The 60948-nt window shown below is 47.2% G+C and overlaps 1 protein-coding gene across 1 annotated transcript; it reads left to right on the plus strand.

Moving 5' to 3' along the window:
• The first annotated feature begins 17140 nt into the window (after nucleotides 1–17140).
• LOC142313162 (uncharacterized) lies at nucleotides 17141–54205 on the plus strand. The gene is given in 10 exon segments (XM_075352151.1): nucleotides 17141–17283; nucleotides 17365–17462; nucleotides 17660–17750; nucleotides 22301–23192; nucleotides 25302–25324; nucleotides 25580–25824; nucleotides 46144–46176; nucleotides 47253–47414; nucleotides 47612–47702; nucleotides 51338–54205. Coding segments are annotated over 10 exon segments (3078 nt in total). The 5' UTR covers nucleotides 17141–17150; the 3' UTR covers nucleotides 52648–54205.
• The last annotated feature ends 6743 nt before the right edge of the window (nucleotides 54206–60948 follow it).

Here is a 60948-nt window from a genome sequence, read left to right on the forward strand (position 1 = left end):
CACACGGCTCTGCTCCGTACACCTCGTACACACACGGCTCCGCTCCGTACACCTCGTACACACACGGCTCCGCTTCGTACACCTCGTACACACACGGCTCTGCTCCGTACACCTCGTACACACGCGGCTCTGCTCCGTACACCTCGTACACACGCGGCTCTGCTACATCCACACTGTAAACCCCTCCTGACCCCACACAAACTTCCCCTCATCCAGCACCATGACAACCAGCACAGCAGAGCCCTGCATACACTGAGGAGCTGATCATGTGACCCTGACTCCTCCCCTCCATGTGACATCATCACAGGTCCTGTAAGCACAGAGCAGCCATATATCTAGTGTGCGGCTCTGCAGGTGGAGGTAGGTGCAGGGTATTATATATCTAGTGTGCGGCTCTGCAGGTGGAGGTAGGTGCAGGGTATTATATATCTAGTGTGCGGCTCTGCAGGTGGAGGTAGGTGCAGGTTATTATATATCTAGTGTGCGGCTCTGCAGGTGGAGGTAGGTGCAGGTTATATATCTAGTGTGCGGCTCTGCAGGTGGAGGTAGGTGCAGGTTATTATATATCTAGTGTGCGGCTCTGCAGGTGGAGGTAGGTGCAGGGTATTATATATCTAGTGTGCGGCTCTGCAGGTGGAGGTAGGTGCAGGGTATTATATATCTAGTGTGTGGCTCTGCAGGTGGAGGTAGGTGCAGGGTATTATATATCTAGTGTGCGGCTCTGCAGGTGGAGGTAGGTGCAGGTTATATATCTAGTGTGCGGCTCTGCAGGTGGAGGTAGGTGCAGGTTATATATCTAGTGTGTGGCTCTGCAGGTGGAGGTAGGTGCAAGTTATATATCTAGTGTGCGGCTCTGCAGGAGGAGGTAGGTGCAGGGTATTATATATCTAGTGTGCGGCTCTGCAGGTGGAGGTAGGTGCAGGGTATTATATATCTAGTGTGCGGCTCTGCAGGTGGAGGTAGGTGCAGGGTATTATATATCTAGTGTGTGGCTCTGCAGGTGGAGGTAGGTGCAGGGTATTATATATCTAGTGTGCGGCTCTGCAGGTGGAGGTAGGTGCAGGTTATTATATATCTAGTGTGCGGCTCTGCAGGAGGAGGGAGGTGCAGGGTATTATATATCTAGTGTGCGGCTCTGCAGGTGGAGGTAGGTGCAGGGTATTATATATCTAGTGTGCGGCTCTGCAGGGGGAGGTAGGTGCAGGGTATTATATATCTAGTGTGCGGCTCTGCAGGTGGAGGTAGGTGCAGGGTATTATATATCTAGTGTGCGGCTCTGCAGGTGGAGGTAGGTGCAGGGTATTATATATCTAGTGTGCGGCTCTGCAGGTGGAGGTAGGTGCAGGATATTATATATCTAGTGTGCGGCTCTGCAGGTGGAGGTAGGTGCAGGGTATTATATATCTAGTGTGCGGCTCTGCAGGTGGAGGTAGGTGCAGGGTATTATATATCTAGTGTGCGGCTCTGCAGGTGGAGGTAGGTGCAGGTTATTATATATGTGTGTGCGGCTCTGCAGGTGGAGGTAGGTGCAGGGTATTATATATCTAGTGTGCGGCTCTGCAGGTGGAGGTAGGTGCAGGGTATTATATATCTAGTGTGCGGCTCTGCAGGTGGAGGTAGGTGCAGGGTATTATATATCTAGTGTGCGGCTCTGCAGGTGGAGGTAGGTGCAGGGTATTATATATCTAGTGTGCGGCTCTGCAGGTGGAGGTAGGTGCAGGTTATTATATATCGCCTCCATACTCCGTGGCGCTGTACACACTATTATCACCGTCACGCTCTCTATAGACTTTCCTCACACTCGCGGTCAGTGTTGGCCTCGGATGGCAGAGCCCCTCCTGTAACACTGACTCTGGGGGGCTGCTCAGCTCCGGGCAGATGTCACCTTCCCCTCAGTCACATATTTCCTGCCGCTTCTATGTAATAATACACTGGTTTCACTCCTGCAGAGGGGCCCACCTGGGAATTCTCCGGTACCCCGGTGTGTCAGTCCGAGATTGCCTGCGTTTCCAGTTTTCCATCTGAAAAAAAATTGACTTTTACTCTGGTGACTCTTGTTACATCCATTTTTAAGAATGTTTGTCCGTTTTCATAGGGCAATTTTTGACATGAACTAGAGGCATTGCGCAGGCACCTCCCCTAATGGGAGGATGCCTTAAATACACTGTGTCTCTGAGCCTTAGGCCCCCTTCACACGTCCGTGATACACGTGCGTGTTTGGTCCGTTTCCGTATATACCGGAGACACGGCCAAACGTGCACCAATGTTAATCTATGATTGTGGTCACACGTGCGTTATTTCATTATGTCCGTGTGTGCGTGTCCGTGATCCGTATGTGTTTGCATGTCCGTTATCTACACGGAGCACGCACACGTGCACACAATGAAAGTCTATGGGTATGTGCACACACGTTAGTAAACACGTATGCATCTACCTATAGTCCGTGTCCGTTTGGTGTTTTTATTTCTAGTGATGTCGGCTATTCTTTCTATTTCTGTGTATGTCGGTCAATCTCCCTGAGTCCGTCGGTCTGTCTCTCTGTCGGTCTCTCTGTCTGTCTGTCCCTCTCTCTCTCACAGTCTGTCGGTCAGTTTCCCCCCCTCTCTCATACTTACCGTTCCCCGATCACCGGCGCGGTGCTGCACGGCATTCACACTGCTGCGGCGGCTTTTACTATTTTGAAAAAGCCGGCCGCTCATTAAACAATCTCCTATTCCCTGCTTTCCCCGCCCACCGGCGCCTATGATTGGTTAAAGTGAGACACGCCCCCACACTGAGTGACAGGTGCCTCACTGCACCCAATCACAGCAGCCGGTGGGCGTGTCTATACTGTGCAGTAAAATAAATAAATAATTAAAAAAAAAACGGCGTGCGGTCCCCCCCAATTTTAATGCCAGCCAGATAAAGCCATATGGCTGAAGGCTGGTATTCTCAGGATGGGGAGCTCCACGTTATGGGGAGCCCCCACCCTAACAATATCAGTCAGCAGCCGCCCAGAATTGCCGCATACATTATATGCGACAGTTCTGGGTCTGTACCCGGCTCTTCCCGATTTGCCCTGGTGCTTTGGCAAATCGGGGTAATAAGGAGTTAATGGCAGCCCATAGCTGCCACTAAATCCTAGATTAATCATGTCAGGCGTCTCCCCGAGATACCTTCCATGATTAATCTGTAAATTACAGTAAATAAACACACACACCAGAAAAAATCCTTTATTAGAAATAAAAAACACACACATATACCTTGGTTCACCACTTTAATCAGCCCGAAAAAGCCCTCCATGTCCGGCGTCATCCAGGATGGTCCAGCGTCGCATCCAGCTCTGCTGCATGGAGGTGACCGGAGCTGCAGCAGACACTGCCGCTCCGGTCACCTCCACGCAGCTAATGAAGACAGCCGCGCGATCAGCTGAGCTGTCACTGAGGTTACCCGCTGTCACTGGATTCAGTGGTGGTCGCGGGTAACCTCAGTGACAGCTCAGCTGATCGCGCTACTCACCTCATTTGCTGCGTGTAAGTGACCGGAGCGGCGGTGTCTCCTGCAGCTCTGGTCACCTCCATGCAGCAGCGCTGGATGCGACGCTGGAGCATCCTGGATTACGCCGGACATGGAGGGCTTTTTGGGGCTGATTAAAGTGGTGAACCAGGGAATGTGTTTGTGTGTTTTTTATTTCTAATAAAGGATTTTTTTCTGGTGTGTGTGTTTATTTACTGTAATTTACAGATTAATCATGGAAGGTGTCTCGGGGAGACGCCTGACATGATTAATCTAGGATTTAGTGGCAGCTATGGGCTGCCATTAACTCCTTATTACCCCGATTTGGCAAAGCACCAGGGCAAATCGGGAAGAGCCGGGTACAGCCCCAGAACTGTCGCATCTAATGTATGCGGCAATTCTGGGCGGCTGCTGACTGATATTGTTAGGGTGGGGGGCTCCCCATAACGTGGAGCTCCCCATCCTGAGAATACCAGCCTGCAGCCGTATAGCTTTATCTGGCTGGCATTAAAATTGGGGGGGACCGCACGCCGTTTTTTTTTAAAATTATTTATTTATTTATTTATTTTACTGCACAGTATAGACACGCCCACCGGCTGCTGTGATTGGGTGCAGTGAGGCACCTGTCACTCAGTGTGGGGGCGTGTCTCACTGCAACCAATCATAGGCGCCGGTGGGCGGGGAAAGCAGGGAATAGGAGATTGTTTAATGAGCGGCCGGCTTTTTCAAAATAGTAAAAGCCGCCGCAGCAGTGTGAATGCCGTGCAGCGCCGCGCCGGGGATCGAGGAACGGTGAGTATGAGACAGGGGGGGAAACTTCAGTCACTCGGGGGATTAGCGGTCACCGGTGAATCCTTCACAGGTGACCGCTAATCAGTACTCGACACAGACAGAGCCGCGGTATGAGGATAAAGTCGGGTGAAGTTCACCCGAGTTCATTCTCATCGCGCAACTCTGTCTGCTGTCAGCCGACATTTATAAATGACATTGTGCATCACACACACGGACATTCCACACGGACATTCCACGTACACATACACGTTAATTCCACACGCACACACGGACATTCTACACACAAACACGGCTAGCATACGCAATTCACACAGGTGCCACACGGACCATAAAAACGGACACAAAAACGGGACACGGACCCGAAAAACGGCCCGTAACACACGTGCGTGTTTTTCACGGACGTGTGAAGGGGGCCTTAGGCTGAGAGGCATTTCCTGGATATAGTGCGCTGGCCCTTTAAGAGGAAGGCCGGTGTGCGCTCGCGCATCTTAGTTGCACTCCTGGGAACTTTGTGTGGCTTGTACAGGGCCCGGAACGGAAAGGAGGCAGGAGCACATGTGGATGGCCACAGGAGGACAAGACACGTCTGTGGTGGTGAGTAAGTCGGCGTATCTGCTGAGACGCCGACACTTCAGTACCCCCCCTTTATGCCCCCTCTTCTCCAGGCCTGAAGGAGGTTTCTTCTCCTGAAGCTCGTTTTCAGAGATGGTAGATGAAGACATAGCCAGTGGATGAGGAGGACTTGACATCTGCTGCTTGAAGGGCTTCTTTCAGGGACCCCAAAAAAAAAGGCCGCACCAACTTCCAGGGTAGGCCTCACAGGAGCTTCAGGAACCACAGATCTTTCCAGCCTCACAGGACATGCATGAATGAAGTGTTCTCCACCTCCACAATCGAAACGCAGCCTCATAGCACAACGGTAGTCTCTACGTTGGTCTGACATCTTGACATGATCAACCTCCATGGCTTAAGGAGCGGCAACCAGAATCTGGGAGATCAGCGGCCTCTGGAGGAAGGGAGACTGATGTATATATCCCCTATCATGTTTCACCTCCATGGATCGCTCCTGGAACCGCAGGTCGACCTCGGTAGCTAAGGAAATTAGGTCATCCAATGCGCGGGAATATCATGGCCAGACAGTTCATCTTTAATCTTTCCGCATAAGCCTTCTCAAAAGGTGGCCACCAGCACCTGATTATTGCAGCCGAGCTCTGAGGAAAGAATATGGAACTGAACCACATACTTCCCAACAGCCTTTACCCCTTGATGTAACTGTAAGAGGAAGGATGCTGCAAAGGCGACAAGACCTGGCTCATTGAAAACTTTCCTGAAGGCTTCAAGAAAGTCCATGACGTCAGAGGTGACCAAATCTCTTCTCTCCCACAGTGGATTGAACCAAGCAAGACCCTCCCCGCCAAGGTGCGGCATCAAGAATGCCACTTTGGCCCACTCCGAAGGGAATTGGTGTGGCAAAAGTTCAGAGTGAAGGGAGCATTGATTGATGAACCCTCAGCATTGCTTTTGATCTCCATCAAATCATAACGGAGCAGATAATAGAGGCCAGGATTCTGCCGGAGCTATGGACTGAACGGATGCCGAGGAACCAGCCGGACTGTTCTTGTTGTTCCCGCATTTGTGACTTTTCCCGTTACAGCGCTGGCACTTAAAAGGTGGAGGAGTCATCAGAGTCCATGGCCTGCACAGGGATTAGCTTAATTAAGTGCCCACCACAAGGTGGACGCCAGGTACCATTCCCAGGGCAGTGACCGGGACTGTGGCAGCTGAACCCCAGGACAGTTGACTGGCTCAGGAATAGACGGGTACAGGCAGGGTGATATAGGCAGGTATGGACAGGAATTATGGGCACAACAGTGGCATACAGCAGGTACTGGAGACGAACACAGGGATAACATGACAGGAGCTCAGAACCTGACAACTAGCTAGCAGACTGGAGACTGACTGACTAACTAGAGGCATTGCGTAGGCACCTCCCCTAATGGGAGGATGCCTTAAATAGATTGTGCTTCTCAGCCATAGGCTGAGAGGCATGTCCTGGAAATAGCGCGCCAACCCATTCCGAGGAGGGTCCGGTGTGTGCGTGCGCATCTTAGTTGCACTCTCTGGAACCCTGTGTGGCATGTACAGGGCCCAGGATGGGAAAGAGGCAGCAGCACATGTGGATGGCTGGGGCAGTGCAGAGACGCCGGAGCTACAGTACATTTTTAGTGTGACAGTCGGAATCCCCCCCCCAAAAATCCAGAAAATAATTCATTTGCTTTTTTTTTTTTTGCATGAAATAAGTACTGGATCACCGACCAACCAGCAAGAATTCTGGCTCTCACAGACCTGTTATATTTTTCTTAAGAAACTCCTACTCTGCTCTCATTCCTTGTAGTAATTGCATCTGTTTGAACTCATTATCTGTATAAAAGACACCTGTCCACACACTCAATTAATCACACACCCCCAACATCTCCACCATGGTCAAGGCCAAAGAGCTGGGATGGCCTACAGGGCAATAGGCAAGCAGCTTGGTGAGAAGGTAACAACTGTTGGTGCAATTGTTAGAAAATATAAGAAACACAAAATGACTGTCAATCTTACTCAACCAAGGGCTTCATGCAAGATCTCGCCCTGTGGGGTAAGGATTATTCTGAGAAAGGTCAGGAATCAACCCAGATCTACACGGGAGGACCTGGTCAATGACCTGAAGAGAGCTGGGACTACAGCTTCAAAGATTACCATCAGTAACACATTACTGGATTAAAATCTTGCAGGGCATGCAAGGTCCCCCTGCTCATGTCCAGGCCTGTTTGAAGTTTGCTAACTCTGCATGATCCAAAGTAGGCATGGTTGAAAGTCATGAGGTCAGTTGAGAATAAAATAGAACTTTTTGGTATCAACTCCACTCATCGTGTTTGGAGGAAGGAGGAGGATGAGTACAACCCCAAGAATACTGTCCAAAACATCAAACATGGTGATGGAAACATCATACTTTAGGGAGGCTTTTCTGGAAAGGAGACAGGATGAATGCACCGTATTGAAGGGAAGATGAACGGGGTCATGTATATCAAGATTTTGGCCAATAACCTCCTTCTCTCAGTAGGAACATTGAATATGGTTTGTGGCTGGGTCTCACAGCATGACAATAACCTGAAACACTGCCAGGGCAACTAAGGAGCGGCTCCGTAAGAAGCATTTCAAAGTCCTGGAGTGGCCTAGCCAGTCTCCAGTCCTGACCATAATAGAAAATATTTGGAGGGATCCGAAACTCAATGTTGCCCTGTGACAGCCCCAAAACCTGTTCTGTTTTTCTATTATATCAAATCTTTATTAATAAAATGCAAATTATTTAAAAATCATCCAGTTTCATAGTTTCATAGTTTTTAAGGTTGAAGGGAGACTGTAAGTCCATCTCGTTCAACCTGTAGCCTAACATGTTGATCCAGAGGAAGGCAAAAAAAAAAACCAATATGTCAAACAGCTCCAATGGGGAAAAAAATTTCCTTCCTGACTCCACATATGGCAATCAGACTAGTTCCCTGGATCAACACCCTGTCATAAAATCTAATATACATAACTGGTAATATTACATTTTTCAAGAAAGGCATCCAGGCTCTGCTTAAATGTTAGTAGTGAATCCCTCATTACAACATCATGCGGCAGAGAGTTCCATAGTCTCACTGCTCGTACAGTAAAGAATCCTCGTCTGTGATTATGATTAAACCTTCTTTCCTCAAGACGTAGCGGATGCCCCCGTGTTCCAGTCGCAGGCCTAGGTGTAAAAAGATCTTTGGAAAGGTCTCTGTACTGTCCCCTCACATGTTTATTCATTGTGATTAGATCCCCCTAAGCCTTTGTTTTTCCAAACTAAATAACCCCAAGTTTAATAACCTGTCTTGGTATTGCAGCCCACCCATTCCTCTAATCATCTTGGTCGCTCTTCTATCTACCTGTAAGATTATGCTATTTATAACCTTCTATACTTTTGCTATCAAGAAAAGCATCCATTCCTCTCAAATTCATTCAGTGAGTTGGCCATCACCACTTCCCCAGGAAGAGAGTTCCAGAGCCTCACTGCTCTTACCGTGAAGAACCCTCTTCTATGCTGATGTAGGAATTTTCTTTCCTCCAATCGAAGAGAATGCCCCCTTGTTCTTGTCACAGTCCTTGGTACAAACAGATCATGGGAGAGATCTCTATATGGCCCTCTGATATATTTGTACATATTTATTAGGTCTCCCCTAAGTCTTCTCTTTTCTAGAGTAAATAGACCTAATTTTGATAACCTTTCCGTGTATTGTAATGCACCCATTCCATTTATTATTTTAGTAGCCGCCTCTGAACCCTTTCAAGTTCAGTAATGTCTTTCTTGAGCACCGGCGCCCAAAATTGCACACAATACTCCAAGTGTGGTCTGACGAGTGATTTGTACAGAGGGAGAATGATGTTCTCATCTCGTGCCCCCAGACCTCTTCTAATGCATCCCATCACCCTATTTGCTTTGGTGGCTGCTGCCTGACACTGGGCACTCCAATTTAGCTTCTTATTGACTAAGATGCCTAAGTCTTTTTCCATGTCTGATTTCCCCAGCAGTTTCCCATTTAGTAAGTAATCGTAGCATCTGTTTCTCCTTCCCATGTGCATAACCTTACACTTATCTGTGTTAAACCTCATTTGCCATTTTTCAGCTCAATTCTCCAATTTACTCAAATCCATCTGTAGTTGCAAACGTTCCTCCTTTGTGTTAACTACCTTACATAGTTTTGTATCATCTGCAAATACTGGTATTTTACTCTGTAAACCATCCACCAGATCATTAATAAATATATTAAATAGTAGGGGGCCCAATACAGACCCCTGTGGCACCCCACTAGTAACCCTGGCCCAATCTGAGTATGCGCCATTATTTACCACTCTTTGTTTTCTACCACTAAGCCAGCTACCTACCCATCTACACACATTTTCCCCGAGCCCAAGCTTTCTCATTTTACTTAGCAGTCTTTTATGTGGGACAGTGTCAAATGCTTTACCGAAGTCGAGATAAATGACATCCAATGATTCTCCTCGGTCCGTGTGAGAGCTTACATCCTCATAGAAGCTGATCAGGTTAGTGTGACAGGAGCGATCCTTCATAAATCCATGCTGATATGGAGTTAAACAATTATTAACATTGAGACATTCCATAATAGTATCCCTTAAAAACCCTTCAAACATTTTACCCACAACAGATGTTAAGCTTACCGGCCTATAGTTTCCAGGTTCCCTTTTACACCCTTTTTTGAATATTGGTACCACATTTGCTAGCCGCCAATCCAGTGGAACAGACCCAGTTTCTATAGAGTCTTTAAATATAAGGAATAGAGGCCTGTCTATCACATTACTTAACTCCCTTAATACCCGAGGGTGAATGCCATCAGGGCCTGGTGATTTGTCAATTTTAATGTTACTAAGTCGGTTCTGCACTTCTTCCTGGGTTAGGCAGGTCATACTTAATGGGGCATTTACATGATCACTCTGCATTTCCCCTGGCATATGCTTTTCCTGTGTGAACACAGTTGAGAAAAAAGTATTTAAAACATTTGCTTTTCCCATATCGCTTTCTATGATTTTACCCTCATTGTTCTTTAAAAGGCCAACACCATCAATTTTAATCTTTTTTCTGTTTATATAATTAAAGAATAGTTTGGGATTTGTTTTGCTTTCCTTAGCAATGAGTCTCTCAGTTTCTACTTTTGCTAAATGTATTTGTTTTTTACACATTTTATTTTTTTCTCTATATCTTTTTAATGCTTCTTCGCTGCCTTCTTGTTTTAGCTTTTTAAATGCCTTTTTCTTATTATTTATTGCCCCTTTTACATCCTTATTTAGCCACATTGGTTTTCTCCTGTTCCTAGCCCTTTTATTTCCGTATGGTATGGCTCGCTCGCAGTGGGTGTTTAATACGGATTTAAAAATTTCCCACTTATTTTCTGTGCTCCCATTTTTGAGGACATTGTCCCAATCAATTTGGCGAAGGTCTTCTCTAAGCTGATCAAACTTTGCTTTCCTGAAATTCAGCGTTTTTGTAACCCGCCTCCAAGGCACCTTACTAAAGGACAAGTGGAATTGTATTATATTGTGGTCACTATTCCCGAGGTGCCCATCCACTCGTACGTCTGTTATTCTATCTGGCCTGTTGCTTAAAATTAAGTCCAGAAGGGCTGCCCCTCTAGTTGGGCCCGGCACAAGTTGGGACAGATAATTATCCTTAGTTACTGACAGAAACCGGTTTCCTTTCTGAGATACGCAGGTCTCAGTTTCCCAGTCTATATCGGGGTAATTGAAGTCCCCCATAATAATCACCTCATTGTGATTTGCTGCTTTGTCTATTTGTTTCAATAATACATTTTCAGTGGTTTCTGTTATATTTGGTGGCTTATAACAAACCCCTATGAGGATTTTATTAGTTTTCCCTCCTTGTATCTCCACCCATAGAGACTCCACCTCTTCATTTCCCTCTTGGATATCTTCTCAGTGATTTTCAATGTTTGTTTTTTTTATTGTATCACAGTTGTTACCTATGATATAAATAACAGATCTCTCAATTCTGTGCAGGTGGGAAAACTTGCTAAATTTTCAGAGTATCAAATATCTGTTTCCCCCATTGCGTGTGTGTGTGTGTGTGTGTGTGTGTGTGTGTGTGTGTGTGTGTGTGTATGTACCATATTTTTCGGACTATAAGACGCACCGGACTATAAGACGCACCCTGGTTTTAGAGGAGGAAAATAGGAAAATAAAACTTTAAGCAAAAAATGTGGTCATGACACACTGTTATGGGGCAAGGATCTGCTGCTGACACTGTTATGGGGGTAATGTCCCCAAATTCTCTACTGAGGTACCCCATCCTGGTAATGATCCTCCTGCCTTGTATATGATCCTGCTATAAACCCCCATGCTGCTCATATACCAGCATCCTGCTCATATTCCCCCATCCTGCTCATATACTCCCATCCTGTTCATATACCCCATCCTGTTCATATACCCCCATCCTATTGATATACCCCCCCATCCATCCTGCTCATATTCCCCCATCCATCCTGCTCATATACTCCCATCCTGTTCATATACCCCCATCCTGTTCATATACCCCCATCCTGTTCATATACCCCCATCCTGTTCATATAACCCTATCCTGTTCATATAACCCCATCCTGTTCATATACCCCCATCCTGTTCATATAACCCCATCCTGCTCATATACTCCCATCCTGTTCATATACCCCCATCCTGTTCATATAACCCCATCCTGCTCATATACTCCCATCCTGTTCATATACCCCCATCCTGTTCATATACTCCCATCCTGTTCATATACCCCCCATCCATCCTGCTCATATACCCCCATCCTGCTATATGCCCCCATCGTGCTCATATACCATCCTGGTATATGGCCTGTATCCTATAGCACAGATAAAAAAAATAAACGTTTATACTCACCTTTTCCTCACTCCCTGCAGCACCGATCACATCTTCCTCTCTGGCACGCTGACCTGTGTGTGTGGAGCCGTTCCCCTGCAGCACCGCGATGTCTTCCTGTCTGTGCCGATCAGCTGACCAGCACAGATCAGCTGACCGGCACATACAGGAAGACATCGCGTGCTGCAGGGGGACGGCTCCACACACGGGGACGGGTGAGTACACTGATTCACTGCACCCCGCGCTGATGATGACGACGCGCGGAGGGCAGTGAATACAGCCGCACATGATCACTCCAGGCTGTAATTGCCAGGGGTGATCATGCGTCCGGCTCTTTGCTATGCGCGCGTCCCCGCTCGTCCTCCCGCCCACCTGGCAGCGCCGGCTTCTGCGCTGAGAAATGGGCGGGGGATGGGCGTGCATATGTAATGAGCGGGCCCACGTGGTCACGGCAGGCGCTGCTGCTGCCTGCTCGTGCCCCGGATGACCCGCTCCACCGCAGCACCCTGATTCCCGGCCGCAGCCCTATAGTCAGACCATAAGACGCACCCCCAACTTTCCCCCAACATTTGGGGGGGGGGAAGTGCGTCTTATGGTCCGAAAAATACGGTATGTATGTATGTATTATGTATGTGTATATATAGATGCTGCTCTGGCAAAAATTAAGAGACCACTTCCAAATTTTCAGTTTTTCTGATTTCTCTTTATAGGTATATTTCTGAGTAAAATATAAATTTATTTATTCTATAAACTACTGACAACGTCTCTGAATTTCCAAGCAATACATTTTGTATTTATTTTCTGAAAATGAGAAATGGTAAAAATAACAGAACAATGCACAGAGCTTTCACCTCAAATAATGCAAAGAAAACAAGTTCATAATCATTTAGAAACAACAATACTAATAATCTTTTACCATTACTTAAACCAAAACAAACAACCCCTTCATCATATTGTATAAAAATATACATTTTATTCAAAACAATTATAACATAGTGCAGGTTAAAATCCAGTCTATTTGTGCATAGTTAGTAGTCAGGGGAGTCCTTGGGCACCTTCCCTATTCTCCCCCTTCCTATCCGTGGGGGTCGGCACCCTAGTATATAGCGCTGTGGTGCCCCCACGCCACGTTGACTGATCCTAATTAACCCTTTACTGTCCACTAGTACGTGCTACTATCCTTGATGAGGGGCCTTACAAAAATTACAGTGATTCTCACTCATGCCTCTCACCTCCGTCATTCGGCGTTCATCATCCTATGCCACATAGGCTGATGCCCAGCTCAACTATACAGCAACACCAACGATGTTTTGGTTTAAATAGTCGATTATACCCCATTCGAAAAGTAAAAATCTTTTTGAGGTTCTGTTAATAATCTTTTCCCTCAGGAAAATTCAGAAATCAATATTTGGTGGAATAACCATGATTTTTAATCCCAGCTTTCATGCGTCTTGGCTGCTTTCCACCAGTCTGTCACATTGCTTCTGGGTGACCTTATCACACTCCTGTTGCAAAAATGTAAGCAGTTCTTTATTTGATGGCTTGTGACTATCCATCTTCCTCTTGATTACATTCAAGAGGTTTTCAGTTGGGTTCAGGTCTGGAGATTGGGCTGGCCATGACAGGCTTTTGATGTGGTGGTCCTTCTTCCACACATTGATTGACCTAGCTATGTGGCATGGCGCATTGTCCTGCTGGAAAAACCAGTCCTCAGAGTTGGGGAACATTGCCTGAGCAGAAGGAAGCAACTGTTTTTCCAGGATAACCTTGTATGCGGCTTGATTCATATGTCCTTTGCAAAGATGTTTGTTGAATTTTCTTTACCTAATTTTCAGCTTTGCCCAACACCTGGTCATCTAATGGTTAGAAGGATACCTGTAGAGGCCTACAAGCCACAGTGTCTGCACCCATTGTGAAATTTGGTGGAGGATCGGTGATGATCTGGGGATGCTTCAGCAAGGCTGGAATTGGGCAGATTAAACTTTGCGAAGGACGTATGAATCAAGCTGCATACATGGTTATCCTGGAAAAACAGTTGCTTCCTTCTGTTCAGGCAATGTTCCCCAACTATGAGGACTGTTATTCATAGCAGGACAATGCGCCATGCCACACAGCTAGGTCAATCAATGTGTGGAAGAAGGACCACCACATCAAAACCCTGTCATGGCCAGCCCAATCTCCAGACCTGAACCCCATTGAAAACCTAAACCTCTGGAGTGTAATCAAGAGGAAGATGGATGGTCACAAGCCATCAAACAAAGAAGAACTGTTTACATTTTTGCACCAGGAGTGGCATAAGGTCACCCAAAAGCAGTGAGAAAGACTGGTGGAAAGCAGCCAAGACGCATGAAAGCCGTGATTAAAAATCATGGTTATTCCACAAAATAATGATTTCTGAACTCTTCTTGGGGTAAAACATTATTAGTATTGTTGTTTCTAAATGATTATTATTTGAAGTCTGAAAGCAATGCATTGTTATGTTATTTTGACCACTTCTCATTTTCAGCAAATAAATACAAAATTCATTGCTTGGAAATTCGGAGACGTTGTTAGAAGTTTATAGAATAAAAGAACAATTTACATTTTACTCAAAAATAGAAAGAGAAAAATCAGAAAAACTGAAAATTTGAAAGTGGTCTCTTAATTTTTGCCAGGGCCAGATATATATATATATATATATATATATATATATAGAGATATAGATATAGATATATATATAAAAATATATAATATACCGTGTATATATATATATATATATATATATATATATATATATATATATATATATATATATATATATATATATATATATATATACCGTGTGTGTGTGTATATATGTATGTATGTATATATATATATATATATACAGTTAGGTCCAGAAATATTTGGACAGTGACACAAGTTTTGTTATTTTAGCTGTTTACAAAAACATGTTCAGAAATACAATTCTATATATAATATGGGCTGAAAGTGCACACTCCCAGCTGCAATATGAGAGTTTTCACATCCAAATCGGAGAAAGGGTTTAGGAATCATTGCTCTGTAATGCATAGCCTCCTCTTTTTCAAGGGACCAAAAGTAATTGGACAAGGGACTCTAAGGGCTGCAATTAACTCTGAAGGCGTCTCCCTTGTTAACCTGTAATCAATGAAGTAGTTAAAAGGTCTGGGGTTGATTACAGGTGTGTGGTTTTGCATTTGGAAGCTGTTGCTGTGACCAGACAACATGCGGTCTAAGGAACTCTCAATTGAGGTGAAGCAGAACATCCTGAGGCTGAAAAAAAAGAAAAAATCCATCAGAGAGATAGCAGACATGCTTGGAGTAGCAAAATCAACAGTCGGGTACATTCTGAGAAAAAAAGAATTGACTGGTGAGCTTGGGAACTCAAAAAGGCCTGGGCATCCACGGATGACAACAGTGGTGGATGATCGCCGCATACTTTCTTTGGTGAAGAAGAACCCGTTCACAACATCAACTGAAGTCCAGAACACTCTCAGTGAAGTAGGTGTATCTGTCTCTAAGTCAACAGTAAAGAGAAGACTCCATGAAAGTAAATACAAAGGGTTCACATCTAGATGCAAACCATTCATCAATTCCAAAAATAGACAGGCCAGAGTTAAATTTGCTGAAAAACACCTCATGAAGCCAGCTCAGTTCTGGAAAAGTATTCTATGGACAGATGAGACAAAGATCAACCTGTACCAGAATGATGGGAAGAAAATAGTTTGGAGAAGAAAGGGAACGGCACATGATCCAAGGCACACCACATCCTCTGTAAAACATGGTGGAGGCAACGTGATGGCATGGGCATGCATGGCTTTCAATGGCACTGGGTCACTTGTGTTTATTGATGACATAACAGCAGACAAGAGTAGCCGGTTGAATTCTGAAGTGTACCGGGATATACTTTCAGCCCAGATTCAGCCAAATGCCGCAAAGTTGATCGGACGGCGCTTCATAGTACAGATGGACAATGACCCCAAGCATACAGCCAAAGCTACCCAGGAGTTCATGAGTGCAAAAAAGTGGAACATTCTGCAATGGCCAAGTCAATCACCAGATCTTAACCCAATTGAGCATGCATTTCACTTGCTCAAATCCAGACTTAAGACGGAAAGACCCACAAACAAGCAAGACCTGAAGGCTGCGGCTGTAAAGGCCTGGCAAAGCATTAAGGAGGAAACCCAGCGTTTGGTGATGTCCATGGGTTCCAGACTTAAGGCAGTGATTGCCTCCAAAGGATTCGCAACAAAATATTGAAAATACAAATTTTTTTTTTTGGGTTTGGTTTATTTGTCCAATTACTCTTGACCTCCTAAAATGTGGAGTGTTTGTAAAGAAATGTGTACAATTCCTACAATTTCTATCAGATATTTTTGTTCAAACCTTCAAATGAAACGTTACAATCTGCACTTGAATTCTGTTGTAGAGGTTTCATTTCAAATCCAATGTGGTGGCATGCAGAGCCCAACTCGCCAAAATTGTGTCACTGGCCAAAGATTTCTGGACCTAACTATATATATATATATGTATGTGTGTATATATATATATATATATATATGTGTGTATATATATATATATATATGTGTGTATATATATATATATATATGTGTGTATATATATATATATATATATATATATATGTGTGTATATATATATATATATATGTGTATATATATATATATATATACATATATATATATATATACATATATATATATATATATACATATATATGAGAGAGAGAGAGAGGCTCATAACACATAGGAATCTTCTCGTGACCTCTAGATGTGTGAAGTGCTCACATTATTGCTTCATACCGATATCACAGCTATAGTAATTGTATTGTACGCATTTACATCCGCTCATCTTCCCATTCAGATCCCTACAATATCAGATCCTCTCAGTGGAGATCTTCTATATACTAGTTCCGATTGACCCATCAAGGATGAACAGGGAGAGGGACAAGATGGCGGAGAGGATATTACACCTCACCCTAGAGATCCTCTTCCGGCTTACTGGAGAGGTGAGATTCTGATGACGTCACATTACATCATTCTTATCTATGGGAATAACAGATGGACAGAACTGGAGAGGTGAGGACTCTGGAAATGTCTGGAGTGAGATTTATTACTGTGTCTCTCCATAACCAGGATTACACAGTAGTGAAGAAGACCTCTAGTGAGCGCTGTCAGGCCCCTGTGTCTGAGGGATGGGGAAGACCCCTGAGCCCAATCACGGGGCCTCCACCTCACCCCCCGATACATGAGGACATCAATGACCAGAAGATCCTAGAACTCACCTACAAGATGATTGAGCTGCTGACTGGAGAGGTGACACTGCTGGGAATGCTGGGACATTATACAGTAACGCTATGAAGGGATCGGGGGTGACGGTATCATTGTATGTGTCAGGTTCCTATAAGGTGTCAGGACGTCACCGTCTATTTCTCCATGGAGGAGTGGGAGTATTTAGAAGGACACAAAGATCTGTACAAGGACGTCATGATGGAGCTTCCCCAGCCCCTCACATCACCAGGTAATACAGGACTAAATACACACGGCCTATAATTATCTGTATGTAAGGAATGAATTCAGTCCCTGTATGTGTCTCCTCCAGGTCTATCCAGTAAGAGGACAACACCAGAGAGATGTCCCCGTCCTCTTCTCCCACAGGACTGTAAACAAGAAGATCCCGATGTTCCTCAGGATCATCAGGTAGATGGAGAGAAGGAGCCATGAAATCTCCCTATGATGTGTAGACGGCTGTGAAGGTCTTGTGCTCAGTCTTGTTTTATCCTCCAGTATTATATGTGTTATACTTGTGTAATGAGAGCGGTGGAGATGGCAGGATTAGAGCTGATCATAGATGGGACTTCTCCATCTGTCTGTGACTTTTACAATATTTGTTTCAGGGGGAAGATCTGCCCCATATTAATACTACAGAGACATATGTGAGGGGTGATGAATGGTGTAATGAGGAGATTCCTACAGATGACCGCCCAGGTGAGTAATGACCACAAAAAAGAGAAGTCACATATAAATAAAATCTGATAATAATCATATATACAGCCCTAAAGCTGGCTGATACCCCCCTCTATAAAAACCCCACAACCAAAGAATAAAACAAGATTGTTTGGGTGGAGGGTGGCAGCTCTTTAGCAGAATCACGTCAGACTGCAACAATTCTTATATCCGAGTTGGCCGCTTCTCCTTCCTTGGATGCCAATTAAGAAAAATTTTCATTGAAATGGAAGGCTGTGTATATGGGCATACAAATTTTCCCAGTAAGTTTGGATGGCCATATATTCTGTTATGATACACTCAGCCATTCCTTGTTATTAAAAGAACTAATTAGACAATTGATAGGAACCGTTCTTAATCATTTCCCGGCTGGCACTGATGGTGGACAGTTACCCTTTAGATGCCACTGTCAACAGGTGTCACACTAGGTACGGGGAAAGCGAAGGAAAAACCCTGCGTCTAGGGAAGGGGGAGATGTTGACCACCCTGACCAAACCTACTGCTGGCCCCTGGCGTCCCTCACCACCCTAGATAGGTTCCGCACTTATGCGCCGAGCTGGATATCTGACCCTAGGATGACCCTAGAGCTGGGCCCTAGATAGGGAACTGGTGAGATGAGCTCTTCATCAACCCCACTAAACACTACAGAAGACACAGAGACACACACATGCAGAGAGCGCATGATCAGCTTATCTCTAGATGCCTCAGGAAGAAGTTCAGCAAAGAGCAGCAACGATCCTACAGATGCGTGCAAGCTGCCTGCTTGCATCCAGAGCTTGTGAAGGAACTAAATATCCAGGGAAAATGAGAGTATTTAAACCCAAGGGAGAATACAGATGATTAGCAGCTGAAGGGAAGAGGAGCCTAAAGGGGAAAGGATGAAAACCCAGCAGAGGAGATACCTAGGACACTGAATATTAACAGCAGGAATAATAGAAAGTCAGGGTGCATTTAGCCCATCCAAACGATGTGACCGTTTATTGCCGGACACCACAGGACTGTCTGTCACCCATGACACACCTGTGACGTAAGGTGGTTTCTAGATGGTTTTGAACACGAGGAGATCCCTCTTTCACCCCATTGTTCCCTTTGACTGGATGGCAGAGTGCCAATAGTTCGTGTGGCAACCAGAGGCCAGACATTGTCCTCAAAACCTACCAAGTACGGTGACCTGTCAGGGCCTACCTAAAGCAAGGTCTAACTGGCTGTGAGCCAGTGCAAAACTGTCAGGTCTAATGAACTGCAATACATAAGTATTACTATGTATGGGGCCAGCAATCAGTCTATTCACTGTTCATTTGGGTAATGATTCTGTTATCTACTGCAATTACAGACCCATTCCCCTGATAAATGTTGATATTAAAATCTTCTCAAAGATCACAGCTATGAAATTGTCTGCTTTCTTGCTGAGAAGCGTTACTGACGACAAGGTTGGCTTCGTTTGGAGACGATGCTAACACTCCTTTATTTGAGCATATTGCTTGACGGTCTCAAAAGCCATGCCTTGCTTCGGTTAAAGACAAAAAAAGCTTCCGATAAGGTCAATTGTAAATTGCTTAGAGTCGTCAGTGAAGTATGGGTCCGAAAAAGCTGTGGTGTGTAGTGGTCTTAGATCCAAAAATTAGAGGCAATGGTCTACTTTTGGCTTCCATTAGAGACAATGGTCTACTTTTGGCCTCCATTAAAATCACCATTGGGATTCAAAAGTGGTGTCCTTTGTCCCCTTTATTATACATTCTAGTTATCGAATAACTTGCTAAGGGGTGCTTCACACACAGCGAGCTCACTGCCGAGATCGCTGCTGAGTCACGCTTTTTGAGCAGCAGCAGCAGTGACCTCATTAGCGATCTCGCTGTGTGTGACAATGAGCAGCGATCTGGCCCCTGCTGCGAGATCGCTGCTCGTTACACACAGCCCTGGTTCGTTTTCTTCAAAGGCGCTCTCCCGCTGTGACACACAGATCGCTGTGTGTGACAGCGAGAGAGCGACAAATGAAGCGAGCAGGGAGCAGGAGCCGGCGTCTGACAGCTGAGGTAAGCTTGTAACCAAGATAAACATCGGGTAACCAAGGTGGTTACCCGATATTTACCTTAGTTACCAGCCTCTGCAGCTCTCACGCTGCCTGTGCTGCCGGCTCCGGCTCTCTGCACATGTAGCTGCTGCACACATCGGGTTAATTAACCCGATGTGTACAGCAGCTAGGAGACCAAGGAGCCAGCGCTAAGCAGTGTGCGCGGCTCCCTGCTCTCTGCACACGTAGCTGCATTACACATCGGGTTAATTAACCCGATGTGTACTGTAGCTAGGAGAGCAAGGAGCCAGCGCTCAGTGTGCGCGGCTCCCTGCACACACAGCTAAGCGGTGTGCGCTGGTAACTAATGTAAACATCGGGTAACCATACCCGATGTTTACCTTAGTTACCAGTCTCCGCAGCTTCCAGACGGCGGCTCCGTGCAAGCGCAGCGTCGCTTGCACGTCGCTGCTGGCTGGGGGCTGTTCACTGGTGAGATCTGCCTGTTTGACAGCTCACCAGCGACCATGTAGCGATGCAGCAGCGATCCTGACCAGGTCAGATCGCTGGTCGGATCGCTGCTGCATCGCTAAGTGTGAAGGTACCCTAAAGCACTCAGATCTAATCTCGATTTTACATTCATTAGGATGCGCAAATCAAATTATAAGTGGGCTCTCTGCAGATGTTCTTCTGTGTTTCTCAAACCCATCAGTTATTTGTTTCTTCTGTTTTAGTATAGTTGGTTTTAAAATAACTATTCTTTAATATCTCCTTGCCCGCATCTCTTCATATGAAATTGGCTGAATTTTTTCTCTTTAAATGGGTCTCTGATTTCATCAAATATGTGGGGGTTCTTGTGTCATGCCTGTGGTTTTTAAAGGTATGAAACTGTCGTGGAAGTGTAGGGATAATTGGAGCAGAGACCTCTAAACTGGACCTCAGACTAGGGACCCTGTGCTGTCCCTTTTCCCAGATGTAGGCTTGATGGTAGCCAGGTCTAGACCACCAGCGTGACCCCAACTCCTGTCTGAACCCTGATCTAATCCCTCCTTTCCCCCACCCCAGGAGAGGGCCGGGACCGGAGCAGCAAACCCCACAAATACCACAGTAAGGGGGAAAAACAAAACACATGCACACTGCAATCAGACACAAGGGAGAGACAATACGAACCCAGGAGGAAATAAAACACAGAGAAAATAAATTATCAACGGGGATCTTTCCACATCACACAGGAAAGCACACGACAGATCATCAGGCTCTGGATCAGTACAATAGAGACCAGTATCGCTGAAGCAATGCTGAGCTATATTCGGTGAGGAATAACCAGATCCAGTACATTATAAAGAGTTAAGGCGACTGTGAGTGTGGTCAAAGCAGCCTGAGGTACTAACAGGAGTTCACAAAGCCAGCAGGAATGAACTCATGCTTAACTGGAGAGCAGTTAAGCTAAAACAGCCGACGCCTGAGTCAGGATAACTAAAAGACCTCCGGCTGTTTGTCAGACTCTTTGGTGCGAATAGAGTCCGACGCCACCATGACACCCAGCGAGAGCAAAACTCAACATCGCATGACAGAAACATTCTGTATAAAAGACTTCACAATTCTCCACTGTAACGCCTGCCTGGAGCCTCAGACTCAGACTGGCTGTAAGAGGAGTCTAGAAAAAAGCCGCTCACAAAGCAGGACCCTGAGTACTCCGCAACCCTTTGACCCCTATACAGGGATTTGGAATTACACAGAGCCCCAGAGATCACTACCTGTGGTAGACTGTAGTCCGTGGTGGTCAGGCAGGGTTAAAAACCAGGAAATGCTAAACAGGAACAGAATCGGCAGGCAAGGGCATAGTGAGGAGACAAAGCAGAGGTCAAATCCGGAACTGGCAGCAAGGTACAAAAACGACAGGCAGGAGGGTAGTCAAAAGACAAGCAAAGGTCAGCGAACAGAACTCAAAATACAAACAGTACATGAACCAGGAGTACAGAACGATCTCTGGCAGTGGTCACATGACAGGAGTGGGAATAAGAAGGGTGTGGTGTCTTCCCATTGGCTGCAGGTGAATGATGGCAACTTCAGCTGGAAGACACACACCACCTACAGTCAGCCAGTGGTACTGCAGGTTCTAGGGAAACCCAGCCTAGTGGATGAGTGGAGCCTGTGCTCAGCAGAGCCACGGGCACCGACTCCTCTCCCATCACCAGCACTATCCATGGTGGGAACACGGCGTCGCCTGGCGATCGGAGCAGAAGTCGCAGGCGCGGATTCCGGTGGGGACATGACATCCACTGAGCATGTGGTCTATGAAGATGTTGGCTTCATTGTAATAAAAAAAAAGTCTTGTATCATCTTCTGGTGCTTGTTTTAAAGGTCTAATGTTAGATTGTGATCTGCTTCAGTACCTCCCTGTTTTAGTTAAAAAGCAAATTTTGTTGCATGCCTAGTAGTTTGTATGGAAATTTATTTTAATATCCATTTTTTGGTGCTACTATTCAAAATTGCTAAAAATCATTTTTATTCTTGGCAGATAACTGGTCCAGGAGCTCAGAGGGACATTGGATGTCTTTAGAGTGTGATATTCCACAGGATGCATATAACGAGCATGCAATAATCCCAAATCTAGCACATCACAGCACAGATCCATCATTTGATCCTTCAGAACAGGTCCAATCTTCTGACTCCTCACAGAATGTTGAGAGAAATACTTATCACACAATAAGTGTCATAAATCAAAGTCCTCCTACTGAAGAGAAACCATATTCGTGTTCAGAATGTGGAAAATGTTTTGAATGGAAATCAAGACTTATTTCTCATCTGAAACAACACACAGGGGAGAAGCCATTTTTTTGTGATGATTGTGGGAAATGTTTTAGAGAGAAATCAGATCTTTTTACACATCAGAGAATCCATACAGGGAAGAAGCCATTTTCATGTTCAGAATGTGGGAAAAATTATAATAATAAATCAAGTTTTGTTAGACATCAGTGGGTTCACACAGGGGTGAAGCCATATTCATGTTCAGAATGTGGGACACTTTTTACTGATAAATCATCTCTTGTTACACATCAAAATATTCACACCGGAGCAAAACCATATTCATGTTCCGAATGTGGGAAATGTTATAATAGTAAATCACATCTTGTTAGACATCAGTGGGTTCACACAGGGGTGAAGCCATTCTCCTGTTCAGAGTGTGGGGCTTTTTTTGCCGATAAATCATATCTCATTATACATCAAAATATACACAGTGGAGCAAAGCCATTTTCATGTCCAGAATGTGGAAAATGTTTTAACCGGAAATCAAATCTTGCCAAACATAAGAAAATTCACATAGGAGTGAAGCCATTTTCTTGTGAAGAATGTGGGAAATGTTTTAGCCACAATTCATATCTTGTTAGACATCAAAGCACTCACAAGCAGTGAAACCATTTTCATGTCTAGAATGTAAGAAATATTTTTCCATGAAATCAAGTCTTAATGGCCATCAAAAAACTCACATAAAAGAAGCAACTTTCACTTACCGAATGCAGAAAGCATTTTAACCAGAAGCCAGTAATGATTGAACATCAGAAATTTCACACAGGAAAAACAATTTTAAGCACTGAATAGTGATGAGCAAGCAAAGCCCTGCTCCAGTGCTCAGTACTCGTAACTAGTGATGAGCGAGCACTACCATGCTTAGTACTTGTAACTAGTGATGAGGAGCACTACCATGCTCGGGTGCTCATTACTCGTAAGTAGTGATGAACGAGCACTACCATGTTGGGGTGCTCGGTACTCGTAACTAGTGATGAGCGGGCGCTACCATACTAAGGTGCTTGTAACGCGTGATGAGTGCGCACTACCATGCTTGGTACTCGTAACTAGTGAGGAGTGAGCACTATCATGCTCAAGTGCTCAGTACTCGTAACTAGTGATAAGTGAGCACTACCATGCTCGGGTTTATATGCTATAAGGGTGCTTTACACGCTGCGACATCGCTAGCGATCTCGTTAGCGTTGTGGCACGTCAGATCACAGATGCGATCTGCCGAGATCGCACATGTGACCGGCGCCACAAAAACCGAACTATGTGCGATCTCGGCAGATCGCATCTGCGATCTGGCGTGTCACATCGCTAATAAGATCGCTAGCGATGTCGCAGCGTGTAAAGCACCCTTTACTCTCCACCACTTTATCCCTGACCTGTCTGGTGTGTTCCTTGGTTTTCATGATGCTGCTTGATCCCTAATGTTGTCACACAATTTTCTGAAGCCCTCAGTTATGCAATTACTCATAGGTAGACTACATGTAGATGACTTCTGGAGGCAATTGGTAATTCATGATTTTATTGAAGTATATCAGACTACAGGGGGCTGAATACAAATTCACGTCACAATTTTCAGATTTCGATTTTGAAAATATTTAGAAAACCAGGTATCATTTCCATTACATTTGACAAATACTTGCTACATAAAATCCCAATAAAATACATTTGTTTATCGGTGCAATATGTAAAAGTTATATTGTGGGGGTAAGTAAATGGTTCAGACCCGCATCCTGCTATATAAAGTGCAAGGTGCCATTCAATATAACAATAATTAAGTGCTAAAATAACAAAGAAACAGTAACATAAAAGTATAATAAATAGTGTATGATAATCAATCAAATATATGGAAATCCAATACCCTTATATATTTGACTGACCATCATACACTATCATTTACTTTTTTTGGTAGCCTATATCACCCCCACTCCATGGTATGTGCTACTGCTTATTTGTGCTTTTATATTTCACTTTTCTATGTGATTTTGTATATGTATGGAATGGAATAAAATTATTCATATTTATACCAAGTGTTGAGTTGTGTTTAGTTTAAATGTAGTTTAGTCCAAAATATTCAAGTGTCACCAATATGCAAAAAATAGAAACTAGATGAGAAGTATCTCAATGAGCGATATACGATCCCGACCTGTAAAGTTTGGGGTTTGTACCGGACACCTAATGTCCGGTGCTGAAATCCAAACATGGACTTCTCCTGGAAGTCTGTGGTCGAGTTCGGAGTTCAGATGCTGAATAAAGTTTGTTGAAGGGCTGCAGCACAGCCAATCAACAAACTTTTTGGCTCTGCGCACTTCCACACCCATCACAACCATGCCAAGTATTGGCATGGCTATGCTTGGCCATCGCACCACCTGACCCATCCTGTATAACAGACAAATTATGGGTGGCGCCACCGTTTTGCTTTGACTTGCCTAGGGACAGGTTGCTGCTTGAGTGAGGGACAGTGTTAGGTTCTCCTCTGCATACTCATAAAACAGGATCTGTGTGGGCACTCCGCATACAGTTAGTGTAACAATCTGCTGGGCACGTGCTCTCTGTATACAGGCCATGTAATACTTTGCACTTTTTTGGGATGTGGCTGGGATACTGCTGCTAGTGGTGGAGCTGCTGCAGAGAGAAGACGTAGTCAATCTGTGCCTGCTATGCGCCAAGATGAAACACCGCTGGTGCAAGCATGTGACAGGACATTCTGCTTAATTTATTAGGCCCGAGTTCCGCTGCACCAATGGTGAGGCCAGAACAAGTAGAGGCGGTTTTAGATTGAATGGCGGAGAGTGCCTCCAGTTCCTTCACATTGTCTTCCACCTGGTTCACTGCTGAAAGTGCAGGGTTTTCTCCTGTGGGCCATCGACATCTGTCATCCATCTCACCGTCTAGCAGATCATGCAGCAGTCAGAGCCCCAAGTCATGTAGCAGTCACTTCTGCTTTTTGATGACTCCGCTGGCTGGGGTTCCATTGCCAATCCATCTGGTCCTGCTCCAGAAGTGGAAGAGATTGAGTGCACTGATGCCCAAACAATTGTTCAGTTTGAGGACGAGGACGTGGGAGGGCTGGTGCACACGGTCAGCAGACCACTGCAGCAGACCTCTGATGATGACGAAACACAGGTGCCAACTGCTGCGGCTTTCTACAGTATGCAAACCAACAAGAAAGGCAGGGGTGAGGATTGGGTGGAAGATGATGTGGAAGATGATGAGGTCCTAGACCCCACATGGAGTCAAGGCCATGTGAGTGATGTGCTCAGTTTGGAGGAAGAGGTAGTGGGCACGCTGCTCCAGCTACACAGCAATAGAAGCGGCAAGGTGCAAAATCACAGAGGCCTTTCACTAGCCAGTAAGTTGGCTGCTAATGCCCAACACGCCAACATACTGAGCACACCAAAGACAGCTCAAAGGAGGTCCGTGACATGCAATTTGTTTAGGCAATGTGTTGACGACAAGAGATGGGTGGTTTGTACGCCATGCTTTCAGAGTCTGAAGTGAGACATTATTATTCTTAACTTGGGCATTACCTGCATGATGCGGCATCTGAATTCAAAGCACAAGCTACAGTTAAGTACACACCTAAAAAACAGTAAAGATCTGAGTCTCCGCCTTCTTACTCTTCTGTTGCGATCTCGGTCTATTCCTTTCCATCCTGAGCAACAGGGCCACCTGCCTCCCCGCAAAGAAAAGATGTGACAGCACCAACAGTGTCACCGAGCATCTCTACACCGAAGCTGTTACGGTCGCTGAAAGGCGGTGAGTGTCCGAGAGTGGATCCACTGGGCCATACACCGGACTCCCCTGGAGGAGCTAACCTGAAGCTAACCCCAATACAGGGATCGTCAGGTGCAGCCCAAGGGGACCTAAAAGCATGACAGCCAGGAGTCAGCTCTGAAGGACTGGTGAGTCTATGATGTCTGGAACAGGTGTGCTCAGTGGTGGAGGCTCGGACGCGGCAGCACAGAATTAGTAGCTCATACGTGGCAGCACGGAGGTAGTGGCTTGGACGTGGCAGCAAAGAGGTAGTAGCTCAAAAGTGGCAGCATGGAGGTAGTGGCTCGGATGTGAAAGTATGGAGGTAATAGCACACACGTGGCAACACGGAGGTAGAGACTCGGACGTGGCGGCACAGAGGTAGAGATTCTGACATGGCGGCATGGAGGTAGTAGCTCAGACGTGGCAGCATGGAGGTAGAGATGGAAACAAGCTCTGGAAAAAGACTCAAGTTAGCTGGAACGAGTCACAGGTACAAAGCACAAGGGCGCAGGGTCAGACACCACGTATGGGACCTGAGAACTAGCAACGCACTAATGATAGGCAACATTGCTCAGGTGCCTCCCCTGAGGGGAGGCAGGCTTAAATACCTTCAGGGTAATAGCTGACCTCAAGGATCACTTCCAGGTAATTGGACGCCAGCCCTTTAAGATAGGGGTCATGGCCACACGCACCCTATGGGCACTCTCAGAAGGCCTGCGTGTGACTTTGGGTTGCTGCCCATAAACCACATGGAAGGGAGAATTAGTGGAGGACTCGCTCACATGGTTATTGTAGGAGAACTCTGCCCATGGAAGAAGCTTGACCCAGTCGCTGTGGTGTTCAACGACAAATTGGCGGATGTAGTTCATCCTTACTTGATTAATGCATTCCACTTGGCCATTGGACTGTGGGTGACAGGCAGATGAAAAGTCCAAAGCGACATCTGCGCCATGAACTGAACCCCTCTATCGGACACAATGTGGAGACGAAGGCCATGTAGCCGAAAAATATGCTGTATGAAGTGCTCAGCAAGAACCGGGGTGGAAGGTAAGCCAATGAGTGGCGTGAATTGGACCATTTTGGAAAAACCTGTCCACCACGACTCAGATGATGGTACAGCCAGAGGACTTCGGCAGGTCTGTGATAAATTTAATCCTGTTGTGTTGCCATGGAGCAGATGGCACCGGTAAAGGAAGCAGAGGGCCAGCAGGAAGTGTTCTTGGAGTCTTATTCTGAGTACAAGAGGGACAGGATGAGACGAACTCCAGAATGTCCTGTCATAATAGGCCACCAGTAAAGCTGAGAGATCAGCTGCAGAGCATTCTTCTGACCTACGTGGCATGCCAGGCTTGAGGAATAACCCCACCGAAGGACTCGTTGTCTATCAGCCTCCGCGACGAACCTTTTACCTGGGGGAACTTGATGCACGTCAACTGGGGCCACCATCAGTTTGGAAGGCTCCATGATGTGCTGGGGATCCTCCTTTTGGTCCACCAACAGAAATGACCTAGACAGCGCATCGGCCTTGACATTCTTCTCAGCAGGACAGAAGTGCAGGATGAAGTCAAATCTGGCAAACAACAATGGCCATCGGGCGTGTCATCGGTTCAACCTCTGAGCTGACTGGAGATAAGACAGATTCTTGTGGTCGGCGTAGGTGATGACTGGATGCACTGACCCTTCCAGTAGGTATAGCCACTTCTCCAGGGCCAACATAATTACCAGCAACTCTTGGTCGCCAATCGAGTGGTTCTGCTCCACTGGAGAGAAAGCCCTGGAAAAAAACAAACCGGTTACTGTCTTTCCCTGAGTTGTTTTCTGTGTAAGAATCGCATCAGAACCGGAGGAAGAGGCATCCACTTCCAGGATAAACTGCTTGGTGGTGTCGGGTCTCTGTAGTGCCGGAGCAGAAGCAAAGGCCCATTTGAGCAATAAGAAAGAGTCTTCTGTCTTCAAGGTCCGTTTCTTCAGATTGTCCCCTTTGCGGGTCAGAGCCAAGATGAGACGAACCAGTTATAAGAAGTGCCGAATAAATTGCCTGTAATAATTGGCAAATCCCAAAAACTGCTGGATAGCCTTCAGCCCATCTGGACGGGCCACTTCAGTACAGACAACACATTGTCCGGGTCCATCTTCAGACCGATATCGGAGAATATTTAGGCTAGGAAGGGCAAAATGGTCTACTCGAACAGGCACTTCTCGAGTTTGGCATAGAGGCGGTTCTCCCTCAACCTCTGAAGGACCAGACGAAAATTCCTCCAGTGGGAAGCCAGATCTGGAGAAAAGATGAGGATGTCGCCTAGGGACACTACCACACAGGTGTAGAGAAGGACACAGAATATATAATTTACGAATACCTGGATGACTGCGGGGGCATTACTAAGCCCGAGGGGCATCATTTGATATTCACAGTGTCCATCACGAGTGTTGAACGCCGTCTTCCATTCTTCAGCTCACCGGATCTGTACCAGATTGTATGCTCTCAGAGATCAAGCTGAGAGAAGATTTTTGAGCTTCGAAGTCAGTGGGAATAAGAGGCAGCAGGTATTTATTCTTCACTGTGATCTTATTCAGCCCCCAGTAGGCTATACAAGGGTGACAAGACCCGTCTTTTTTTTCTAATAAAGAAGAAGCCCACTATCGCGGAGAGGACTTTTGGATGAAGCCTCGGGCCATATTCAACTTTACGTATTGGGACATGGCTTGGGTCTCTGCCTGCGTCAGGGGATAGATACAGTATGTCCTCGAGGATGGGATGACACAGGGAGGAGATCAATGGGGCAGTTATAGGGCCTATGTGGCAGTAGCGTCTCAGCCTCCTTGTCAAAGACGTCGGCATAGGCCCAGTAGGCAGATAGCAGGCCCTGGAGATTAGCCAGCACGGCTAGCGGGTGAGAAGGATGAGCTGGAATCTCCTGAATCCCAGTCCAATACCGGCTTGTGTGACCGAAGCCATGGTAACCCCAGAAGCAGGGCATGAGCCATCCCTGGTAGCATGTGAAAAGCAATTTTCTCAGTGTAATGATCCCACCCGCATCTCTAGAGTCTTGGTGACAAACCGGATAGGCTCAGAAAGGGGTCTCCTATCCACGGAGGAGATAGGTATGGGATTGGAAAGGCACCGGACTGGAATCTGATGACGATCCACTACAAACTGGTGGATGAAGTTCCTGGCGGAGCCAGAGTCCAGGATGCTCCAAAACCGAGTGGAACCGCAGGACAAAGATACGGGGACGTGAAGAAATGAAAAGGACTTGACATGACCTAGAGTGGCCTCTCCCACAGACCCTAGGCTTGATAGATTCCTGGCTTCAAAGGACAGTCCCGAATCAAGTGCTTTACACTTCCACAGTAGAAGCACTCTACTGCTACTCGCCATGTCTCCTGACGTAGCCTGGACTCTGTGACATGGTTCACAACCATAGGCTCATGCGGGGTAGCGGTCCTGGTGGGATGAGGCAACATGGGTCTCTGAAAGGTGGGTGCCAGATGCGTGGTTCTCTCCCTCTCGTGAGTGATCTATTAGGCATTCTTCTGGAAGTGTAGGTCAGCACGCGTTGCTAAATAAATCAGGTCATCCAGGGTGGAAGGCATGTTCTGGCCGGCCAATTTGTCCTTAATTCTTCCGGACAATCCCTCCCAGAAGGTGGCCATCAACGCCTTGTTGTTCCATCCGAGTTTGGAAGAGAGGGTGTGAAACCTGATGCTGTACTGCTCAACCATGAGATTTCCCTGGCGGATTCTCATGAGTGACAAGGCAGTAGAGACGACGTGTCCCAGTTCATCAAATACCTTGCAAAAGGTAGTTGGGAAGGAGGGCAGATTTTGGATGATCAGGTCATTCTTCTTCCAAAGGGGGAATCATCCATGAGTCTGTCCAGTCAGATGTGACATGACGAGCGCCACTTTGGAGCAATCGGTCACCAGCTGTAAAGGTTAAAGCTCAAAGTGCAAGGAACACTGGTTCAGGAAACTTCGGCATTGTCTTGGATCTCCTCCAAACATTGGTGGAGAGGCCAGGCGATATCTGGACAGGAATACTGACGGCTCTACAGGGTCTGGAATAGCAGAATTTGCCGGGTTCTGCAGGGCGAACAAACAGGCGTCTAAGGACACCATGTATTTGGCCATGCGTCTCTGCGCTTCATGCTGGTGGGAAAGCTCCTTCTGTATCTCAACAAGCGGGGAAGTGTCAGAGGATCCGGAAGCTTGTCTTGTACACCGTGTGCAGAATTGTTAGGCAAGTTGTATTTTAGAGGATTTTTTTTTATTATTGATAATCAACAATGTTCTCAATCAACCCAAAAGACTCATAAATAGCAAAGCTTAATATTTTTGGAAGTTGGAGTGGCTTTTTTTTTAGATTTGGCTATCTTAGTTGGATATCTGTTTGTGCAGGTAACTATTACTGTGCAGAATTATTAGGCAACTTAATAAAAACCAAATCTATTCCCATCTCACTTGCTTATTTTCACCAGGTAAACCAATATGACTGCACAAAATTTAGAAAGAAACATTTCTGACATGCAAAAACAAAATCCCAAAAAATGAGTGACCAATATAGCCACCTTTCTTTCTGATGACACTCAACAGCCTACCATCCATAGATTCTGTCAGTTGCTTGATCTGTTTACGATCAACATTACGTGCAGCAGCCACGACAGCCTCCAGACACTGTTCCGAGAGGTGTACTGTTTTCCCTCCCTGCAGATCTCACATTTTATGAGGGACCACAGGTTCTCTATGGGGTTCAGATCAGGTGAACAAGGGGGTCATGTCATTATTTTTTCATCTTTTAGACTGGCCAGCCACGCTGTTGAGTAGTTGGATGCATGTGATGGAGCAATGTCCTGCATGAAAATCATGTTTTTCTTGAACGATACCGTCTTCTTCCTGTAGCACTGCTTGAAGAAGTTGTCTTTTAGAAACTGGCAGTAGGTCTGGGAGTTGAGCTTCACTCCATCCTCAACCCGAAAAGGTCCCACAAGTTCATCTTTTATGATGCCAGCCCATACCAGTACCCCACCTCCACCTTGCTGGCGTCTGAGTCGGAGTGGAGCTCTCTGCCCTTTACTGATCCAGCCTCTGGTCCATCAAGAGTCACTCTCATTTCATCAGTCCATCAAACCTTTGAAAAATCAGAAAATCAGTCTTAAGATATTTCTTGGCCCAGTCTTGACGTTTTATCTTATGTTTCTTGTTCAGAAGTGGTTGTTTTTCAGCTTACCTTGGCCATGTCCCTGAGTATGGCACACCTTGTGCTTTTTGATACTCCAGTAACGTTGCAGCTCTGAAATATGGCCAAACTGGTGGCAAATGGCATCTTGGCAGCTTCACGCTTGATTTTCCTCAATTCATGGGCAGTTATTTTGCGCCTTTTTTACCCAACATGCTTGTTGCGACCCTGTTGGCTATTTGCCATGAAAAACTTGATTGTTCGGTGATCACGCTTCAAAAGTTTGGCAATTTCAAGACTGCTGCATCCCTCTGCAAGACATCTCACAATTTTAAGGCCCCGTCACACGCAGCAATATCGCTAGCGAGTGTACCCGACCCCCATTGTTTGTGCGTCACGGGCAAATCGCTGCCCGTGGCGCCCAAAATCGTTAGGAGCCGTGACACGGATTTACCTTTCTAATGGGGCGGTTCGTTCGGCGTCTCAGCGGCGTCACTAAGCGGTCGCCCAATAAAAGCGGAGTGGCAGAGATGACGGCCGTAACATCCCGCCCACCTCCTTCCTTCCTCATTGCCGGCGGCTGCAGGTAAGCTGTAGTTCGTCGTTCCCGAGGTGTCACATGTAGCGATGTGTGCTGCCTCGGGAACGACGAACAACCTGCGTCCTCAACAATCAACGATTTTTTGAAAATGAACGACGTGTCAATGATGGACGATTTGGTGAGTATTTTCCATCATTAACAGTCGCTCGTTGGTGTCACACGCAACGACGTCGCTAACGATGTCGGATGTGCGTCACGGAATCCGTGACCCCGGCGATATATCGTTAGATACGTTGTTGCATGTAACGGGACCTTTAGACTTTTCAGAGCCCCTCAAATCTCTCTTCTGACCCATTTTCTCAAAGGAAAGGAAGTTGCCTAATAAATAAGCACACCTTATACAGGGTGTTGATGTCATTACACCGCACCCCTCCTCATTACAGAGATGTACATCATCTGATTTACTTAATTGGTAGATGGCTCTCAAGCCTATACAGCTTGGAGTAGGACGACATGTATAAAAAATATTATGTGATCAAAATACTCATTTGCCTAATAATTCTGCACACGGTGTAGGTCCAAGATGGCCGTTCCCATCGTATTTTCTTCTACCAGCTGGGAGATTAAGTTGTCTGCCATAGAGGATAAAAAATTGGATGGAGCCTTTCCTCTTACCTGTCATGGTGTCCCAATAAATGTCTGGGAAGTTGGAATCTCCCATGATCACTATTTCATATTTTTCTGAGAAAGTGGTTATTTGGTGTGAAAAAATCTCCACCACATCCTCTGTGTGACCCGGTGATCTATAACAAACACCTATTATGATGTCCTTCCCATCGTTTACTCCATGAATTCTTAACCAAATATTCTCTAATAGATTCTCGTTCTCCGAAACTTTAATTTCTGTGGAGATGTGATCTTTTTTGACATACAATGCCGCTCCTCTTCCCCTTTTGTTAGTTCTATTCTTTTTTAATAAGTTGTATCCTGTATTTTCTAATCGTGCGAGTCACTCCACCAGGTGTCTGTGTCTCTCCACCAGGTCTCTGTGTCACTCCGCCAGGTTTCTGTGTCTCTCCACCAGGTCTCTGTGTCACTCCACCAGGTGTCTGTCTCTCCACCAGGTCTCTGTGTCACTCCACCAGGTTTCGGTGTCACTCCACCAGGTTTCGGTGTCACTCCACCAGGTTTCTGTGTCACTCCACCAGGTTTCTGTGTCTCTCCGCCAGGTTTCTGTTTCACTCCACCATGTTTCTGTGTCACTCCACCATGTTTCTGTGTCACTCCGCCAGGTTTCTGTGTCTCTCCGCCAGGTTTCTGTGTCTCTCCACCAGGTTTCTGTGTCTCTCCACCAGGTTTCTGTGTCTCTCCACCAGGTTTCTGTGTCACTCCACCAGGTCTCTGTGTCACTCCGCCAGGTTTCTGTGTCACTCCGCCAGGTTTCTTTGTCACTCTGCCAGGTTTCTGTGTCACTCTGCCAGGTTTCTTTGTCACTCTGCCAGGTTTCTGTGTCTCTCCACCAGGTTTCTGTGTCTCTCCACCAGGTTTCTGTGTCTCTCCACCAGCTCTCTGTGTCACTCCACCAGGTTTCTGTGTCACTCCACCAGGTTTCTGTGTATCTCCACTAGGTTTCTGTGTCACTCCACCAGGTTTCTGTGTCACTTCACCAGGTTTCTGTGTCTCTCCACCAGGTTTCTGTGTCACTTCACCAGGTTTCGGTGTCACTCCACCAGGTTTCGGTGTCTCTTCACCAGGTTTCTGTGTCTCTCCACCAGGTTTCTGTGTCTCTCCACCAGGTTTCTGTGTCTCTCCACCAGGTTTCAGTGTCTCTTCACCAGGTTTCTGTGTCTCTCCAACAGGTTTCTGTGTCTCTCCACCAGGTTTCTGTGTCACTCCACCAGGTTTCTGTGAGGCCGATGACGTCCTAGATTTCCTTCTCTATTATGACCTCCAGTCCTTCTTGTTTGTTTCCCATGCTTTGTGCATTTATATAAAAACATTTTAGTTTTGTGTATACAGCTATATACAGCACACACACGTCTCCGCTCTGTACATATCGGATCTGCTCCGTACACCTCGTACACCCGCGGCTCCGCTCCGTACACCTCGAACACGCGCGGCTCCGCTCCATACACCTCGTACACGCGCGGCTCCGCTCCGTACACCTCGTACACGCGCGGCTCCGCTCCATACACCTCGTACACGCGCGGCTCCGCTCCGTACACCTCGTACATGCGCGGCTCCGCTCCGTACACCTCGTACACGCGCGGCTCCGCTCCGTACACCTCGTACACGCGCGGCTCCGCACACCTCGTACACATGGCTCCGCTCTGTACACCTCGTACACACACGGCTCCGCTCCGTACACCTCGTACACACACGGCTCCGCTCCGTACACCTCGTATACACACGGCTCCGCTCCGTACACCTCGTACACACACGGCTCCGCTCCGTACACCTCGTACACACACGGCTCTGCTCTGTACACCTCGTACACACACGGCTCTGCTCCGTACACCTCGTACACACACGGCTCTGCTCCGTACACCTCGTACACACACGGCTCTGCTCCGTACACCTCGTACACACACGGCTGTGCTCCGTACACCTCGTACACATGCGGTACTGCTACATCCACACTGTAAACCTCCCCTCATCGAGCACCATGACACCCAGCACAGCAGAGCCCTGCATACACTGAGGAGCTGATCATGTGACCCCTGACTCCTCCCCTCCATGTGACATCATCACAGGTCCTGTAGTGTGCGGCTCTGCAGGTGGAGGTAGGTACAATTTCCCCATTATTCTCTATTAGGATTATTTATCGCTTCCTTGTATAGCGCCTCCATACTCCACAGCGATGTACACACACATAATTATAACTGTCCCCGTTAGTTCTCAGATTCACAATAGTCTTTATTTGCATGTGCGATTCCATATTGTATCTGTATTATTATTGCCTTTTCATCTGTGCAATTATATAAATACTAGAAGGTGGCCGGATTCTACGCATCGGGTATTCTAGAATTTACGTATTGTGTAGTTCATGTATGATTTTTGTTATATATATATATATATAGATGTTGTCTGTAGTTACCAAGTGTTTGTGTAGGGGCTGTACATGTTCTGGGTGTTGTCTGGGTGTGGCGGGGGGTGAGAGCGGTGTTGTATGTGTGTTGCGTGTGTTGCGTTGTTTGTGGAGCGCTGTGTGTCTGTCGCGTTGTGTGTGTGTGTTGCGCGGTTTGTGTGTGTGTGGTGTATTTTGGGGGGAGGTATGTTTTGTGCAATGTGTGTGTTGTGCGGTATGTGCATATATTTGTGTGTGCCGCGGTGTTTGTGTGTTGGGTGTTGTGTGTGTGCAGCGTTGTCTGTGTGTGTGTGTGTGTCTGTGTAGGGCAGTTGTTTGTGGTTCCCAGTGTGTGTGTGTGTGTGTGTTGTGCAGTGGGGGAGGTGTGCACCTCCCATCGTGCTCCATCCGCCATGCTGTGCACTCCCAAACGTGCTCCATCCGCCATGCTGCGCACTCCCAAACGTGCTCCATCCACCATGCTGCGCACTCCCAAACGTGCTCCATCCGCTATGCTGCGCACTCCCAAACGTGCTCCATCCTCCATACTCCGCACTCCCCATCGTGCTCCATCCCCCATGCAGCGCACTCCCCATCGTGCTCCATCCCCTATGCTGCGCACCCCCCATCGTGCTCCATCTCCCATGCTGCGCACTCCCAAACGTGCTCTATCCGCCATGCTGCGCACTCCCAAACGTGCTCCATCTGCCATGCTGCGCACTCCCAAACGTGCTCCATCCGCCATGCTGCGCACTCCCAAACGTGGTCCATCCGCCATGCTGGGCACTCCCAAACGTGCGCCATCCGCCATACTCCGCACTCCCCATCATGCTGCATTCCCCATGCTGCGCACTCCCCAACGTGCTCCATCTGCCATGCTGCGCACTCCCAAACGTGCTCCATCCGCCATGCTGTGCACTCCCAAACGTGCTCCATCCGCCATGCTGCGCACTCCCAAACGTGGTCCATCCGCCATGCTGCGCACTCCCAAACGTGCTCCATCCGCCATGCTGCGCACTCCCAAACGTGCTCCATCCGCCATGCTGCGCACTCCCAAACGTGCTCCATCCGCCATGCTGCGCACTCCCAAACGCGGTCCATCCGCCATGCTGCGCACTCCCAAACGTGCTCCATCCGCCATGCTGTGCACTCCCAAACGTGCTCCATCCGCCATGCTGCGCACTCCCCAACGTGCTCCATCCCCCATGCTGCACTAGCATCAGCCTCTCTACCCGCAGCATCAGCCTCTCTGCCCGCAGCATCAGCCTCTCTCCTCCCAGCATCAGCCTCTCTACCCGCAGCATCAGCCTCTCTCCTCCCAGCATCAGCCTCTCTGTCCCCAGCATCAGCCTTTTCTGTCCCCAGCATCAGCCTCTCTCCTCCCAGCATCAGCCTCTCTGTCCCTAGCATCAGCCTCTCTCCTCCCAGCATCAGCCTTTTCTGTCCCTAGCATCAGCCTCTCTGTCCCTAGCATCAGCCTCTCTCCTCCCAGCATCAGCCTTTTCTGTCCCCAGCATCAGCCTTTTCTGTCCCTAGCATCAGCCTCTCTCCTCCCAGCATCAGCCTCTCTCCTCCCAGCTTGTATAGCGGTACTAGCTTGTTTATGGTTTGCATTGAACCCTTGAAAAATAGGAGGGGCCAAACCTTTTCGTATTGTTTGTGTACTAGTGAGGATTATCCTCATTTTTTATGAATAAATTAATTAAAAGTTAAATTTTATATATTTTTTTCGCATATGGTGACCCTGATGCGCAATATTGCTGTCCTGGCCTCTCTCTTCCCAGCATCAGCCTCTCTCCTCCCAGCCTACCCCAGCCTCAGCCTCCCCCAGCATCAGCCTCTCTCCTCCCAGCATCAGCCTCTCTCCTCCCAGCCTACCCCAGCCTCAGCCTCCCCCAGCATCAGCCTGTCTCCTCCCAGCATCAGCTTTTTCGGTCCCCAGCATCAGCCTCTCTCCTCCCAGCCTACCCCAGCCTCAGCCTCCCCCAGCATCAGCCTCCCTTCTCTCAGCCTCCCCATCCCAGCCTTCCCCAGGAACAGCCTCTCTCCTCCCAGCCTCCTCCAGCACGTCGTGCTCCTCTGCCGACACTCACAGATCCGATCGCATACACTCACACACACCCACACACACCCGATCGCATACACTCACACACACCCGATCGCATACTCACACACACCCGATCGCATACACTCACACACACCCGATCGCATACACTCACACACACCCGATCGCATACACTCACACACACCCGATCGCATACACTCACACACACCCGATCGCATACACTCACACACACCCGATCGCATACACTCACACACACCCGATCGCATACACTCACACACACCTGATCGCATACACTCACGCACACACACATTGACGATATTGCACATACGCGCTCATACTCACAACACATGCTTCTGGCCATGTGATCCTCCGGCAGGTCCTGGAAGCTCACAGCACAATATCGCCGACGAGAAGCAAGCGATATCCCAGGATGTTGTGAGTATGTGGATGCGATGTGATGTGTGTGTGTGTGTGAGGTGTGTGTGAGGTGTGTGTGAGAGCGAGTGTGATCTGATGTGTGTGTGTATGTGTGTGTGTGTGTGCTGTTATGTGTGTGCATGTGTGTATTTTCCGCCGCTGCAGGACCTTGATGCGCTGGTAACTATGCTACCATGGTTACCAGCGTATCTCGTCCCCCGCTCGCATGGGAGCCCACACCAGCATACGCCGGCCAGCCCCAGCAATGCGAGGGTATGTGTCGGCTGGTTTGGCGGCGTACGCTGATGTGGGCTCCCGGGGGTACAGTACTCACCTGGTAGTCATGGCTCCCTGACCGTGTCGGTTCGGGGAATGCGTGGGGGGGGCAGGGCCAGAGCTAGGGTGCATTGCGTGAGGGGGGCGGGGCGTGGCCGAGTTGCCAATGCCTGCAGGGTGCCGGGGCGAGAGGCCAATCTGTGGGGGGGGGGGGGGGGTGGAGAGCCTGGGCGAGCTGCCAATCCGTGCGGGGGGGCGGGGCCATGGCGAGCCCAGCGGCCAATCAGCTTTGTGTCACCGTAAGGACACAATTTTGGAGCAAGACAGACAGACAGACAGACAGACAGAATAAGGCAATTATATATATAGATATTCATTATTGCATAGTTTACACGTCGCTTTTCTTGCCAGTACTCGTGTGTGGTGAGGAGGAATCTGCTGTAGATACTCATCGTGTGGACATGGCCTAAGTCTGTCTATACCTTATTCATACTTATTAGATCATTGTTAGTGATGAGCGGGCACTACCATGCTCGGGTGCTCAGTACTGTTAACTAGTGATGAGCGGGCACTACCATGCTCGGGTGCTCTGTACTGGTAACTAGTGATGAGCGGGCACTACCATGCTCGGGTGCTCTGTACTCGTAACTAGTGATGAGCGGGCACTACCATGCTCGGGTGCTCAGTACTGGTAACTAGTGATGAGCGGGCACTACCATGCTCGGGTGCTCAGTACTGGTAACTAGTGATCAGCGGGCACTACCATGCTCGGGTGCTCAGTACTGGTAACTAGTGATGAGCAGGCACTACCATGCTCGGGTGCTCAGTACTGGTAACTAGTGATGAGCGGGCACTACCATGCTCGGGTGCTCTGTACTGGTAACTAGTGATGAGCGGGCACTACCATGCTCGGGTGCTCTGTACTGGTAACTAGTGATGAGCGGGCACTACCATGCTCGGGTGCTCAGTACTGGTAACTAGTGATGAGCGGGCACTACCATGCTCGGGTGCTCTGTACTGGTAACTAGTGATGAGCGGGCACTACCATGCTCGGGTGCTCAGTACTGGTAACTAGTGATGAGCGGGCACTACCATGCTCGGGTGCTCTGTACTGGTAACTAGTGATGAGCGGGCACTACCATGCTCGGGTGCTCTGTACTGGTAACTAGTGATGAGCGGGCACTACCATGCTCGGGTGCTCTGTACTGGTAACTAGTGATGAGCGGGCACTACCATGCTCGGGTGCTCAGTACTCGTAACTAGTGATGAGCGGGCACTACCATGCTCGGGTGCTCAGTACTCGTAACTAGTGATGAGTGGGCACTACCATGCTTCAGTGCTCAGTACTCGTAACTAGTGATGAGCGGGCACTACCATGCTCGGGTGCTCGTAACTAGTGATGAGCGAGCACTACCATGCTCGGGTGCTCGTAACTAGTGATGAGCGGGCACTACCATGCTCGGGTGCTCGTAACTAGTGATGAGCGGGCACTACCATGCTCGGGTGCTCAGTACTGGTAACTAGTGATGAGCAGGCACTACCATGCTCGGGTGCTCTGTACTGGTAACTAGTGATGAGCGGGCACTACCATGCTCGGGTGCTCTGTACTCGTAACTAGTGATGAGCGGGCACTACCATGCTCAGGTGCTCAGTATTCGTAACTAGTGATGAGTGGGCACTACCATGCACAGGTGCTCTGTACTCGTAACTAGTGATGAGCGGGCACTACCATGCTCGGGTGCTCTATACTCGTAACTAGTGATGAGCGGGCACTACCATGCTCGGGTGCTCAGTACTCGTAACTAGTGATGAGCGGGCACTACCATGCTCGAATGCTCAGTACTCGTAACTAGTGATGAGCGAGCACTACCATGCTCGGGTGCTCATTACTCGTAACTAGTGATGAGCGGGCACTACCATGCTCGGGTGCTCGATACTTGTAACTAGTGATGAGCGGGCACTACCATGCTCGGGTGCTCAGTACTCATAACTAGTGATGAGCGGGCACTACCATGCTCGGGTGCTCTGTACTGGTAACTAGTGATGAGTGGGCACTACCATGCTTGGGTGCTCAGTACTCGTAACTAGTGATGAGCGAGCACTACCATGCTCGGGTGCTCTGTACTCGTAACTAGTGATGAGTGGGCACTACCATGCTCGGGTGCTCAGTACTGGTAACTAGTGGTGAGCGGGCACTACCATGCTTGGGTGCTCGATTCTTGTAACTAGTGATGAGCGGGCACTACCATGCTTGGGTGCTCGGTACTCGTAACTAGTGATGAGCGGGCACTACCATGCTTGGGTGCTCAGTACTCGTAACTAGTGATGAGCAGGCACTACCATGCTCGGGTGCTCAGTACTCGTAACTAGTGATGAGCGGGCACTACCATGCTTGGGTGCTCGGTACTGGTAACTAGTGATGAGCGAGCACTACCATGCTCAGGTGCTCTGTACTCGTAACTAGTGATGAGCGGGCACTACCATGTTCGGGTGCTCTGTACTGGTAACTAGTGATGAGCGGGCACTACCATGCTCAGGTGCTCTGTACTCGTAACTAGTGATGAGCGGGCACTACCATGCTCGGGTGCTCTGTACTGGTAACTAGTGATGAGCGGGCACTACCATGCTCGGGTGCTCTGTACTGGTAACTACTGATGAGCGGGCACTACCATCCTCGGGTGCTCTGTACTGGTAACTAGTGATGAGTGAGCACTACCATGCACAGGTGCTCTGTACTCGTAACTAGTGATGAGCGGGCACTACCATGTTCGGGTGCTCGGTACTCGTAACTAGTGATGAGCGAGCACTACCATGCTCGGGTGCTCTGTACTGGTAACTAGTGATGAGCGGGCACTACCATGCTCGGGTGCTCAGTACTGGTAACTAGTGATGAGCGGGCACTACCATGCTCGGGTGCTCAGTACTGGTAACTAGTGATGAGCGAGCACTACCATGCTCAGGTGCTCAGTACTGGTAACTAGTGATGAGCGGGCACTACCATGCTCGGGTGCTCTGTACTGGTAACTAGTGATGAGCGGGCACTACCATGCTCGGGTGCTCAGTACTGGTAACTATTGATGAGCGGGCACTACCATGCTCGGGTGCTCAGTACTGGCAACTAGTGATGAGCGGGCACTGCCATGCTCGGGTGCTCAGTACTGGCAACTAGTGATGAGCGGGCACTGCCATGCTCGGGTGCTCAGTACTGGTAACTAGTGATGAGCGGGCACTACCATGCTCGGGTGCTCAGTACTGGTAACTAGTGATGAGCGGGCACTACCATGCTCGGGTGCTCAGTACTGGTAACTAGTGATGAGCGGGCACTACCATGCTCGGGTGCTCAGTACTCGTAACTAGTCATGAGCGGGCACTACCATGCTCGGGTGCTCAGTACTGGTAACTAGTGATGAGCGAGCACTACCATGCTCGGGTGCTTTGTACTGGTAACTAGTGATGAGCGGGCACTACCATGCTCGGGTGCTCAGTACTCGTAACTAGTGATGAGCGGGCACTACCATGCTCGGGTGTTCAGTACTCGTGACTAGTGATGAGCGGGCACTACCATGCTCGGGTGCTCTGTACTGGTAACTAGTGATGAGTGGGCACTACCATGCTTCAGTGCTCAGTACTCGTAACTAGTGATGAGCGGGCACTACCATGCTCGGGTGCTCAGTACTCGTAACTAGTGATGAGCGGGCACTACCATGCTCGGGTACTCGTAACTAGTGATGAGCGGGCACTACCATGCTCGGGTGCTCTGTACTGGTAACTAGTGATGAGCGGGCACTACCATGCTCGAGTGCTCTGTACTCGTAACTAGTGATGAGTGGGCACTACCATGCACAGGTGCTCTGTACTCGTAACTAGTGATGAGCGGGCACTACCATGTTTGGGTGCTCAGTACTGGTAACTAGTGATGAGCGGGCACTACCATGTTCGGGTGCTCGGTACTCGTAACTAGTGATGAGCGAGCACTACCATGCTCGGGTGCTCAGTACTCGTAACTAGTGATGAGCGGGCACTACCATGCTCGGGTGCTCTGTACTCGTAACTAGTGATGAGCGGGCACTACCATGCTCGGGTGCTCTATACTCGTAACTAGTGATGAGCGAGCACTACCATGCTCAGGTGCTCTGCACTCGTAACTAGTGATGAGCGAGCACTACCATGCTCGGGTGCTCAGTACTCGTAACTAGTGATGAGCGGGCACTACCATGCTCGGGTGCTCAGTACTGGTAACTAGTGATGAGCGGGCACTACCATGCTCGGGTGCTCTATACTCGTAACTAGTGATGAGCGGGCACTACCATGCTCAGGTGCTCTGCACTCGTAACTAGTGATGAGCGGGCACTACCATGCTCGGGTGCTCAGTACTCGTAACTAGTGATGAGCGGGCACTACCATGCTCGGGTGCTCAGTACTGGTAACTAGTGATGAGCGGGCACTACCATGCTCGGGTGCTCTATACTCGTAACTAGTGATGAGCGGGCACTACCATGCTCGGGTGCTCAGTACTCGTAACTAGTGTTGAGCGAGCACTACCATGCTCGGGTGCTCAGTGTGACGGGGTATGCGACAGAGCAGTAAGGGACGCCAAGCCAAGGAACAATCCAAAGGGCTTTATTGGAACCACAAAGATAAAGCACCAAACATAAATATAAATCCTTAAAGTCTGCAAGGAGTCCACAACAAAACAAAAGATCCAGGGGCACCGCCCGGTATGCCGATGCCAGGGAAAATATGGCAATGGTCCTTATATGAGTTCCTTGAGTCCAACAGGGTGAACAACAAAACCCAATCCCACGTGGCCACTGATCTCCAGTCTGTGACAGTCCATACACAGGCCCTAGGATCCAGCCTCAGCTATAAATCCTAGTCCTTCTCCAGCCGAGATCCAACTAACTGACCTAACATGGGTCTCATTGTTCTTCTCTCCTGGGATCAGCCCCTTAGGTGGGGAGAAGAGTCCAACTCCGCCTGGACATTTGATAAATGAATGGACTTTAGACATCCTGGCTCTGTCTTGTTTACCATTTTGTGTATTGGATGAGTCCCATGCTGAGAAGAACAAACAACCCCCCACCAGTAGTACATACAGGACAGTCAAGGACAGACAGACACCATGAGCACAGGTGGGGGAGCGACACGCTGTTCCAACCCCTTCCCCCTCAATTTGTGTACGGACTAGTGACCTCAACAGGTCGCTTGTCAAGTACACGTAAACATGGTGGACCTGACTCAGGGCTCCTCCTGTCTGGACAATCCATCTGCATTTTGGGTGTTGTCTCCAGGTTCTCTAGTGTATGGTGAAGATGTAGGGTTGAATGTTCGGCTCCAGTTTGTATCCTCCGTCACTTAAACACTGCTTCCTGCACCCACAAATTGGCATTGTATATCTCCCACATCATTGCCTAGGAGTATGTCTGCAGGAAGGCCGCTCATCACACCGATTATGCATTGTTTTTCCCCAAAGCCATAATCCAGGGTTACACTCGCTCTTGGAATATATCGCTGAGTGCCTCCAGCCAATTCAATGGCAATTCCTGGTCCCTTTTTGAATTGCTTCTGGTTGAATTACTCGGGGATCTGCGATGGTGAGAAAAGCCCCAGTGTCAGGAAAGCCAACAACTTTTTGCCATCTAGCACGACCTCCTGTAGATGTTTATGCCGAAGATCATAAGAACGGGTGGCTGTGGCTCGCACCCCATAGACTCCTGGTAAGGAAGTCAACATATCAGAGTCACTTGGCAAATCATCAGGGCCTGAATCCAGCTCTTCTCCTACTGAGGGTGTCTGTAAATAATGGACAGGCAAAGGTGGTCTGCAGCTGTTCTGCCTCCGAACACCTGGACAGTGAGCTTGCAGATGACCAGGCTGCCCACATTGATAACATCTGCGCTGCGTCTCACTCCTTCCAGTTTGCCTTCTGGAGAAGTAGGTAGGAGACCTTAGTGACTGATATGGATGTGCAGGGTTGTCGATTTTGGAGGATGACTCCACGGGATAGATGGGCATGTGGCCCGCAGATGTCCGGGATGCCCACAGCTATAACATCTTCGCTCTTCTACTTTCTCTCCTCATCGCATTCCAGAAAATGTGGTAGAAACAACTCGAGGCACATACACACGGGTATCCACATGAGGTGGTGATCTAGGAGGTTGAGGAACATTGGGCACTGAAGGACAAGGAACCTCTGGTGTTGGGGTGCTGGTCATTTGTGCTCCCTCTGCTAACAGCTTCTTCCACTGAGGCTTGATAGTGAGCACCTCATCAGCTAGAGCAGCAGCTTGTTCCACTGTCTCTGGTCTCCTCTTGCGCACCCATTCCCGGATCTCAGTAGGGCACTTGGCATAAAACTGTTCTTTTAGGATGACCTGGATGAACGTCTCCCAAGCTAAGGCCCCCTCTCTCTCCAGCTAGCGATGGCATACTTGTTTCAGTCTGTGGGCATACATCTTGAAAGACACTTCCCCATCACAGGCTAACGTACGGAACTGAGTCCTATAAGTATCTGGGGTCACGGCACAATGTTCTAGAATTGTCTGTTTTATCTCCCCATACTCACAATTCCACTGAGGGTCCATAGCTCTATAGGCGTCGGCAGCTCCACCCTCCAAGAGGCCCACCAGGTGTCTGACTCGCTCTCTTTCTGGGACTTCCATTAATCGGCACTGATGCTCAAAGTCCTGGAAGAAGCCCTCAATGTCACCTGCAGCTTCATTAAATGGCTTAAAGTCCTTGCGGGACACTCTGGAGAATTCCCTCATAGTTGGTGCTGTGGTTACAGTCTGTCTGGAGCCTCTAGCTGCTTCCACAGGAAACCTCCTCTCCAGCAATGCTGCCTTCTCTTGAGCGCTCCAAAAGCTGTTCAGAGCTTGGGCTATTTTTTTTTTTCCGTAACCTCATCCTGTGGCACTGGGGAATAGACTGATGGTGGATCTGTCAGTTGAGTTGAGTTGGGTGTGGGCTGAGGTTCGAGCAGCTGGAATCTTCACTGAGGCAACACCCTGGCACCCGGTGTGGATTTATGGAAGCTGTCACGTGGGATTGGGTTGTGTCTCTCATCTGTTGGATCCATTGACTTCTTCCAAGTATTACTTCTACATGTTCTCTGGCGTCGCATTGCCAAGTGGCGCCCCCGGAACTTTGAGGACTCATTATGGACTCTAAATATTGATATTAGCTGTTCTATGCTCCCAACCTCAATAAAACTTGTTGAATTGTTCGTCGGCCTGGTGTCCCTGTTTGCTCTGTCGCATACCCCATCACACACCCTACTCTGCTCTTCTCCACACCTTTATCCCTGACCTGTCTGCTGTGTTCCTTGGGTTTCATGATGTTGTTTGATCCCTAATGTTCTCCACAAACCTCTGAGGTCTTTACAGAACAGCTGTGGTTAAACTGAGAAGAAATAGCACACAGGTGGGCTCAATTTACTAATTGTAGTGACTTCTGGAGGCAACTGGTCACTCAGAATTATTTTTTTTAAGGGTATTGGACTACAAGAGGCTGAATAAAAATGCACATCACAATTTTCAGATTGATATTTTTAAAGCACCACTCCACTCCAACATTTTTTTTCATGTTAAGTCTAAAGGCCGCTTTACACGCTACGACATCGCTAAAGCGATGTCGTTGGGGTCACGGAATTTGTGACATCCGGCCGCTTTAGCGATGTCGTTGTGTGTGACACCTATGAGCGATTTTTTTAATCGTCGCAAAAACGTTCAAAATCGATAATCTGTGACATCACCCCCTCTTCCCAATTATCGTTGCTGCTGCAGGTATGATGTTGTCCGTCGGTCCTCCGGCAGCACACATCGCTACGTGTGACACCGCAGGAACGAGGAACCTCACCTTACCTGCGGCCGCCCGCAATGAGGAAGGAAGGAGGTGGGCGGGATGTTTCGGCCGCTCATCTCTGCCCCTCCTTTTCTATTGGGCGGCGGTTCAGTGACGTCGCTGTGACGCTGAACGAACCGCCCCCTTAGAAAGAAGGTGGTTCGCCGGTCACAGCGACGTCGCAGAGCAGTTATGTGCGTGTGACGCTGCCATAGTGATAATGTTCGCTACGGCAGCGATCACCACATATCGGCCATACGATGGGGGCGGATGCTATCGCGCTCGACATCATCAGCAAATGCTACCGATGTCGCAGCGTGTAAAGCGGCCTTAAGTCACAAGCTCCCAATGTAGAGGCCAGATTGAGACTCTTAGACATGTATTGATTTGTAACCTCTGACGTAAACACTCGCTGTCGGCAGGTCACAAATCACCAACTGGAGCGTCACTGGAAGGTGAGTATAAGACAGGCATTAGCGGACTTAGATTTAAAGCACCACTTCAGTGGTGCAGTAAAAAAAAAAACCAAAACGGTTGAGTGGTGCTTTAAGATATTTAGAAAACCATGTATCATTTTCCATACACTTCACTTATACTTGCTACCTACTGCTGGTATATCACATAAAAGGCAAATAAAGTTTGTGGGTGTAATCTATAGATTATTAAATACTCTACCGCATACAATTACTAAAGATACTATGCTAATATAAAGTATTTTTTACATGGTGTTTCATATGATCGGCTCATCTTCTTTCCATATAAGTTCCTACAATATAACATACTAATAATTGATCTATATAATTTTCCTGACCAGTGAAAGATGGACCGGGACAAGATTATTGAGAGGATATTCCACCTCACCCTAGAGATCCTCTTCCGGCTTACTGGAGAGGTGAGAGATTCTGATGACGTCACATTACATCATTCTTATCTATGGGAATAACAGATGGACAGAACTGGAGAGGTGAGGACTCTGGAAATGTCTGGAGTGAGATTTATTACTGTGTCTCTCCATAACCAGGATTACACAGTAGTGAAGAAGACCTCTAGTGAGCGCTGTCAGGCCCCTGTGTCTGAGGGATGGGGAAGACCCCTGAGCCCAATCACGGGGCCTCCACCTCACCCCCCGATACATGAGGACATCAATGACCAGAAGATCCTAGAACTCGCCTACAAGATGATTGAGCTGCTGACTGGAGAGGTGACACTGCTGGGAATGCTGGGACATTATACAGTAACGCTATGAAGGGATCGGGGGGTGACGGTATCATTGTATGTGTCAGGTTCCTATAAGGTGTCAGGACGTCACCGTCTATTTCTCCATGGAGGAGTGGGAGTATTTAGAAGGACACAAAGATCTGTACAAGGACGTCATGATGGAGGATCCCCAGCCCCTCACATCACCAGGTAATAGACAGGACTAAATACACACGGCCTATAATTATCTGTATGTAAGGAATGAATTCAGTCCCTGTATGTGTCTCCTCCAGGTCTATCCAGTAAGAGGACAACACCAGAGAGATGTCCCCGTCCTCTTCTCCCACAGGACTGTAAACAAGAAGACCCCGATGTTCCTCAGGATGTGTCTCCTCCAGTTCTATCCAGTAAGAGGACAACACCAGAGAGATGTCCCCGTCCTCTTCTCCCACAGGACTGTAAACAAGAAGATCCCGATGTTCCTCAGGATCATCAGGTAGATGGAGAGAAGGTGCCATGAAATCTCCCTATGATGTGTAGATGGCTGTGAAGGTCTTGTGCTCAGTCTTGTTTTATCCTCCAGTATTATATGTGTTATACTTGTGTAATGAGAGCGGTGGAGATGGCAGGATTAGAGCTGATCATAGATGGGACTTCTCCATCTGTCTGTGACTTTTACAATATTTGTTTCAGGGGGAAGATCTGCCCCATATTAATACTACAGAGACATATGTGAGGGGTGATGAGCGGAGTAAAGAGGATATTCCTACAGATGACCGCCCAGGTGAGTTGTACCTTTGTCTTACAAAAACAAACAAACTTTAGATTCACTGTTCTTATTTGTTTATTGCATAAAGTTCTAAATAATGTATGTTATCCTTCCAAACTCTAAAGTCTAAAGGGCACTTTACACGCTGCGATATCGCTAGCGAGCATACCCGCCCCCGTTGGTTGTGCGACACGGGCAAATTGCTGCCCGTGGCGCACAACATCGCTTACACCCGTCACACGGACTTTCCTTCCCTGCGACGTCGCTCTGGCCGGCGATCCGCCTCCTTTCTAAGGGGGCGGTTCGTGCGGCGTCACAGCGACGTCACACGGCAGCCGTCCAATAGAAGCGGAGGGGCGGAGATGAGCGGGTGGAAGATCCTGCCCACCTCTTTCCTTCCTAATTGCCGGTGGACGCAGGTAAGGAGATGTTCGTCATTCCTGCGGTGTCACACATAGCGATGTATGCTGCCGCAGGAACGACGAACAACATCGCACCTGCAGCAGCAACGATATTATGAAAAGGAGCGGCGTGTCAACGATTAACGATTTTGGTCGTTTTTGCGATCGTTGAAGGTCGCTCCTAGCTGTCACACGCTGCGATGTCGCTAACGGTAGAGGTGACAAAGCAATTTGCATCATTATCCTTCCCATCTTTGCTACTCCTGAACCCTACTGAAAAACCTGGAGTTAAAACAAAAGTAAAACCTCATTCATTTCAGAGGGAGTCTGATCGAAAACAACCAACATACTAAGCATTTAAAATCTGAAATTAAACGTTTCTTACACTTGTCTGAGCCTCTCATATCTAACATTATTAAATTAAAAAATAACAGTAAATCTAGAAAATAAAAGTAAAACTAAATGCAAAATAACTGATTACATAAAAGAACAATCAAACTTAGAGCAAAATAACCCTATACATGAACCCCTGTATACATAGAGTTACTACAGGCCTGCTGGAATTCCAAAATCTTAGGTCAGCTCACTATTTTCATCATCTTGACCTGTCGGCACATGTTGGGACACATGAACCTGAGAGACCTTTTATGGCTAGTTTGTCTATGTAAATGCTTCTGGGATGTATCAAGACAAGCATTGAATCTAGATCAAGAAAGGTAATTATTCCCCTATACTCTGCCCTGGTCAGACCCCACTTGGAATACTGTGTACAGTTCTGGGTGCCCCAATTCAAGAAAGACATCGATATATTGGAGCAAGTCCAGAGAAGAGCAACCAAGATGGTGGAAGGTCTGTAAACCATGTCATATAAAGACAGCCTAAAAGAACTAAAGAGAAGGCTGAGAGGAGACTTAATAGCGGTCTACAAATATGTGAAAGGAAGTCACAGTGAAGAGGGAACTACCCTATTCTCATTAGCACAAGGAAGTACAAGAAACAATGGGATGCAAGCTGAAGGGAAGGAGATTCAGATTAGACATTAGGAAAACCATTCAGACAGTGAGAGCAGTCAGAGAGTGGAACAGGCAGCCACGGAAGGCAGTGAGGCCAGTCAGAGAGTGGAACAGGCGACCACGGGAGGTAGTGAGCTCTCCATCAATGGAAATCTTTAAGAGGAAGCTGGATAAACATATAGCTGGGATGATTTAGGAAAGTTTGCACTCACAGGGGGTTGGACCTGATGGCCCTTGAGTAGAGTTGAGCGGATCTGCTATAATCTGGGTCCGACGGATCCGGATCAGGTTGCCGGCGAAGATGAGAGTGAGAGAGACAGCGAGAGAGAGAGCGCGCGCGAGAGAGAGCGACAGAGACCGGATTGTGCACCCCGAATCCCGGGTAGTGGTCAGACTCGGATCGGAACCTCGAACCGTGCGGATCTGGATTTTTCAGATCCGGGTCCGCTCAACACTACCCTTGTGGTCACTTCGAACTCTACCATTCTATGATTCCATGATTAACACAACACTGCACCGTGTATCAATGTTATCTGTCCATATCACTCCTCCCCAATCAATTCACAGAGGATGACCAGAGATTTCAACAGAGCAAAACACCATTAAACCAACAATTACCAAATATTATCCACCCACGTTACTTAAACACACACACACACACACACACACACACACACACACACACACACACACACACGCACACGCGCCACCCAACACTAACACTATCCCTATATGGAGAAAATTAGTTCCAGATAAAGTACAGGGGGTTTATACTCTGTCCATGTGTTGTTCATGCTGGGGCATGTGCTAAGATTAATTGACCCCTATCATTGGCTGAAGGCTATGATATAACTGGTGCATATCCAGTGCCATGTTTTCGGGAACACTCCTCCATCCTGTCACATGTATAGGGACAGGCTCAGGGCTAGCTCTTATTTTACCATATAGCGTAGTTTTTTTGGGGGGTTTTTAGGCACATTAAGGATTAATGCCTACTTTGGTGTCGCAGCAGACTGGCTCAGCTGTCAGCAGTTAAACAACTTCTGTCCAGGATTTAAGCCATCTGCTTCCTGGACTTGTTGCTGGTTATTCTATTCAGTTAGGAGCTAACCTGGGAGCAGAGAGGATGTATTGTTACTACTGCTGCTATCTGCTGTGTTTGTAAGTTGTTTCCACTACCTCCTTTTCTTTGTACCCTTACCCATACACCTTGGTTATCCCCTGGTGCAGGTTTTAGGTGTGTATGAGTTTTTGTTTACCCCCATCCGTTGTTCTGTGTTGGGGGTTTTGGGAGCTCCGCCCGGGTAAATCCCCTGGGTGGTGGGGACTTAGTTGTTAGGGCCAGGACAGGAGACAGGGCCACGTTGGAGGCTCGACCCTGACTACCATTAAGTCTACCATTGGGATAAGGGACAGCTCAGGGTCCCCAGGCTTCGGGTTAGTCGAGGAGCCCTGTACCATCTGCTCTTCCCTTGTTACACCTCCTTCTTATCCAATCTGAGGTCTAAGATGGTAAAGTGGAAAAACTGGTTTTCGACACATTACTTCTTTGTCTATTACTCCAGCACATGAGGTGGGTGGATGGGATATAGATTTATATGTATATATTTATTATGTACCATCACTTCCCTTCTACACAAATGTAGCAAGACATAAAACAATACTATATCTCATGTTGCTATAATCATACTGACCATAAATTTTACAGTGCAGTGAACAGAATAAAAATGATTCCTGAATTTAATGATTTTTTTTTATAGATCAATTTGCTTCCCAAAAGTCGGTATTGAAAGCAACCAAAAATTATGTACTACAAAATGCTGCCAATAAAGCTTGAACACATCTTGCAAAAAAAAACCCACAAACCTTAACTCTGGTCCATGTTACTGGCAGCTTAAACATTCTGGAGAAGTAATTTCCAAAAACAATTTCAGCAAAATTTGTCCCTCCCAAAATCAAATGCTTTTCCCATCTGCAGTCCTGCGATGTGCTCAAACAGAAGTTATTGTTCGCATATATTGGCACTTCTGGCGTGGGGAGAAACCACTTAACAATTGAGGGATTGCATATTTTCTGGTGCTTGTTACATTGTGATCTATTTCATATTATTGGCTTAGTTAAAAAGCAAATTTTTCTGCATGCCTCGTATTTTATATGGATATTTTTTTAGATATAAAGATTATAAAATATCAGTAAAAATGTGATAAATACTAAAAAAAAGTTTTACTCTTGGCAGATGGCTGTTACGAGAGCTCAGAGGAATATCGGATGATCTCTTTAGATTATAAAGCAGATGATCTTGGTATCACACACGATACATATGAAGAACATATCCTATTTCCAAATCTAGCCCTTCACAACAAAGAACTATCATCTGATCCTTTTGAACAGATCCTATCTTTTGATTCATCACAGAATGTTAAGAAAAATACATGTCACAGAACAGATGTCATAAACCAAAGAGGTCACACAGTGGATAAGCCGTTTTCATGTTTGGAATGTGGAAAATGTTTTGACTGGAAATCAAAACTTATTAAACATAAGAAAACACACACAATGGAGAAGCCATTTGCTTGTGAAGAATGTGGGAAATGTTTTAGCGACAAATCTGTTCTTTTTAGACATCAGATAAGTCACACAGGGGAGAAGCCGTATTCATGTTCAGAATGTGGAAAATGTTTTAAACAGAAATGGGGTCTTGCAACACATCTAAGAATTCATTCAGGTGCAATGCCATATTCATGTTCAGAATGTGGGAAACCTTTTAATAATAAATCAAATCTTGTTAGACATCAGTGGGTTCACACAGGAGTGAAGCCATTTTCATGTTCAGAATGTGGGACGCTTTTTACAGACAAGTCATCTCTTATTAAACATCAAAATATTCACACAGGGGTGAAGCCGTTTTCATGTTCAGAATGTGGAAAATGTTTTAATCTGAAAGGAAATCTTATTAAGCATAAGAAAAGTCACATAGGGGAGAAACCATTTTCTTGTGAAGAATGTGGGAAATGTTTTAGCGAGAAAGCGATTCTTCATAGACATCAGAGAATTCACACAGGTGCAAAACCTTTTTCATGTTTAGAATGTGGAAAATGTTTCAACCAGAAATCATGTCTTGTTACACATCAGAGAATTCACACCGGTGCAAAACCGTATTCATGTTCAGAATGTGGGAAATGTTATCCTGCTAAGTCAAATCTTGTTAGACATCAGTGGGCTCACACTGGGGTGAAGCCATTCTCCTGTTCAGAATGTGGAAAACGTTTTATCTATAAATCTTCTCTTATTTCACATCAAAATATTCACACAGGGGTGAAGCCATTTTCATGTTCAGAGTGTGGAAAAAGCTTTAGCCAGAATTCAGATCTTATTAGACATCAAAGAACTCATTCAGGGAAGAAGCCATTTTCATGCCCAGAATGTGAGAAATGTTTTGTCAAGAGATCGAGTCTTAATAACCATCAAAAAACTCACGCAGAGCACAAGACACTTTAATGTACCATATGCAAACTGTGGTATAACCAAAAGCTTTTTGCCATGTAAATCAGAAACTTGAGGAAATTGACACCTATAGACCCCTGTGACAGAATCCCCATGTACCTCATATAGTTAACAACACTTCTCTTGACGTTTGGGCAAGGAAAGGTCTGAAGTACTTAGTCCGACTGTGTGTTAAATCTTCCTCTTTCCCTGCCTTTTGATATCTTAATATATCAATATGAACTGCCTTATTCTACTTTCTTTCTATGTCTTCGGCACCGTCATGCCGCTTGGCTCGCTTTAATTAATTGAGACCCTTCTAGGTTGGAATTATTGCTAAAATCAACAGATCTGACTAAGGGTGCTTTCACACTGCATTCCTCTCCCCGTTCATTGGTCCAGTTAGGTCTTCCGTCCAAAGTCCTCCTCAAATTGAGTTGTGGACCTATGCGCCGATGGAGCCACTGACTATAATGGTCACCATGTGCTCTGTCGTGCACCAATTTCGGGAGTATATGCCTATTTGAGGCGGACACCCAGACATAGTAGACTGCGTCTGGGTGCCGTCTCCAGTAACTATACTCCCAAAAATGATGCACAACAGCGCACAAGGTGACTCTGTCTGCACCATTATAGTCTGTTGCCTCGTCGGTACATACTTCCGAAACCCATTTTGCGGGGGGTTCGGATGGAAGCCCCGAGAGGACCGCTGAACAGGGAGAGCAATGCAGTGTGAAAGCACCCTGAATCCTTAAGTTATACAGTATACATAGTCTGCTATCTACATCTACTACCAACCCTTTCGATAGTGGCCTGGTCAATCGGAGGAAGGCTCTTGCTCGTCTTGAGTGCAGTGATATTGGGAAAATAGTGGATTCTTTCCCGCCCTAAAGGATAAGTTCCAGAGATGTATAATACAATACTGTTTCTTACATACTGTAAAATATAAGACACCCAATTAAATTGCAAAGAATGGGAATCTTTGACTTGGACTTTTGTTTTCCATGTAGAGGAGAGGTCCTACTCTAAATCGACTTGTAATGGACACTTACTGCACATTCCTAGGTTCCTTGCTCTACAAGTATGTTTTCTTAGGCACACAAGACTTCTTTTAAGTACTTCTTTTCTGTGCCAGTTATCATGGTGTCGAAATCGACTAATTCTTCACCATTATCCTACTGGGTGAATTTGGTTAACAAATACAATGTCGAAAAATTTGAGATCTGGTTGCTTTGGCTTCAGACCAAGACTATGGTTGTTTCTGAGACATGTTCCCCAATCAACTATTAACTAGATCTAATTTGCCATCCGTGTTACTCATGCATGGCTTAATCTTTGAGACAAGCGTTTGCTACTGGCAGGATCAACCAGGTAGCCCATCAACAGGATTATTTAATCTGCTCTGCACACTTTTTCTTGAGGTTTGGAGGGAGAGGAGTGTCGGTGTGAATGTAGTGTTATTGTCTTGTAACTCATAAAGAATATTTGGGCCTGGGCTGTATAAGGCTTTTTTTTATGCCTGAGCTATAATCAGGCCTCTAAATGGTGTAATTATGAAAGTTGTGTTCTTATTTTCTCATATCTATTAAAAATGACACTTTATTTGCTTCGTGTACATGTTTTGTCCTATATTATGAATATAATAAAGATTAAAAAAAAAATCTCAAGCAGAAACACATTTTCCTGTTAAGAATGTTTGAAATATTTTATGCACAAACTTGTGTGTGGGGGGGGTGAACTATTCTTAATTAGGCCAGACGTATGGATCCTATTGTTTGTTAAATCAAGAAAAGATAATCCTTCTCTTCCCAGACTGATCGGAGACTTATTGTCTATAAATGTGGATTGCCTCAGCCCCTCTGACTCTATAGCTCAGAGGAGAACTATGCAGTTGAATTAAACTTGTGGCCAAAAAGAGAGCAGCCATCTCCAACCAATCCTGTAAGACACAATAACCTGAATTGAAAACTGAGGGCTATAAAAGGGCCTTGCTTCTGCCACTAGTGTATTATTCTATGTGCCCCCAGCCAAGGAACTTAGGCTCCAACTGGGAAATCACAGAACTCCACCAAGAGAAGGATTCTACATAATCTCAGCTGAGGAGGTTCGGTTCCGACTGAGGAGACACAGAACTGCTTCCTAAGCTTGAGACCATCTCTTCTCAGTGGGTGCCCACCAAAGGCTGGGTGCTGCTAGACTGGAATAGTTTGCTCTGGAAGTTGCAAAGTCATCAAGACTATCCTTGGTGGGCCAGAGGAAGGGTGGTGCTCTGTTGCTTCAACCCTCTTGTGTTCTTGCTGGGAATGCACAATTTGTTTTTGCTTGTTGGCGTACCGATAAAGTCTTACCAATGTGTGGTTCATTCACCCTGTGCTATCTGCGTAGTGTTTTACCCATGGGGAAAGAGTGCGAGCGTTCAGTGGGATGAACCCTGGTCCGTGCAGTTTTTATAAAAACAGCCAGTCCAGCAGACGAGAGCACCCACTGTCTACACAGGCATGTCTACACCTTCATGGAAGCAGGCAATTCAGGTAGGTCCTTCTGCCTCACCGAGCTACACAAGCCTGTAATAGCGGCCTCCAGAGTAAAAATGAGGAACAAAAAGACAGGAAAGTTCTCCAAAGATGTTTCTGGACTTGAATATCTCTAGAGAGACTAGGGAAACATGATGTTGCTCCCACGGCAAGGAAAGCAGACACCGTTCTCCCTGCCAATGCCTTCGGCTTCACTGTCCAGTGAAGCCTAGATAGACGTCCAAGTTATCTCCAGATGGAGAGTGATTGATGGCAAAGGACATCGCACATGTGCATCCAAAAAAGATGCCACACGCCAATCCGCCCTTACCCTTAGCCATCTCAGCATTGGGGATGACTCACTGCCCCATCTACATTCAGAGTCAGGGGATCATGGTCCCCCACTCTACTGTCGTCGTTGGAGGAGGATGGGGAAGAAAATATGGGCACTGATGTCACTCAGCCACACTTTGCACCAGAAATGGCTGCTCTACCAAAATTATACATAGTCTTCACAAGATGCCCTTTGATCAAATATAGATCTGGGACTTTGAAGGGACCAAGAATTCCTCCAATATTCCACAAATGTTTCAATCTAATAACTGCTTTCAACACAAATCTTTTTCATCTTCACAGTGTTATGCACGTACATATATATACACGTTTCAAGAGGCTCTCCGGTGCCATTCATTTGAAGTTATCACGTTTGTCGCCGGGAGATCAATGGCGTCTGTCTCGAGCTGCTGTGACACTCCCTTCTCCCAGCATGGCCCCACTCTTGTCGCCAATGGCTTCCTGTCGCTCCCACTCCCCAGTAAGCTACATTCGGCCTACAAGACAGACCATAAGATGGACTCCCATTTTAACACTGAAAATTATTTTTTTTCCTAGATTTCTCCTCTAAATTTGGGGTGCGTCTTATAGTCCGAAAAATATGGTACATATTGATCTTCCAAGCCACAGGGAGATTAAGTTTAATCGTCACTGGATTCAAGATTTCAATAATCTTATAAGGACCTACAAATTGGGGAGCAAATTTCTTAGATGCCACTTTGAGACATACATTTTTGAGGACAATAACACAAACTTCCCCAACTAAAAAAGAACAGGAGCCCTCTTACGTCTGTGGTACGCACTTTTTTGACCCGGTCACTGGTTACCAAAAAAACATTTTTTACCTCCCTCCAGACTTTAGTAGATTAGGAAGAAAATGTCTCCTCCACTGGCACAGAGGACTGCACAACTAAAAAATGCCTCAAAAATCGATGAAACCCGTGGAGGCATGGTTATTTAGAGCAAACTCAGCAAGAAGCAGAAATTCCACCCTGTCCTCCTGATTATATCCTGAAACATCTCAAATACTCTTCTACCTCTTGGTTCAGCCTCTCTATCTGCCCAGTAGTCTTGGAATGATAAATGAGTATGATGAAAATGGCAGTTTAACACCCAATCCGGACCAAAAACTGCTCCAAAAGCTAGCCGAAAACTGAACCCCTCTATTGGAAATAATATTCTCTGGAACACCATGTAATTTAACACTATGATAGCAGAACAAAGTAGCTAAACTCTTAGCCGTGGGTAACTTTCAAGTGGAAGCCAAATTTACCATCATGCTGAAATGGTCCACCACCACCCACACTACAGTGTTACCGCCAGAATTAAAAGCGCTTTAGACGCAGCGACATCGCTAGCGATGTTGCTCATGAAAGCACTCGCCCCCGTTGTTTGTGTGTCACGGGCAAATCGTTGCCCGTGGCGCACAATATCGCTAGTACCCATCACACGTACTTGCCTTCCTAGCGACGTCGCTGTGGCCGGCGAACAGCCTCTTTTCTAAGGGGGTGGTTGGCATCACAGCAACATCACACGGCATGCGTCCAATAGAAGCGGAGGGGCGGAGAGCAGCCGCATGACAGTCACGCCAACCTCGTTGCCGGAGGACGCAGGTAAGGAGATGGTGGTCGTTCCTGGGGTGTCACACGTCGCGATGTGTGCTGCCTCAGGAACGACGAACAACCGGCGTCCAAAAGCAGCAGCGACATTTTGGAAATGGACGACGTGTCAACAATGAACGATTTGGTAAGTATTTTGCATCTTTAGCGGTTGCTCGTACGTGTCACACGCAACGACGTCGCTAACGAGGCCGGATGTGCGTCACGAATTCCGTGACCCCAATGACATCTCGTTAGTGATGTCGTTGCATGTAATGGGGCCTTAAGTCAAATCAATGGCAAAATCCATGGACAAGTGAGTCCAAGGCTGTGACAAGACCTCATTAGGCACCTGATAACCCGCTAAGACCTGATGAAAGGCTTTAGCCCTGGCACAAATTGTGCATTTATGGACGTACTCCTCAATATCCTTCTGAGCGTTATGTCACCAAAAGGACTTGGAAAAAGTGGCAGAAGAACCCAGATGCACAGCCAAAACAGAATAATGTGCTTGATTCAGGGGATCTGATCTGACAGGTTGGTATATAAAGTCTCTTCAGGGGCAAGCCCTCCGCCGCACCAACCAAAATTCCTTCACTATGAATTGTGGCCAAAATTCCTATAAATATCAGAAAATTGGCAGCACAAAATATTCTGCATCTTTATATTTGCAAAAATATTAATGTTTCAAAGTACTAAAACTTGTATGCATTAATTATATGGAGCAGTGAATGGAAAACTCTTTGATATCATAGAAACAAAAGCCAACTAAACATTTTCATTGTCAGATTTGAATTCAGGAGGTGAAAATCATAAAGAAATGGCTCATTTCATAACTGAACCTGACAGTTTGAAAATATGTAGAACAGTTTTATTAGCAGAGCATTTAAACATTTGTGTCCCCAGCTCATAAAGACTAGGTCAGATTTGTCCATTTTTGTCAAGCATACTAGAAGATTGGTGGACTTGGTGGATGTAGGTAATAAAGGTGATGTAGAGACTGTTCTTTTGCACAAAGGGCCTTTGACTTGTTGGATTGGTCCTACATAACAGCCTTCATAACAACCCTGACTTGAAGGCATCTATGCCTCTCTCATGCACATTCCACGGATCTAACTTATCAGTATTGGTATTTTTGGAATATGACAGCTCTGAAGGATAATGGCTTACTGATCACTCCCCATTTGATTATTAACTCTTTGGCAGTTAATGTGCATCTTCATTTCTCAACACATTTTTTGCTACCGGCTAACTATATGCAACAAAACGTTTGATGGTTCTGTGATCTCACGCCAATGTCTTAGTAATTTCAAGAGTGCTCCATCACTACTCCATCTCAAACAGATGTCCAGTATGTCTTGTCTTTCTTCGGCGCTCTATTGGGAGACCCAGACGATTGGGTGTATAGCTACTGCCTCCGGAGGCCACACAAAGCACTACACTAAAAAGTGCAAGGCCCCTCCCCTTCTGGCTATACACCCCCCGTGGGATCACGGGCTTACTTAGTTTTCAAGCTTTGTGTGCGAAGGAGGTCATACATCCACGCATAGCTCCACTGTTTGTAGTCAGCAGTAGCTGCTGACTATATCGGATGGAAGAAAAGAGGGCCCATATAGGGCCCCCAGCATGCTCCCTTCTCACCCGCGGTGGTGCTTGTAAGGTTGAGGTACCTATTGCTGGTACAGAGGCTGGAGCCCACATGCTGTTTTCCTTCCACATCCCCTGGTAGGGCTCTGTGGAAGTGGGATCTTGCCGGCCTCCAAGCCCTGAGGCCGGGCTCCATCCACAGACCCAGAGAACCTGCTGGATTTGGAGCATGGGTACAGTCAGGGACATGGCCCTGCATCATTCAGGTACTCGGTGTCCCCGGCAGGCACGGACACACTCAGGACTTGCTGAGTGTTGTAGTGCGCCGGGGACAGTAGCGCTGTGCGCCGGGGTTAGGTCACTGCAGCTTTGCTGAGTGACGTTACATGGTGGGAACTACTGCGCCGACCGCTCCTGGACCGGCGGCGCAGCTGCGACCTGTAGTGCGCCGGGGACTTCGCGCCGACCGCGCTTTTACGGCGGCGGCGCTTCTAACTTGAGTCCCCGGCTTCTGCGGCCTAGCGCCGTTTCGTTCCCGCCCCCACCCTGTCAATCAGGGTAGGGGAGAGACGCTGTTCAATAGGCAGCGCAGAGGGCTGGAGCCTTATTTACATGCTCCAGCCCTCTCACTAGGCACAGGGGGACGCAGTCTTCCCGCTTTTTGTCTGTGCACGCCCAGGGCCCGCCCCCCCTTCACAGAACGCCGGCAGCCATTACACATGCAGTCTGGCTGGGGAAAGGCATCAGGCTCTGGGAGACCCAGACTGGAGGGATTTCGGCGACCACACACCCGCTCTTAAGCGGGCGGTAAGCAGCGCTTTAGTGCTGGCCCCACTAGTGCCTCAGTGTTATATTAGTGTACTTTTTTCTTGGTACCATATATATATATTTTATATAGTTGCACTGTAAGGTCGCTTCTTGGCTGGACACCCTGTATTGCTCTGAGGAGACAGCAACATGTCATCCGCAAAACGCAAAGGTGCCAAGGCACAGGCTGTGTACACTGCTTGTACTGCATGTGGGGCTGATCTACCGGCAGGTTCCAATGATTCCCATTGTGTGCAATGTTCAGTCCCAGTGGCACTTCGTCAGCCAGAGCCTATGGTGGTAGTTGCCCAGGCAGAGCCGCCTGTGAACCCTGCCCCGGTGACGGGGACAGACTTTGCAGTTTTTGCTGATAAGATGTCTGTGACTATGTCAAAAATCCTTGAGGCTTTGCAGTCCAGGCCAGTTATGCAGGCCATGGACACTGATATGCCTTTGCTCCCAGGTCCCCCTCAGTTGGAACTAATCCGTACTTCAAGGGAGTCCCAGGCATCACAGGCTGAAATCTCTGACTCAGATGACAGCCCCAGGCACCCTAAGCGAGCTCGCTGGGAAAGACCCTCGACGTCATCACACTGCTCAGGGTCTCAGCGAGGAGAGTCTCTCTGTGATGAGTCTGAGGACGGTGATCAGGATTCTAACCCTGAAACCCCTCTCAATCTGGATGCCCCTGATGGTGACGCCATGGTTAATGACCTTATATCGGCCATCAATAGACTGTTGGATATTTCTCCCCCAGCTCCTTCAGCAGAGGAGGCAGCTGCACAGCAGGAGAAGTTCCGTTTCCTATATCCCAAGCGTAAATTAAGTGCTTTTTTGGACCACTCTGACTTCAGAGAATCAATCCAGAAACACGACGCTCATCCAGACAAGCGTTTCTCTAAACGTTCTAAGGATACCCGTTATCCTTTTCCCCCTGACGTGGCCAAACGCTGGACCCAGTGTCCAAAGGTGGATCCCCCAATTTCCAAGCTTGCGGCTAGATCCATAGTCGCAGTAGAGGATGGCGCTTCACTTAAAGATGCCAACGACAGACAGATGGACCTTTGGTTGAAATCTGTCTATGAAGCTATCGGCGCGTCGTTTGCTCCAGCATTCGCGGCCGTGTGGGCACTCCAAGCTATTTCAGCTGGTTTAGCACAGGTGGATGCTATCATACATCCAGCAGTGCCGCAGGTGGCGTCCCTAACTTCGCAAATGTCTGCGTTTGCAACCTATGCTATCAATGCTGTCCTAGAGTCTACAAGCCGTACCTCTATGGCGTCCGCCAACTCTGTGGTTTTGCGCAGAGCCTTGTGGTTAAAGGACTGGAAAGCAGATTCTGGTTCCAAAAAATGCTTAACCAGCTTGCCATTATCTAGAGACAGACTGTTTGGTGAGCCATTGGCTGAAATCATTAAACAGTCCAAGGGTAAGGACTCTTCCTTACCACAGTCCAGATCAAGCAAACCACAGCAGAAAAGGTGGCAGTCGAGGTTTCGGTCCTTTCGAGGTTCGGGCAAGACCCA

This window comes from Anomaloglossus baeobatrachus, chromosome 5 (genome assembly GCF_048569485.1).
Source record: "Anomaloglossus baeobatrachus isolate aAnoBae1 chromosome 5, aAnoBae1.hap1, whole genome shotgun sequence".
Classification (NCBI taxonomy): Eukaryota; Metazoa; Chordata; class Amphibia; order Anura; family Aromobatidae; genus Anomaloglossus; species Anomaloglossus baeobatrachus.